We start from the raw sequence: 72,089 nt of genomic DNA, 5'->3' as shown, positions 1-72,089 counted from the left end.
ACTCAATCAAAAGTGTGTTAATTCTTCTTACTGTACAATGGAAGGTCTTTCTGCTTTTGTGACAAACTAAGCATGTGATGTTTGCAAATGCATTTACAGCATACAGTAATTGATGTTTAAATAACATCAAGAAAGGTCATCCTGACCTGAAGCTGCCCACCGGTCAGTGAAGCAAAGCGATGTAGGCATAATGAGCCATAGTATGGTCAGCTTCAGGATGTCCTCTTCATGGCAACACTTTGATCTGATTACTTACCGGCCCCCTCTTGGTCTTTACTGTTCATTTTAGTGAGTTTAATCTCTAAGGGTCATAGCAGGTCTGGGTTTGTTCACAAATCTGCTATAGCTGTTGGGTAATCTGTGATGTTAAAGGAGAAATCCACTGATTTTACACATCAGCGTCGGTCTTCAGATCTTGGGGAGTAGGCTACTACTGCATATGTGGAAAAAAAGTTGTATAAATCCTTTTGTGGCTTTGTGTGATGTCGTTGGAAACGGCCAGCAGTTCGAGGCTACATTAGCCACCACTAGCATATCACACATAGATCTCCAACTGAACAGTTGGTGGACAAGTTGCATTGTGGGTAATGTTTTGACAAAGAAGAATGTGTGGAAGATAATATCTCTGGTTCTGCTGCATCTATCTTTTGGATTGTCCATTTTGAGAGCAATGCTAATTGGTAGAGAGCTCTTTAAAGGGAAAATGTATTACACCAAAGTTAATACAGAGATGCATATGATAGACCTTCATTGTTTCTGTTTCTATATTAAAACAGAATTTGCTTTACCTTTGTAAATTATTTTTTATTAGGATACTGCCACAGTGCTACTTTTCCTTGTCCACTATCCTGTCCTCCAACACCATGGAGCCCAACTGTAAACAGCATTAAGAGTTTGTTAATATTTAAACAACCAAAGTCATGACACAAACTCAACAACATAACAAGAATCTGACCTCTAAATATCAGTTTTGGTTAGATTATTAACTAAAGGTCACGCCTGTCTTTGGTCTCTGTCTTTTTTTTTTTTTCTTTTTTTTTTTGTATCAAATCCAACGGGGTGACTAAAATATTAGTTCTACTGCACCTTCCTCAAGAGAATTTTAACTGCAAGGATTCATGTGAACAAAATCCCCCTGGCAGAATTCGAAACACCACTGATGTGTCAACATATCAAATAACTGTTGTGAAATGCCATGGCTGCATTCATTCCTTGTTTTGGTGCTTGTTGAACAAGGCGGCGTGGCATTGCTCTCCCCTCACCCTGTGGTCTGTCCTCTAGGGTGCAAGGAATCTGAGTCACTCACTGCACATCAGGCTCCCCCCCCAGGGGCCCTGGCACTTGCAGAGGCAGGTTAACAAACTGTAAAGGCTTCAACTGAGCAGCACACAAACTGTTTTCTCTCCACAAAGGGATTGGCTCCAACAAATGTCATAAGCCTATAATGAGATAGCTGATCTCGGTAGTAAAGAAGAAAAGAGAAAAAAAAAAGCTTCCCCTCTGCAGTCAGCGGCTATTAGAGTCAGTGAGAGTAAAAAAGGGAAGCTTCCCCATTTTCTTAGAACCCCTCAGAGGCTGGCCAACATGACAATGCTGGTCAATTAATTGGTGAAAAAGTGAAAATCCAATTAATGTGTATCAAGCTGGCAGTTTTGCATGATGATGGCTCATTAGGAGACCAAGCTGAGGGTGGAGGAGTAGATGGGTGGAGGGGCTTAAACCCCACTCATTAAGCTCTGTCTTTCTCAGTGGGGTTTTAGGGACTGGCTTATTTATGCAACAGGTTCTAAACAAAACCTCAATGTAACGCTTATTTTATAGATGCGAAGCTGATGAATTCCTAAATGGCATGGGTGGGGTTTCTTTGGTTCTCGGGCAGAACTTACTTTTCTACTTAGTTACTGCACTTTCTCATAAATTCATGAAACAATGGCTTAAACAACAGTAAAGAAAGTGAACATGGAGTGAGTTTTGAATAGTCACACACGCATTCTCGAATTTGTGTCAGCGCGTACGCAGTTAAGTCCAATACACACACATGAATACACCATAAACATGCGAGCAGCGTGTTTTATCTGTCCTGTTGATTTTATTCTGAATCTTTTGTACTTGTTCAATTGTTTTAACCTGAATTTTAAAAATCCAACCAGAGATGGGAGATGCAAATTAGCATCTATATTGTGCCTGTTAAATAAACTGACAAATAAATAATACATAAATATTCCCAGTCACAGTTTTAGCAACATACAAACCACCTTCAGTTCACACACATGGCAGTTTATATCGTTGTGGTCTGGTCAGTATATGCCTATTCTATAAAATCAACCAATTGAAATACTAAATAGGATGTGCAACATAAAAAATGCACATTGGAAGACATGATTGTTTCATTATGTAACATTTACACACAAGGGATGCTATCAAAATTGTTAAAAACGGGGTAATGGTCCTATCATTGCTCTACAAAATGAGATGATGCTGCTCTCTCGGCTACTTCTGAACCTCACCATATACTGACAAAATAAAGAATGTGCTCCCATACTCTCGCAGCCCGCCTGTGTTTGTCTAGCCTCTGCCTCTATGTGTAAGATTAATACTCTTGCCACACTCTCATAGAATAATGTCACTTTAATCTTGTTTCGGGCGAAATTCGAAGTGGAGTGTGTCTACTTGTTTCCTGAGATTACTTCATCTTTCTTTCGGCAGCAGTGTGTGACTCTGCCGCCTGCTGTCCCCTGGCATTGGATGTCCCATTACCCTTCACACGCCGCAACTTTCTGCTGTTTGCACAACACTGGCCACAGGACCCAACAGGAGACCAGTATACTATTGATGTTTTTAGTTGTTCTTTACTACTGCCAAGCTCATTCTAGTTGTGTGTGGCCTACTATAGAGGACTACTGCCAGTGGCTGAGACATTGTGAATATGTTTCACTCAACAAAGAATATTGCTGCATTATGTGCTGCTCTTGTTGTTGGATTCAAAAACAGTATGTACCATGAAATACTTTAACAGGATTTCTTCTGTTTGCTGCTTTGTCATTCTGTTTTACAGCAGAGAGGAAAGCCTTTGCTGTTTTGAATCAAGGAAGAATGAACTTACAATTTACACCGCCAATGCTGAGTGCAAAAAATACTCACTCTACTACTTTCTCAGATTATTGACAAAAACATTAAATGGGGACTGATTTCAATTTGTCCAGATTTTTTTTTCCTGTCAGCCTATGAAAATGTTTCTTGCATATTGTACCTTAAGTCTCAGTTTTTTAGATTATGTGCCCATTTGCTGTTCAATACCTTGTATTTGTATTCTCGTTCAATAATTTACAATAAGTGTCAGCACACTTATGCTTTTCCACTGTGTTGACCCTAGCATTTCTGAGTGAATGAGCTGCGGTGCGTAAGCTATAGATCTCTAATGAGGCTTGATGTAAACACCACGATATAAACCACATAAATTCCTTACACAACAACTCATCATTTGCACCTTTTGCGCACACACACATACATTCAAAAACACACAAACAAAACATTCTGGTCCAATAGCTACAATTAAAGATGTGTTTATTCTTTATTTTTTATTGTCTTTTTTTCTGTATTTGCTCTGTAAATGAATAATTTGACCTGACTAATGCACTGCAGGTCTCCATCTGTTTGGATAATTACGTGTTTCTTATTAGTGAATATGAATCACAGTTTATGTCAGCAAATGGCCAGTGCTGCTGTTTTTGCAGCTTCTTTAAATGGGAGAAACACACTTTGTATGGCAAGCCTTATGCGAGAGGAGCAGTGTGTTTTTTCCCCTCACTTCCTAATAATCTATTCTGTTCAGCCAGCTGCATACATTGACAAATGTTCCCAACATTAGGTATTTACCCGGTGAAAGGTAATAGATGCAAGGGTTTAAAAATGCCTGCTGCAAGAAACAGCAAGCACACAGGGAGGAAAGAAAAAAATATGACAATAGGAAACATTCTTCTCCTCTTCGCAACTGGAAAATGGTCCATTTGCAATAGCCAACACTAGAACAAAGCAAGGACAACATTTAAGACATTTTAAAAAATGTGCCTTCTTTATCACTAATAAATGACTTCAGAATTAGTTTTAATTATTGAACACTGTTTATGAGGAGGAAAACACTCTGCAATGACAATGTGCACTGCTTGACCTAAAAATATAATTGAGAAGGAATTACCTTTTGATATTTACAGTCATTGTAATTTACATTTCCTTGTATTATTGTGTCCCATGAATGAATGAGTTCATGTGGGGGTTGGTGTTCAGTTTGTGTGGCTTCATTCTGCTCTCATCTGTCACAATCTGCTCTGAAGTTCTTCACAGATTCATTCATACTCTGCTTAAGTTACAGGCTAATTCACCACCATTTGTATAGTAAAACACACACACATGCGTATATACACCCAGACTGATCCCGGGGCTCAGCTTTTCAGGCTAATCTGTGGATTGTCTATTAGGTTACTTTGTTGTAATTTTCCTTCACATCTCTTTCTTTGTGATTTATGTTGCTTGTTCTTGGAGTCTAATGAAAGCTGTGACAGCGCATTAATGAGGCTGCTTATTTTGACTGAACTCCACTTCCTCCATTTACCTTCCTCACCTCAGCACACATTTCCTCTCCCACTTTTTTTTTGTACTTACTGTTAACATTGTGCCCACTGCTATACTTTCTTATCTCACACTTCTCAGAATCATTTCCATATTTACTGGCTCTTAGTCATGTTACATTCTTTAACAAACAATGTTAAAATATGAACAGGGCGATCAAAGGAAAACTGTGGCAGTGTTGGAGGCAAACAAGATTACTCCTGTGTTCCTGTCCTGGGTTTTGATCTGTGTTCTTGATAATTTTCTGTTTTTACATTATATCTCCTGTAAGTACAGTATCATGGTATTTCTGTATTACTAAAACTGAAATTTGACTTCCCATTTATGCATCTATCTAAGCAAATTGTTTGTACCTACTGTATATCTATAATAATGCCATTTTTATGGAAATACTGCAGGCAATACTTGGATAAAAGCTGACTCTTTTCACTCCAAAAAGGGAAATTAATTACAGAAGTTACAAAAACATGTGCCCCATTTAAGAAATCAAATGAAGTAGATAGCAATTAAAAAAGATATTCAAAATAGATACAGGAACAATGTCTCAGTATACTACACATACACTGCTGACAGGAGGATTTAAATGAACAGAACAGCATTACAAACACAGTTAAGAATCAAAGAATCTGTTGGTGTTGTACACTTTCCCTCTCAGCCTGCTGGGATTAATGGATAACTCCGGTGAGAGACGCCTCTGTTCTTAGGCAAGACAAAATGACCACAGGCAGCCAAAGAATTTGGCGTCCAGTAACTGTAGCTGTTTCCCATACATATATTATTATAGCAATAGCAGCAGTGGTGATTGAATTTCTGACCTTTTGTTGAAATGGGAAAGGGGGAGGGGGGTGCATTTCAATTTTTGTTGTGTCATTCATGTCTTAAAATAACTACAGGGATGAAAGATCATGGGTTGATTCAATTACAGTGGTGTGTAAAGGCTAAAGATTACTGTATTCTACATGCAACCTCACTTGTACATATCTGAGATAAATATAGATACTGATTTCACACACTTTAAATGGCTTGAAATAGGTTAAGTGATCACTCTCATGTTTGCTCTTTGGAGCCTAGTTCGAGCCTAAAGCTTACAATATACAGTAAACAATCATTTGACAGCTACAAAAAACAAACAAAACAATTCTCTCTTTCACCAACAAATCCAACACATGGCTCAATGAATATAATTAAAGCATGATGATTAAATAGATTTATAGTTAAGTAAATTCTCAAGAAGACAAACCTGTTATTGGACTCTTCATGTCACAGAATCCATCCAACATTTGAGAAACTAGAAGCTGCCAAACTAGAAATGTTTGGTGGTAGAACCTGGCCGGCTCTGCCAATCAATTGCAAAGTTCACATTAAAAACTGCTGACAGCTGTGGGAGAGAGTTTCCACTTTCATCTAGCGCTGTCTGACCCTCCAGCTAACCTCACCGTCACCCTCTCCCTTCGCAGACCTACTCTCTTTATTAATCTTTGTTGCATCCCTCAGCCCGACCCACAGAACCGTCCCAGCCACGTTTTTTCACTTATCACCAAACTTTTGCCTCATTTCATTTTTTTAAATGAAAGAACACTTCACTTGATAGCCTTGAACCGACAGCCCTCCACTCCCATAGAGGAGCCCACCCAGCAACTCTGTCTCACCATATCAACTTGTTTGCTGAAAGAAGGAAAACGAGCTTCCCGAATGAAGCATGTGTGTGTGAGTGTGTATGACAGAGGGAAAGAGGATTTGTCTTTCCCCTTTAACTTACTTTTTTGTTCATCCTCTAAAATCTCAATTTACTGTAAAAAAAAAAAAAAAAAACAACCTAAATGATAGAATATATCAATAAAAACAAAAAAAGATGGCACTTGATTACTTTCGGTCGATGTGTCTGTTGAACTTTGGTCTTTTGTTCCCTACAGCTGTAGTCTTGGTGGTGGAAGTGAGAGGCTACCACTTGACAGTCATTGCTCAAAGATGAGCTGCCACTGTGTTAATGCAGGCCTTTGCTGCCCCTTAGGGGTGGAAGAAAAATAGAAGAAATTGGAAGGCCTCCTCAGCAATGGAGGGAGGATTTTTCAGATGGGTGCAGTTTATTTAAAAATAACATTATGAGAAACGTCTATTTTTTTAGGACTGACTGCAACTCAAAATGAAGTATTCTTTAGATAAAAATGTTTCTATCGCATTGATTTTGATTTATATTTTCAGTTTGAGTGAAAATTGGGCTCGAGCGTTTCTGTCAGCTCATCGCCTGGTGTTTGGTGTGTGTGCGTGGCAGGTCTAATCCCATTAGTGCTGCTGATCCTGGGCCTCAGGATCTGTTGTGTCTCTATCAAACCTGCTTTATGCTTTGTCTGTTCAACTCCAATCTGTTAGTTTAGCAGCAACAGTAAACAATCTTGTTTTCAGGTTGGACATAAAAAAGACCAACGCAAAATCCCCTCAGGCTTGTTACACACCTCTTTTAATTGTTTAATTTGTATTAGTCAACATCAAGCTGAACAACTGTTTTACATTAACCTCATGAGGAAATATTTAAGGATTTAACTTGTACAGTTTCTCCATCTGCAGCTAGAAAAGGTTGAAATTGTCAATTTTAGCTGGATTAAGTACAGACAATGCTGCCCCCTGGGCATCAGAAAGAGATGTTTTATTCCCCCTTTGTCACTTTAAAAATGTAACATTACAGGCATTTCCATTCTTACATTGAAATTCAATAGGAATAGCATTTATAAAACAAATAAGAAATATTAAACAGAAAATAATGCAATTGCAGCTGATTACTAAATCATATATTTTGTAACATAATTAAATTATAAAAATTAACAATTAATAATGAATATACTATAAACCTAATGTCCTTCCTGTTATTTATAGTCTATGCACTTGTGAGTTTCTTTACAAAGTTTTTTTTTTAATTAAAAAAAAAAGTTTTTAAAACTTTAAGGAAATACCTGATACTATTCCAGCTGTAAAATGTAAAGTAAATTCAAAAATGATTCACAGTTTAAAAAATGAAATTAATTAGAAACGGAAAAGGTTTGCGGTTGTTGTCAAAGTGGCACTGGAAATGTTGCTGTGGAAACAAGGTGCTTAGAAGCTGTGTCGGACCACATCAAACCCTGTCAACAAAGGTCAGAGCTTGAGCAGAAATATAGAGGCTGTAACATTTGTAACAGAAACTGGCTCTTGTCATGAGGAGCGTAATGTTTTGGGGTGTTTAGGAGGCTGAGCTGGGGATTGAAAGGGACTATTTATATCAGATTAAAAATGGTCAAACCATTTTTATAAAGGTGGTCTCTGCAGCTGTCTGACATGAGATGTTTTGTTTAGAAGTGCAAATATTCATTATTGTCCTTGACTGGTCACTGTTGCTGACAAGAGGATCTCTCCAATCCCATTGCAAAATGCAAAAACCATGTTGCACATACTAACAAATGCTGAGAGAGCTGTGTCTGTCCTGTAGTTGGTAGATTTGACTCCTTCTTTGCCTTGGTGGCTGAGTGGATAAGGCGCATGCCACGTAAGGGCAGCATCTCTGGTTCGGTTCCGGCAAGGGACCTATGCTGCAGGTCACTCCTTTCCCTCTCTCTCTCTTTCCTGTCGGCCTCTATACCACCCACTGTCAAATAAAGGCAAAAAAGCCTGAAAATAACTAATTTTTTAAAAAGATCCCTTAATGAGCTTGTAGAGATGGTGCATAGTTGTTTTGACTATGAATAAGTCCAACTCCTCAGTATCCCGGAATACCTACCACAAAGGCCCTTAGTTAGGGAAACATGTTTTGTTTTTTTTTACCTCAAAATGAGAAAAACAATGCAGATTATGTCATTCTTTTGCCATGCTAGACAAAGATGGTTTCCTATTTTTATGAATCTGGGAAAAGGCATCAACCATGTGAAGCAAGGTGTCTTTGAAGAGGTGCTGTGGGAGAATTAGATGGTCAAGCCACCGTTGCATACAATTTGAAGTTTTGAAGTTGCATTTTGCACTGTTCCATTCTTGGTACTGACATGATTGGTATCTAGAGACTGCAGCGGTCTAGAGATGGTACAATTTGCTGCTGTTAAGACAGTATATCTGCTCTCTATAGACGTTGATTTTTTTAGTGGATCTAGTGATCTGTGAAACCACATGTAAACTGAAATACTATACAGCTAAATAAGACACAATCCCAAAGAAAATGTCTGCACCTCAAAGTTCAAATTTAAAGCTATGGTAAAGTTATCTCCTGGAAAAAAAGTATCCTGTACAATAAGATGATGAGTGGGAAACTGGAGGAGTGGGAGTTCAGGTATCCCAAGGCATAATTTATGAGAGGTGGTTAAAAGACATTGACTTCCAATTAGGTGCTGTGACTACAGTAATGTGAGTGACATCATGCAGGGTGGCTTACCTTTCTCTAAAGAGTTCTGTGATATTGAAACAAACCAGTTGTGGTGGCCTAAGACTTTCAAAAAAGATAATTTATAATATTTTTGTGAAAAAGCTGCAAGTGTGTTTCCTGTATTTATTGTAGCCCATATTTGATTAAAATGGTAAGGCAATATCATGTGTATCCTCAGAAATATAGAATATAATGTGGACACCTGCATTTAATTTGAAATAAACATTTGTCACATACATTATTACATTATTACTTTTGTGATTAATATGATTGGTTATCAAGCAACTTCTTTTTTTATTTTTTTTTTATTTCAGCATCTATTATCTTGTCGTCCCATCTTGTGAAACAGGATAACATGGCAGTTTGGCTCTTTTAAGGAGGATATTGTGGCCAAATGGAGGGCCAAGAGGAAGTGTATGCAATCTCATCATATCCTAAGGTGTTAAGTTCCTTTTTGTGAGTATTAGTACATGCACTTAACCTTCAATGCCCAGCCACAGCCCCTTTGGGCTTGTTACCAAAGAAATATGTCTCTTCCTTTCTCTCCTCGGTGAGGTTCCCCTGAAACTTGTCAAAGAGACAATGTAGAAGGAAGTAAGAGATAAAGTTGCCAGGGTCTCTTTCTGCACAGTGTTTATTTGCTGTGTCAAGGACTGAGAGATTACACCATTTCTACGCGGCAAGGGAGGAATCTGGTCAAGCATTGCCTCAGGCTAAAAACATCACTTGAAGAGGCAAAGGAGGATTACTGACACCTGCATTAAGAATAAAAATCCTGACTTGGGCCCATTTGCTGTGAGTAGAGAGTCATCATCAATCATTTATTTTAAGTGTTGAGAGAGGCCATTTACACTGTAGGGGCATTATTTTGGGTTTAGGGATACTAGAAACTCTGAAAAACTGCACAGTATTAAATGGCAATTCTCTCTACAAGTGAACAGTTGGGGTAGTATTCAATCTGTTATAAAAACATCTAGGTCTTTTTAAGTTTTTACAGGAACAAAAGCATAATCTTTCTCTGAATGTTGTGTAATTTTAACAAACTAAAAGTAATACACTCAGCCAAATGTGATAATGACTCTGATTTCCAATAACAGATATCGTTAGTTCATCAGTAATGACATAGATTAATTTGCTTGCATTTTTTGCCATATTCATGCATATGCAGTGCAGTATTTTCACATGACATACCTAAGATTACATTTAGTATATATAAATATCTATATATTCATACTCTAATTAGTTTTACCTGTCTTTTGTATTCAATCTACAGAGCCCACTTGAAGGTAGTGGGGATGGTAACTCTAACCCACATGCTGTCAACAGTGTGATTGATCACCAGCAGATAAACATCAGATCAGTAAGAGAACAGGACAGACATTGATCCCCAGAGGAAGAGAGGACTTGTCACACACCAGCATACACAAACCTCTGTGAAACATCTGTCAAAATACCACAACGACAGAGAACTGTACCTCTGTGACTAACATGGGAACCCACAGACAGCTGTCAGCTGTTTTGGATGCTGGTTGATGACCAGGCAGTACAATTTATTTCCATTACTTTACTCAAAAAAGCTGTCCAAAGAGTGAAAAGTTAAAATATGCCACAAAGTGACCAATAATATTCATATTTTTTTAGTATAAGAAGGAATCTCCTTCAAAAGTGTAAAATTAGACAAATAGACAGTTATCTTTTATTTCCTGTAGGACAGCGGAGATGAACTCCTCCTGCCCTAAGGCACACCAAACAACAAAAGAGGGTTAAGTATTCCCTGTTGTTCATTTAGACACCATAAAGGATCCCCTGTGGCAATACTGTCACAATCAGAACAGAAAACAGAGTAAGAAATGTGTGTGTTTTCACAAAATGTCAATCCTAGCAGGTCACATGAAGCTCTCTCACCTGGCTCGGCCCTGAATATGTTTTTCCTGTCATTAGCTACAGACCTCATGCGATGCCATACTTAAGAAACAGAAGAAAGAGGAAAAGCAAATGAATGTGAAGTGAATGGTCAGTCTGACAAAAGGGGGCCAGCCTTGCGTCAACAGGAAGAAAAGCATTAGCGCCCTTTATGTGCATGGCGGCGGATTTCCATGTGCTACACTGTCAGTGTATTTTCCCCCTTAATTAAAACAGTCACGAGTTTCATTGAGCGGGGAATCAAAGGGTGACTACACCATAAAGCAAACTCAACCCTGTAACCCTCAGTATGTGTGTCCACATGTGTATGTGTGTGTGTGTGTGTGTGTGTGTGTGTGTGTGTGTGTGTGTGTGTGTGTGTGTGTGTGTGTGTGTGTGTGTGTGTGTGTGTGTGTGTGTGTGTGTGTGTGTGTGTGTGTGTGTGTGTGTGTGTGGAGTTTGGGAATCAGACTCAAGCACACACAGGGATTGGGGGATGAAGGGGATTTAAGCTGTGCCCATTCCCGTGGTCAGTCACTCAGAATTGGTCATTACTGTCCTGCCTGGAGATGAAAACACAGTGATTAAGAATTACTTGGAGGGAAACATGACCATTTCTAAACTGTCTCTACTTAACTCTGCTCCCTCAAAGTTAGAAGCAATCTTAGATCCCTTTATTGCTTTTTATTTGTATTTTTGTCACTCAAATAATATTCATTAGTGACTTAAAGCAGCCAGTAAATGCGGCCTGAGTTTGCATTACCTTAAACCAATCCCACTTTCTTACCTTACCTTAACAAATTGCCATGTTAACCCTATAGTGAAACAGAGCAGGCTTCTCCGATGACAAACCTCAACGTCTCTCAGCAGAACAACACAGCGGGACAATAGCAGACTCAGTCAAGGGAAGGGAAAATGCTTGCTCCACTTTGGTCAGGGTATGGGATCTCCTCTCTGTTGCTTTGTCATACTTGCACTCTGGACCAGGAGAGGACCTGATCCCTAACAGCCTAATGACCCAACACTTTCCACACCATTTCATTTCCTTGATGGGAGAGGGGCAAACCTGCACCTACGATCATCCCCTTATCAATTATAAATCATCCAATGGTTTTATAATTAAAAATGCAACATGATTTTTTCACTCCCACCACAAGAGACAAGCCCTCTAGGTTTTGTTGGCGCAGGGTGGGATTCCCCTCTCGTGTTTTCTCCAGGGGACAGTCAAAAAGAACGAGGGGCATGAATTATGCAGGGGGGATACATAATGGTAGAAATTGCTAATCATAGCTTATGCAACTTGAGAAGGTTGGACAAGCAGACTGATTGACAGAGGGCTGCAAAGATGATGACTGAAGATAATGTAACACTGATGTCAATAGAGTCTTCTGTTGGGTTTTGGAGCTCTGGCCTTGGTGGGGTACACCCATCACTCAGGACAGAGGTGTACTGAAGAGCTCTGGCTATATAAAAGGAAAGAGTAATGTAATGCTATGGCTATATTAATATATTCGACTACAGTTCCAACTGAGGTCTGGGCAAATGAAAGAACATCAATACCACATTCAGCTTTATGAAGTCTGATAGCTACGGGTGAAATCATTTCTCAAATCATTTAAAGATAAGGCTGTAGCCCAATACTTGGATAAAAGCCACCATTTTGGATGTAGATTGACAAAATATTAATAAAGACAGTAGCAGCAGTGACGGGATTGAGTTGTTTAACAAAGCTGACATTCCCAGTAGTAAATTTTAATCCGCAAGCACTTCAGATAGACCTTTCCTATGGGGATCGGTGTCTGGAAGATATTCAGCTGCACACTGTTACCTTTTTGTTTCATGTCAGTCTTACATAACCTGGCTGCCTTTGTGAAGTTCGCTGGGAGATTAGGGAGTGATTAGGAGGGTTTAGGATTGCTTAGCGGAGGGCACTATATCATATGATATCAGTTTCTGTTGAAGATGCTGCTATCAGTTTTGTTAGATCAGTTACATTATCTTTGCACGCTTTTACTCTTTTGTGGTTTACAATCCTGATTCCCTCCACAACAAGGTTATTCTCTTTTTTACTTTTATTTTTTTTCTATTTCATTTTAGTGAGTTTATATTTAAATTATAGATCACCATATATTTATGTTATGTATATACCTACATCACTTTGTATATTGAGTGTCTTAAGCACATAACGTTCCTTCAGAATGAATTAAGTCATGTCCTGTCATACCTCATCTTACCTTCCCTTAGCACAAAAAACAGTATGCAATAACACCCCAAAAGATGTGACCAAGTGATTCAAATTTTTTTTTTTTTTAAACGTAGTCCATTAACACATACATATTCTTTACATATAAAACATATCAATCATTAATAGATGTGGAATTGTTTAAAGGTCAGAATACAATTGTGGTACTAGTTTAAAAATCATCCATGTTCAGCAAAGACCTGCTGAAAAAAATATGTGAAACGGCTGCTGATTAGCCAAAAAATGTCAACTATTACTATTATCTTTTTTTTTGGTTCATCTAATATAAAAAGAGAATACAAATAAATAACACACAGAGCTAAAATAGATTAAAGGGCTAAAATAGCAAATACAAGACATTAACTCAAACCGCAGTCCATTCACATTTTTGCTGTTTAATACATGATTAGTACTATGAGTAACTTTGTACGTAATATGTGTTTGTGTGTGTGTGTGTGCGTGTGTGTGTGTGTGTGTGTGTGTGTGTGTGTGTGTGTGTGTGTGTGTGTGTGTGTGTGTGTGTGTGTGTGTGTGTGTGTGTGTGAGAATGTGTGTGTGAGAGTGTGTGTGTGTCACCGCTTATTGTCAGTCATCTCTCTGTCACAATGATAGAGTGTGTGTCTGACAGGTGCTGTGATGTCCCTGACCCCATTGTATTCCACCAACACAGGCTCCTCACACAGGAAGAGCAGAGGAAACAATGGTACAGGTGAGTCTTGAAGAATTTCCCCTCAAGGGCTGCCCACCTGACTGCTAGGGAGGTGTGTGTGTCAATCAGTGTGTGTGTGTGTGTGTGTGTGTGTGTGTGTGTGTGTGTGTGTGTGTGTGTGTGTGTGTGTGTGTGTGTGTGTGTGTGTGTGTGTTGGCGGCATTAATCTGTTGAGACAGTCACATTGTCGGGACATAAAGCAGATCCCCTTAACGTAAATCATTACTTTTAGGGAGAACATTTTGTTTAAAGTTAAGTTTAGGGTTGCCAAGTAAGAAACAGCAAGCACACTATTGAAGTCAAGACGTCATGATGTGAGCAAAGATGTGTGATGTCAGCTTTGCTTTTCAATATGGTCACAGACTGGGTGAAGTGAAGAACATCCTGAAGCCCAACCTTGGGGCATCAGATAGACTCTTCAACATTTGACGACCTCGACTTTTTAGACAATTTGGCAATGATCCCCCATACCCACCACCATAGGCAAGGAAAAAACATCACATTTCAACACCTTTACACAAAATTAGCTTGAAGAAAAGAGGTGATGGCCTTGAACACACAAAATCCCAATACCGATACTAGTTGAAACAAACCTGGCCACAAAAGAAGAGTTTATATGAAGGAGTGGGCAGGTAGTGACATCAAAAGCTGACTCAGAAAGACCAGAAACACCTCAGAATACAGAATAATGTGTGGAAGTCCTCCCAATACAGCATGAACACCAAGATAAAACTGTACCAGAGCTGTGTTCTTTTTAACCTGCTATAGGGCTCAGAATGCTGGAGAATGACAGAGAGCTTCTGGCCTAACACCATATCCAATCAGTAAGTACTTGCTTGGACCAATCAAGAGCGCTTTGACACCATCATCATAAGAAGGTGGTGGAGATGGATTGAACATATCATGCAGAGAGAACAGGATGAAATTACCAAAATTGTTGTACACTGGACCCCAGAATGAAGGCAGAAGTGAGGAAGACCCCCCCCCCCCCCCCCCCCAAAAAAAAAAAAAAGAAAGAAGTTAGGGTTAGGGTAAATCTCCAGGATATTAACTGATGGGAACTTCAAAATGTCTGTGATGCTTTTATTGCACACACACAGTTTGTCTTTGCCCACTAGAGGGTGTCCACCTCTCTGGTCATAATTTACCTGCAGGCAGAAGAAAACTGCAATAATATAGTATACTTGTGCGCCTCACACTTAATCCTTCTCCACGTAATTAAATATACAATATTAAATGTTAAGATGTCTTTTTTTCATTAATAATTCATATGAATTAAATTTATGATAATTATTGATATTATCATTTTTAACTGAGTTAAAGTTAAGGCGATCGTCTTTGTCTGCAGCGCAGGTGTTGCTCCTCATAAGGGACTGCTCTGTACCATTCAAGATTAGTAAGTAAGGGGACATGTGTGTTAAATTCAGCCCTGGCTGCCTGCCTGTCATTATTTGCGGATTAGTGCTGGCCTGCACCCTCTTTGATGTGGACATCTTTCACATTTCCGTCCTATTGAGCTCTAGGGAACAGTGAAGGGAATGGAGAGAGACCGACAATGGATTGAGGAGGAACAAAACAGGCATAAGAAGGACTCATCTTCTGCTTTGTCTTGAGCTGCAGGAAAACTTCCTGTAATGAGGAAGATAAAAACGTCACAATAATTACCCCTGCACATGTGGGCAGTCACCTGAGAGAGGCCCCTCACACATGCAAATGCACATATGCCCACATGCATATAGAAGATACATATATGCATTTTTGCATGCCTGTGTGCACACACACACTGTAGGCTACACAGTCATATGCTGTCTGTACCCATGCACGCGCGCACACACACACACACACACACACGCACACGCACACACAGAGGAGAAAAATGTGACACACTCTTGATGATCCTGTGGGGTCTACTGCCCTCTGCAGGACTCAGGAAATAGTAAGTCCAGCATTTCACTGTGTGACACTAGTCACATCCTAGCGTTTTATGAGTATTACATATCCTAAAATGTTCACTTAAGATAGCTACCAGGTCAGTATTATGTTTTAGGACATAAGTCTGAGTTTACAGTTTTAGTTTTAAACATTTTTCTGGAGCTGCTTCCTAGTCCAGTGAGTCAGCCTATCTGTGCATGGCCAGTGTATGGCTGAGTGGAGCCTTCTTACAGAGGCAAACACAAGGCTTCTTTCAGGCAGAGTAACTCCGGAGGCATATGAGGGCACTCAGTGTTCCACCCCAACCACAGGATTTATTTACCTTCCAACGAAGGGCAGCCAGTAAGAGGAGATGGAGTGTGCTTAGAGAAAGGTAAGGGTGTGTGTGTGTGTGTGTGGGTGTGTGTGTGTGTGTGTGTGTGTGTGTGTGTGTGTGTGTGTGTGTGTGTGTGTGTGTGTGTGTGTGTGTGTGTGTGTGTGTGTGTGTGTGTGTGTGTGTGTGTGTCAGTGTTTGCTTGAGAGGGGGAGAGCTGGACTGGAGCAGCATAGTGACTGTGACACAGGACAGCTTAAGATAGCTTAAGATAGAAAGTGACTGTCATGATCCAATAAAAAGTCACAGCAGACACACAGCCTAACACTACACCAAAACATTAACTTTAGTTACACGCAAATCAAGAAAAACAAGCAATGGTAACTTCTTCAAAATACTTAGTGTAAGAAGACTGGGGTGTGACGGGATGTTTAAGAGAGGAGGAACGTGGATGAGAGCCAGAGGAGGCCGATAAACAGGGGTGGGTTTCCTGTTTCTTTAACCCCCCCCCCCTTAAACGGCACAAGTAGAATCATTGAATCTGTGTGTGCATACAAGCACACTGTGTGCATCTGTTGGTACAGTAGTTTAATGGAATGACAGTCTTTAAACCAGTATCACCCTTGGAGCAAGCAGTGCCAAGTTGTAACTTAAACTTTCTGGTCATTTTATGACTTAATTGAGAAATTTGTCTATATAAAACCTTATAGGTGAGCAGGTAAGCATCTATTCATATGTGTGTTATACAGGAAAAATCTGATTTCACATGTTTATAGCCATACAATGTTTGGTGTGTTTACGAATAAGATAAGCAAACAAAAAAGACCAGTTGCAGGATTCATGAAATTTTTGTGATCTGAGGTCATGGGTCAAAAAAGGCCAAGAATCACTACATAGTCCAACTCCAAGTCAAAACAGATTTAATAAATCTCATGAACCACAATACCTAATATAGTTGTAACTAACACCTTTCAGGCAATACAGAGTATTCAGGTTGTTTACTTCAGAAAAATAAGTAACTTGACTATTTAAAATTAATATTTAAATGTGTTCATGAAATCAATATTTCAGCACACAGTGCCTTCTCCATGCAAAAATGCATCAGGGTGACATTTATAGTGTAGGATATGTGAGTCAAATCAGTGAAATCAACATTAACATTTGTCTGATATCAGACAGAATCAATCTGCCTGACTTGGTGGAGTGGGTGGATTCAAAGGTCAGAACCCAGTCAACTTTAACATAGAAAATAGAGTCCATAGAGAGAAAGGCTGCCATGCTGTACAAAATGTAAATATTAATTCAAGATAAGAATACAAAAATGCAACCATGCACATATATCATTTTAAGGGTAAGTAAATAACAAGCAAAGATGTGTTAAATAATTAATAGTTTGTCAACGTATCCAGTAACTGCACATTTTATTGAGACTATCTGGTGCTCAGTTGTCCAAACACCTCATTCTCTTTTCATCTTATCAATGAAAGATTTTCCATATGGACTAGTAATCAAATAAATAATTAATTTTGACAAAGAGGAGCTGATTCCTCACAAAGGGATTGTTTCTCTAGAGAAAAGATGCTTGAAGAGATGGCATTTGGATGTGTACTTGCACTGAGCAGATCCAATAAGTGGAGCAAATAAACAGGACTGAGCCTCAAATGTGACTTTTAAGTTTAAGATAATGAGAGATGCCAGAGAATCATTTGTAAATCATTTTGTAAATCTACTGTACTCTCTTCTTGATTCCAACACATTTGAACTCAGCAAAACTGTGTATCACAACACCACTTGGCTCATGCTGTGCATGTGCTGGTAAAAAAAATATAGAGACCAGTGGTGCTGCATGGTGATTAAAAACAACACAGGATATCTTGAGGAAACTTTAGAATGAGTCTACATGAATTTACAGTGACTTATCACCAAGACTTATCCTCTTTTGCAGGATGGAAACAGCTGCTACAGTATGTTATCTATGCTATGAAATGACCCTAGGAGGAAAGATTAGCTTCACCAACAGCTAGGAACTCTCAAGTGCATTCACTCAGCTGGGGCGTGAAACAGTGAGCAAGAATGCAGACTTGAATGGGCTCCCTGTTTCTGACTTTTCTTTCTGTATCTCCACCTCCGCGTTTTGGGGATCCCTGGCAACAAAATGCATTTGGTATTGGAGTTAGACTGCGAGAATGGTGCTGGGTAAACAATCCCGCATTAATAGTCATTGTGTGGTCTGCAGCCTTTGTGCATTTCAAAGCTTAAATATATATTACATTGATAAGACAGCAGAACTATTTGTTGTGGAGTCTATGGAGGAGGAATGCTTCATGTCTGTGAGTGCTGGTTTATCTGCAGTGATGTTTTCCTACTGACAAGCCCTTGAAAAGAAATGCACAGATCAAGGAGCAGCAGGAAGAAATTAGTACACTTCTTGTTATGGTGGAGATCTGTAGACACAGATACAGCATGTTGCCAGTGTGGTCAATTTTAAGTTTAAAAAAATGTCATGTTAAAATGTTAATCTTACACACACACATTCAGGTCACATTGGGGTCATGTCATAATGAGGATATCAGAAACACAGTGTCTGTCTGTGCCAGAAAAGCTTTCCCTAGAACTTCCTGTTATAGCTCCTTCTCTGCAGTTAATAGGAATATTGTACTTCTGTGAAAACTTGAGGAATTAATATTAGCAGTGTATCTCACCATGATGGATTCTTCATTTGCTGAAAATCATTTTATGTTAGACTGAAACAGCATTAAAAGATTGATGGAAATATGAATGCCTCCAAAAAGAACCATTTTACAACAAAAGACTAATTTGTATCATAATTTTAATGGGAGAAACCTGGACAGTTACATCTGTTAAAAAAAAAAAAATGGTGTGAAAAAATGTGTATATCTCCTTACTGAGTGAATGGATAGACAATGGAGATTTTCCCAAGTCTCTTCTTTATACATGCTTATTCACTTTAATGTGAAAATCAAGGAACAATACAAAGTAAATAAGACAAAGTAAATAAGACAGCACCAGTTAGACATCATGGCAATGCGGTAAATGTTTGTTAATTGAGCGTATGCATTGAAAGGAATGGTCTAAGCCATTTAATAATCAGTAATAGCATGAGCTTTGCAAACAAAATGTGCCATTTTAATAGTCAGCATTTAACTTACTTGCAATTGGCTTTTGAAGAGTTGTGACTAAACTTGTACTTGTATTCAAGGAACTCAGACTTGACTTGGACTTGTCCCAAAAAGACTTTAAATCAGCTCTGCCATTGATGTTGTGACTTTTCCACTGTGGTAGCTAGCTACTGTTCTCTATGAAACATGAAACCACCAACAATTTACACATAGATTTTTATGACACGAACAATTACCAAAACTGTATTTCTCCCAAATGATTACTGACACTGGAGGCATCTGATTTAGCTGAATGTATAAACTAACTACACCCATTGTTTCAGTTGCACTTGGTGTTTTACAGTATACATTTTGGCAAACATACATCAATAGCAAGTCTGATCAACTCAAGACTTACTAGTTATAATGTATTCATCTGTCTTTTCACCATTCTGGTAGTATAAGCGCTCTACTATATGTACCTCTAATGCATATCCCTTTCATGCAGCAGCACAGCAGTTTCAACAGTGCCCCAGCCAAGCTGAACACAATGCTGCCATTGAACTAGAGTCACAGTGGATACCTTTATATACCATCAAGAGTGACAGTTAACGCAACAGCACCTGGGTTTCACTTAAAATCATAGGCCACATTAATACAGTACACACAAGCACACATATCTTATGTAATACTGTCAGCTAAACCATCAACATACAATAATCTAACTATGAATCATTTTAAAAGGTGAGTTTGTTGAAATTTGGTCGTCTTAACTTTGAGTCAGGAGGTGATTTAAAAACTCCTTGTACAATCAAATGTTCACAATTCTTGTGTCCATGAACACACCTTGTGATTCAGGGCAGCAGTTTATTATAAGGAGTACTGTTTATATGAAATGACAGCCTGTTTACTTAGAAGCAGAGCAACACTGGAGGATGCATTACTAAAGTTATTTCCACTGGATTCTCAACTTTCAACAGATGTACTCTATGTTAAAGACATAAAGTTGGTATCAGGAGCAAAATATAGGCATTAAAAATAGTTTTTCCATAGCAGAAGAACCCTATTTCATATACATTCATGAGTATTATATATCCATCCATAATAACCATAATAATCACACAGGTATTGCTTTAAATGGCATTTGGCTGAAGATCATTCACACAGCAAAGTTTTGGAAAGATATGAAAACACTATGAATTGCAATGTTATTCAACATTCACTTAACCTGAGTCAAATATGTAAGGCCCTGTCAAAGCACATCGGATCTAAAGTGAATCTATCATTTTATAGTCTAGTGCGGATCTATCAAAACACAAAACAGGTTGAACTAGACGTTATTTATGGCATATGAGCAGACACACACACAAACAAAACACATTTACGTTACTTCACTTTAGTTTATCCCTGAAAATCTAAATATGATCAACTTTCAGTCAGATCTTACATAATAATCTCTTACAATTCAGGCTTAGCGTCTTTGCTTATCCCATTCAAATGAAACACAGAGCAAGACATAAAGCTTAGATACCAGGCTTCTCAGTGAACATAAATAAATACTTCTTTCTATCAAATGACTCTTCATTGTTACAATGAGGCACATCATTGGTGAGTATGGCAAACATTTTATAGCCCAAAATGTTACTGTCACCAGTAAAAAGAAAAGTGAGAAATGCATTTTGTGTCTATTATGGCATTTTTTCTGGTTACTTTTGATGTCTGTGCAATAATGGCTTAACCTGGCTCTGATCCATACTGTCCTTTTTTCTTTTCTTTTTTTTGCAGATTCACAGCTACATTTTTGATCACGATTAGTGAAACAGTTTCTCCTCCAACAAACTGATGGACTTATCAGTCAGTGCATTTTCATCATCCACAAACCTGTAGCCAAACAGCTTCATGGTGGGTCCACACACTCTCTGCACTACCTGAGCCAGTGTAAAGGGAATGCTAAATCTCCATTTCTCTGCCTGCTCTGATGAGTTCTTCTGCGTGGAGTAGATCCCGCTAGCCTCCTGTGTGGTCTGAGTGTTCCTCAAAATCCACTCCCTGGCTTGGGCACTAAATGGTATCCCTGTGAACCTGTACATCTCTTCTGCCTTCTGCATTGGGTAGCGAGCAATATCCTCATAACGCACCAACATGTAGCGGCGCCTCAGCCAGCGAGGTTGGCTCAGCCCAACTTCTGCAGACATCCTAATATGGTCACAGTTTCCTTTAAGCTTCTTCACCTCCTCGTCATCCTCAGGTACCTGGCCGCCCTGCGCCCAGGTCTTCCATGTCTGGTACTTTGAAGAGAACGCTACCATGCGGGATGCTAAAATGGCCCGTGGATCACGAACTAGCTGGATTATTCTCACATCCAGACGAGGGTCCTCCACTAAGGGCTGCAGCGTGTCCAGCTGGCGCACACGGACTGTCTTAATGGCATGGTGTTGCTTAGAAAGGCAAGATTCAGATGCAAGTGTTAAGTTGAGTGGCCCACAGCGACGAGTCCTGCAATGATACCTAAGACAAGAAAGGTTTAGTTTTTTTATGATGAATATCTTTAAACAGAGCTTCAAAGTGGGAGGGCTTATTTTAGAAAGCTACAGTTCCAGATGTAAATACCGCTTGTGTCTTGATAAACTCCTGGGTCTTTGAAATAAGGTCAAATGTATAAGACTGTGGAAATAAAAGTCAACTTTTCAGTTGAAATGCCCAGACATAGGGTAAACTGATAATATTGTTAAGATATCGTGAAGACTCTGATGTTTTCCTGTTCAAGAACATAAACAGGGTAATTAAAACAAAACTTTTGGATCTTACAGTGGTAAAGAAAAAGGAGCTCCTTCTTCTTTCCAACCAAATCACATTAACATTTTAGTTTCTCTTTTAGATTCAACATCTTTACTTTGATAACGAAGTGTAAAAGTGTATAGGTAGGGACTTTACAATACCTCTCAAAAACATCTTTGATCACAGGGGAGCATACAGGTTCGTCACAGAGCGATAAACTAGACTCTCTGCGGAAAAGGGCTGGGGTGACATGGTCCTGAGGTGGGGGAGAGATGAACTTCTCAAGAGGAGAAAAATCACACAGGAAGAGTCCCTGGAGTACATCCCGGTAGATTCCTGCTAACACTGTCCCATTGTTGGCCTCTGCGGCCATGGTCAACATGCGCTCTACGTGCCACAAAGGCTCAAACAGGTAGAACATGTTCTCCCCGTGCTGGTTGAAAAATTCTCCCACGAATGAGGAACCTGTTCTTGTTGTGGCCAAGAGTAATATGTGCTTACGGCCACCGCTGAAGCTGTAGGTATCTACATCATCTTCCTCTCCTTGCTCCTCAGACAGATTTGAATAATTCCCTTTTGTACCGCTGAGTTTAGAGAGCAGCATTTTGAGCATCGTCACGTCATTTTGTGTTGTGTTGCTGTAATCCAGTGGAGTTTGTGGGGTCTGCTGTGGAGTCTGCCTCTGGATTAGCTTATCAGAGACCCTGATGAGATACAAGCTTGATTAACACCCAAGATAGAGCTTATATTTTACATTTAGCTGACATGAGTTGTGAGCAAAAGCATTTTCTCCAGATTTACTCTCTTACCTTGATATGATGTTGCTTTCCTTTTCGATGATGACCAGGGCCACAATGCAGATGAAGACAATTGCATATTTGGTCTTCATTCTTGAGTCCTTGCTTTGTAATCGGATGTTTAATCAGTCAATGTGCCGGTCATAGCTTGTTATGCCAAGGTTGGAGCTTCATTCTGCAATAAAAAAGGCACTCCTATAAGACAGTATGCAAAGTAGATATTGATAGTTTTTAATGACACTTGCATTACACTTAATACCATCCATCAGAGTTATTATCATAATCCTGGCGCACACCGTGTTTTGCATCTTAAGACCACTTTCATGAGTGTAGAGCTGAATATCAGTGAAAATGGATGCCCAAGACACCACTATTGCTTTACTGAATTGTCTTGTAATGCTGAAGACATGAACCGTAACAAAAATAATGAAACGGCAATGATCTCCTGTCTCCTGTCAGATGACACTAAATTCATGGTGTGGTTACAGTTTTATTGAACTGAAACCCTCAAGAATTTTTAGCTGTATGTACATGACACTGACATGTAAACCTGTCTCATTTCTTAGAACCACGGAAAAAAACAGCGTGGAATTAGAGTCAAGAAAAGGAGAGAATATGAGATGAGAGAGAGGGTGGAGGGGGAGATTTAGTGTAAATAGAGGTGTTTTTTCAGTGCCAGCAAACATGGTGGAACATTTAATGCTGAGTCAGGGGGCACTGCGAATTAAGTCTTGTACGTTTCACATGAAACTCTTATCAGAAGTTTGATCTGAGATGATCACATGCTGGAAGTAATTGTGGGGCTATATTGCACAATCTGACAGGTAAATTAATCATCTCTGGGAAATCAAAAAATGCTCCCACGTTGTAGAATCACTGTTAAAGCACAAGTTTCCACATGCAGACAGTTGAATGATCTTTGAAGCAAATTTTCAAGAAGCATGTCATTGTTTGTCAGCAGAGAGCACAGGGCAAGTCACAGCTTGGTTTGATAATAAAATGTTGCATTAGCTGGAGTGGTATCAGTACCATCCTTTGGGAGTATTGCATCACCCTGCTTTGCAAAAAGTCTATTTATCACTAAAATGTTGAGATTAACTTGTGTGGAGGACAAACAACAATTAATTACATTTTTAATTATTAAATACAACAAATTTCTTAATTTTGAATTAATTTTCTCAGTTTTTTCCCCATTAATGAAGGGGAAATGCCAACTCTACACCCACCACCCCCTCCCCCTCCTGCCATTTGGACCTGTCAAGAGAGTGAATAATTTCTGCAAAGCATATCATTAAGGGAAAACCACAGTTTTCAAGCCGTTGTAGAATGATTGTGTGCTCTGTAAGTAAATATCACCCAATTATCTGAGCTTAATACGCCATAGCCGTCAAACTGTCAGGCTGAAGCACTTGAGCTGAGCACTTTTACATATTCAAGAGCCACTGGAGCGTTTGGCAAATCTGACTATCTGCTCAAGCAGAAACACACATCACTCTGTTTATCATCTCACTACAAATTACATTAATGACTGCCTTCAAAGCCTTCAAGTGCTTGCATCTCATGGAGACACTGAAAGCTAAATTCCCACTGAAAGCTTTTCTGTTCATCCAGGGGTGTTTGTGTAAACAACTAGCTATTATGGGCAAATACTGGAAACCATTATAATGTGTGTGGGTGCCGTTTATCATTTTCATGGGACTGATTGATTTTAGTTTAGATGTCATGTCATACTTGGCATTTAGTAATAAAGGGAACTAACCCCTGCTCTCTCTCTCTCTCTCAATCAGTGTGTGTGTGTGTGTGTGTGTGTGTGTGTGTGTGTGTGTGTGTGTGTGTGTGTGTGTGTGTGTGTGTGTGTGTGTGTGTGTGTGTGTGTGTCCATCTAATCCTATAGCAGGCATTTAGGGGGGAGGGGGTATTGAATAGGACCAATTCCAACATCCGTGAACCAGAATGAATAAAGACTAATGAATACATACATGCATACTATTAATCTCTGGTGGGCATGATGCTTTCATAGATTCAATATTAAATCTGAGAGGATGGTTATACGAGCAACTCACATCTTAGAATAGAAAGAATTACTGATTATAATGGACTACACGGCACGTACAGGCTCCATATTCGCACAATCATCATTTATACCTGCATCATATGAATAGACGGACAAACCTCACACATGTATGCTTTGACAGAAGAGGAAAGCGTGTTTATCTGTATCATCATCTATCAAATACCTAATTTTACGCTTTACGCGCTTAGCAGGAGGATGTTTATGCTTCGCCGGCGGTGCGCCGGTGGCTGAGGAGGTTGTTTTGAACGCTTTGAGTCACCCTGCCACTAAATTAAGACGTGAGAATGTTCGGGTAGAGGATTGTTACAAACCTTTAAGCTGGCCTCCCTCTGCAAACGAGCAAAACATCCCAGGTCTTGTAAGAAACAGTGTCGCTCTTTCGTAGCATCTTCCTGCATTGTCTCGGACAAGGACACACTGCTTCATTGTATCATCGGACGCGGGCTCCTCTCCTCTGCCAGATGAATGAGAGGCTGCGAGAAACATCGACGTCTAAAGAGAGCAAAGCGGGCGCCAAGCGAGAGATAATGATTTGTTTCTAAAAATGTTCCATAAAATACACTAAAAAATTTTAAAGGTTAAAAAGTCACAAAAGTTGTTGAAATATTTCCAGCAGGGCAACCAACAGATAGAAGGTTTAAATGTGACTGAAGTTTAGTTCTGTGGTAAATCTTCATCGCTTCAAAACTTTGTCCGCAACTTTTCTCACGTGCTGGGTCGCAACTACACGAGCTGAGATGACTCTGGCCCTCGCTCTTTACGTAGGACATCCTGTGTTGGTGAGGTCACGTGATCCCAAAACACCCTGCAATTTAGTGTAACCCCCCCTGTTAGAGGAAGTGCAAAGTGCCTGCTCATACCAATTTGCATACTGAATCTTCTGTTTCTTTAAAGGGCCACTCTGCACGTTTTAAGACATGTACAATAAATGTTCCTTTTGAATGATAATTTGGGTCTGAAATAGTTTTTCGACCAAACAATAAAATAAAATAAAATAAAATAAAAAAATCCACATCCGTTCCTTCTCCCTCATTAAAAAACCCAGAGCTTCATACTGATTGTCAGCACAGTGCACACCTTTAACTCAGATTTTTGGTGAGCACAGATAAACTTTCAACTCTGCACATACATCATTACACAGTGAACCTTGAACACCTAGCTGTGGTAAGAAGAAGTAATTTTTGACTAGAGGAGGATTTTAAAAGTATTTTAATACAGGTACAGTGAAGGAATTGATAATGTCAAAGGGGACAGAGTGGATTTACAAGTGTCTGTCCATCTTTACTAAAACTCAACTATTCATTGGTGAGAACCATAGACTGTATGGTGAGAACACAGAACACAACATCACAACAAGTCGTTTCCCCATGGGTCATGGTTCAGAACTATAACAGGCCTGAACTAAATGAACATCTTAATGAAATGTGTAATCACTGCTGGTTGGATTATGTTAGGTGGGGCTAAAACCTGGTACAGGGGATTAATACCATCTACTGTAGGTCAAGCAGCTGCCTTTTGTCATCATCCTATCACCTTTCACCATATTAGCAGTTGAAGGGCAGTTATGAGCTGCTTCACATTACAAATCAGCTCCAAGTTTTCAAAAATGTAGGGGTGCTTGAGCACCCCTAAAAAGGGTCTGAAATCACTTTTGTGCTACAAAATAATGAAATACTTTGAAGTTTTTTATCATGTACATTCTGCAGTCTTCATCAAGCTGTTTCACAGGAGATAATTTTACATGACACAGTAAGAAATGCTTTGTGACAAAGTGGCCTGTGTGCAGCCAACATTGTTGGGCAGCACTTTTAATGATAATCACTGCTATACCAATAAATAGATGAATAAATATTCCACCTTAAATGATTCTAAACACTCTGCACTCATGTTAATGGTGCAGAACAATCATTTACTGTAAAATATTCAATTGCGAGGATTGTTTTACATTCATTTTCCACCACCAGTTTTTTACCACTTGGGGGCAGCAGTGTAAAAGAATATAGACCACTGAAGCAGTGAATCAGAGAGTAAATGTCAGCATCAGAGTTCAGGCTTAGTTTTTGCAGCCTTGGTCAACATGATGTACAGACCCAGCGACACATTTCAGATTCATCAACAAGAAATATGTAAATAGTTTTTGTCCCTAATTGTTAGTATATCTATATATGAGTGTAAATGACATTACTGACTACATGAAGTGGATTCTGTTACATGATGACCTTTGTTTTTAAAGGGTAGTTCAACAGAAATATTAGACAAATGTTGAAGGTATTACTGCAGGGATCAGCAATGAGGTTCAGCCATGTCCCAGTTTTTTCTGGCTTTTTTATTGGGGGGCCGATAACCTACGTAGTGGACATACAGGCCTATATAGTTTGTGTGTGTTTATTTTGATTCATTTACAGTTTATTTATTATTTTTATTCATCCATGTTACCCATGAGTAAATGAAGGCTGACAGCTTATTTTAATACTCATTTATTGAGTACTGAAGTGAGTTTACTGAGACAAAAGTTTATTCACTTAATTGACATAAAAATGACTTATTTGTCATTATATATGTTTTTCACCAATATGTGTTTGTGATGAACAAATCTGTTATAGTCCAACAGGCCAAACTTGGGGGATTAAAAAGAGCTATGAATCACACATAACAATTAATTTCTGGTAGGTTAACTGGACTTAATTCAGCAGTATTCACTGTTCAAACAGCACGGTGAGACCATAGCTTTGATCCCTCTCCTGGAGTGGGGACAGATGGAAAGGATGGAAAGGTTATAATCATTGGGATTTCTTTTGTATATTCATTCATCAAGTTATTTTGTGATCTAGAGTAGATTTGTGAAAGCTTACATAAACGTTTTGTTGTGAATTGTGTTTTGTTCAACTTTCATGAGGGGGCCAAATATTTTTGCTAGAGGGCTAGATTTGGCCCAAATTCCACAATTTGCAATCAACTACAAAATCAGTCCTTGGTCTCCTGAGTATATTTGAATTATGTTTATAACGTTTGTATGTATCCAGTGTCTTTGAATATCTTGAAAAGCATTCTATAGGTAAAATATTGTATTATTGTTGTTATTGATGCTTTTCATGTTTTGTATGTGATTTACATGTTAAGGCCTCAAGATCGTTGTTTAAATCTTGTTACAGTCCATAATACAGAACTAGTATATTACATAAATGACCTTAACACATCAGAGGACACCTGGTAGTGCTCATTTGATTTCACGATGATTTCTTGCAGAAGTAGCGTGTCATATATTTTAGGGTTTTTGCTTGATTCATGACTCTGTACTGTATGTTCACTACCAGCACTCTGCGGTTTATGAAATGAAAAGGCTGTTAACCTACAGTATACTCTGCATGGAGAGATTAAAGGAGTGACCTAGTTTTAGAGTGGACCTGGACTGAAAGCGAACCTCTGCCCTTGGCAAACCGCACTAGAGATTATCAATAATAATCCAAAATGGAAAAGCTGAATTGGGTATCTTGACAACAGGTGCTCTAACAGACAGAGTGATCCTGTAGTGACACAAGTACTGTAGACTAAAAATGATTTAAAGTTTCCCTTTCTATTTTTGAACTGGTCAATCTTATTTTTCAGAGTGAACGCTAAAAATTTCCTTCTATAATGTATTGTTTTAGGCAGTGGTAAACAAACAAGGATTTTACTAAGGCAGTATTTTTGTTCACCACTACAAAACCAAATATATGTACTGATAAGTTCACCACATATTGGACCAACTACTGGAATCACTTTTTTGCTATTTGTCAGGGAATGATGATACTTTTGAATGTGATATGATATGTACGGTGCATATTTGGTATACTTGGGATTCTTGTAATCCAAAATGTCCTTGATGTCACACTAATTCTACTTGCAGATCTCTCTGTCAACATCACTTCTTGATAAGAGGCCAGAAACGTGCTCAAAACTACAGCCACATCTGTAATCATACACAGAAAACCCAAATGTTGCGGAAGAAAGTATTTTCTCATATAATCAATCCATGTAATTTGAAAATAAAATATATTTTTGAATGCTTTAAATATTATTTCTGATGATAAAATAACGGACCACATAGGACACAACAGTTTTCTGTTTAAATCACATTACCACTTGCACAAAAGTAAAGGAAAAGCTGCTTTATTTGTACTGAACATTTTTCTGCACAGGATAATTCAACATGCTATTCATGAGACACTGAGAAAAGAGGACAGAATACAATTTTAAAATGATAACCCAGTTAAGATAAAATAAGATGGGAAAGAATAAAATTTGCACCATACATCTTGAATCCAAATAATACAAATCATTGTAGCTAAATACAATGGCAAACAAATAGATTTAGCTTTGATGGAAGTAGTGCACATTAAAGCAAATGCCCTGTAGGTACTTCATGTTATATTTACAATATACAGAAGCTATAAGCAGATGCATTGGTTTGGATTTAATTCTCTCTAAAACCATCCGTAGACCAATGCCAGCTGGCCTGAGAGGTTATAGCAGAAGTTCTTTGAAGTGGTCCCTAGTAAAGATGCTCTTTTTCTAAGAATACAACTAAGGAGGAAACAAAGTATTACCTACTATGTTTCATCCTCTTCTGCTCTTGAGCCTACTACATTTTGTTTGTTTTCATGCTGATGCTAAAACCCTTTAGTCACGTTAAGTCAATATCCCTTTTAAAGTAGGACCATGGCTGAGGTGGCCCATCTGGTCATCATCCAACATGATTTTAGAAATTCTACATCCATGTCGATTTATACTGATCTAAATATTTCAGGAAACACTGAACCTATTTAAATGTATGTTTTTTTTGGTCTATTGATGACAGTAATCCACATCATGTGATGCAAATGCAGCAGCAAGCTAAAGTGATAAGCACCTCTCTGAAATTTCCCCATGGGCAGCCTACAGCTCTGCCTCCAACAGGAACAAAGAGGTCAGCATGTGCCACTGTGATTGAAGGCACAAGATTAGGAAATAAGAAGATGACAACAGATGAGCAGCAAGCTTTTATCCGTATGATTTTTTGACAGTGACCATTACAAGGAGTCAGATACAGGTTTTAGAAAGCAATGTGTGCAGGAACGTGTACAAATCTGCAGGTTTACATTTTTAAACAATGGTTTAAAAAAAAACAGACTGATCAACAAAACAAACAGATAATCTAATAATACTGCACGCTCTATGAAACATGTTCAGCAGTTGATTCTGTTGCTGCTTGCCGCAACATTATGTGTGCTAATTGTGCTTTACATTGATGTCTGATGATGGAGCCTGTGTTTCCACAGACAGGCCCTGTGCATTACAAGATGAAGAGGGATTAGACCACAGTGGGTTAATCTTTAGGCCCGCCATCTGCCAGTAACATGAGAATTAAACCTGAAGCCACAGCCTTTACTATACAGAAGTAGTTTTTCCAGTGGATATATTTTGTGGCCATTGAGTGAAAGTTTCACATATTCTGCTTCAAATGTTATTAAAATAATCAATGTGCTTTTTAACACTCAGAGTAGTTTTCTCATCTAAAAGGTCTCACTGTACATGCAGGGAATTTAACTGCAGCCAGAGGTCACTGATCTTAAATCTGATGTTCTTAAAACAATATATTTTTGGCTTTCATTCTGTATGTGTATCCTTCCCCAAATTACAGTTTGCAGAAAGCACAATTTGTGCAATAAGCAGCCACACAGAGCTTGCGCTATATGCAGGAGTATATATCCAACTACTCAGATTATAAAGTAAATGTAATTTCAGCATGAGAATGGACTGTAAAAGGTTTATTCCTGTATGTAAATCCCTTTGCATGCAACATGTAAAGATAGTGTACCACAGCACCTATCTTGTAATCTTCTAAAATGTTTTAGATAACACAATTGTTAAAAAACAAACATTTTTGGGTGTTTGTTTGCAGATCATAGAGAACATTTTCAAATACTGTAAATAGCTATACAGTGAAATTTTACAAAACTGATACTTTTGGATTTATGATTAAATAGGAGGGTCATTCAGTCATTTTGAGAGACTTTGAATGCCATTCACGCACTTTTTGTCAGGATTAATGATCAGAAAAAAGACAGTTCACTAACATGAAGAGATACAGTAGCAAATTGATTTGATCAGGTTGGTGTTTGTAGAAAGATGATCTTAGTCAAATGGAGGATCACTGGGTTAATATTATATAACATTTTTTTACAAGATTTTACCTCTAGTTGGCAAAGAAGATTATCAAATGAGAAGATTAGCCAGCCTCTGTTCCTAAAATACTATTCAAAAAGTCCCAGAATGACATCAGGTTAATCAGAGAGGTTTTAAATTAAAGACACTCAACACAAACTTGACATAGTCCATATAGAAAGAAATAGAGATGGAAGCCAAAAATTTCAACTTTCAATCAACATTCATATCATATGGCAAAAAATTTCTGAATGCGTGCGTGGTTTGTCACCATCATTTACTTAGATTCATGCATTAATTTCATGATTAATGACCATAACAACCAAACAGGAATTATAATCTCATGAGATCATTCACTACTTTCATCTGCATCATCCTCTGCTTTATGATTATTCAATTAATTACGTAAATAGTGGGAGACTTTTTTTCTTTTCCCTAATGCAACAGATGGTTGTGGAGTGCATAACAGATGGTAGTATATGCAGTGAACGCTGACCAGAATTACAGTATAGATACTTTACCCGTTTTAATCTGTCTGCCACAGCGTTGATTACAGCACTTTCCTGTAAGTCATATTGTTTTAATTTAAAGGCAGTTCAGAAAAGTCACATTTAATACAGAATCCTCATTCACCAAGGACTAACACACCTTTTATTAATAACAATTCTTTGTAGGTATTATAGCTGTTAATGCAATGGTATAGTCAAATTGTTTACATAAGCAAAATATTACCGTAGTAGAAATTGTGATCATTCATAATTTTTAGGCCAGTATTAACATCCTGATACTAAGGTTTTCAATGTTGTTGTAGATATAAACATTAGTATCAGAATGAAGAATGATACTGAAAAACAAAAGGATAAGAAGAATTTAGCCAAATGTTTTTGACAGTTAACCTTTCTTACCTTGAGAATAAAAGATATTGGTCTACAATAATTTTTTTATATATGAAAAATATACCTGTCCATCATCTGCATACTGCTCGTCTCACCTTCTCGACATTACCATCTCTTGTGGATTGTTGGCTAAAGAAGAAGCCCAGTTGGACTGTGAGGGCCCAGAAGTGACTCTTAAGAAATGTCATTGGATTAACATGTGAGCAGCTGCCTTTAGCCTCCACAGTCGCCCACAAACACCTTGAGAGCTGCATCTCATGTACAACGCTCCGAACAGAGGCATCTTCATGGTGCGATTTCATGACTTGATTCGTTAGGATGAAGAATGTAAAGATCTTACATTTGCCACTCCTTTTTGTGTTTGTGCATGCCTGCTTTGGTAAGTTGAATCGATACATTCTCTGTTTACAGTTGGTTCCTGTGGCTGCGCTCAGATTGTGAATACTGGTCAGATACATTTAAAATCTTCTGGGTTACTCAGTTTAATGTAATGCTGTTCTGTTTTCAATTAATTCATGTATTGCCTAATCTGTTTATTTGAATGTGAGTTTATATGTTGTTTGACTACCATACTGATAGATTGGTTTAATTTGTAAATTAGGGTTCAAAGATGTTTAAAATCAATATAGCTACAGACTGTGATATAACAAACAAAAATAGCATTGTTTCTGCCACAAGATATCTCAGGTCTATGTATAGAAATGGTTTCTTAGGAGCTTGACGTAACTAACCTGTAATCCCAGTCAAAGTGACCGAGAAAGTAGGGGGCGTAAGCGCAGGCAGCTTTGTTCATGTCACTCTAGTATTTAAAGCAATACTGTAATTTTGATTGATTTGGCAATTATGTGATAGTGGTACAGAAGTCAGCAAACTAACTCAGTAATGCCCATTATACAGCAATATCTATCTTAGTTTGCTAACATCAGCATTTACCAACATACCCACCAGACCAAGTAAAACTGTAGCCCTGAGTGTACTACATCCAGCAGATGAAGCGTATAAGCTTATGAATTCAACTTTCAATATGTAAGAGAAATATTATGTTATTTCTTCTTTCAAAGTTTCCTAGTCTTGCTATAAGGTGAATAACATAAAACGTGTGCTATTATAACACTAATTTCATTTTATGCATGTCCTTGTCCTCAGCACAAGCAGACTTTGCCCCCTATTTCTATGACAATGGACCCTACAGCCACAATGGGAACCTGGCACTGTTTAGCCTCTCAGAGGACACAGCTATTGGTGAGCTCGACCTATGACACACAGGACATTCAGTGTGAACAGCTACAGTAATAGGCTGGTGGAACAACCAATCAACAAAGTGACATGTTTTGGTTGAGTGATCAGTATGTTAAACTGTCTTTGATAGATGAACAGATGTAATGTGACATGTATGTGTTCACGCTAGCATGCTCATCTGCTGATGACACCTGTTGGCCAGTTTGCTGGCTGTGAATGTGATGCAGCTGTCCCTCTACACAGTTAGGATACTTAACATATTGTTGTTTACTATGTCTCAGCCTGGTTTGTTCCTCAGCCGTTTTTTAACCAAACATTGAGTTAACTAAGCTGCAAGATGTATACTGTATATTAGAAGCTGTTCTCCTTTGCATGAATTTAAAAACTTTTACACATAACTGATCTTAATTTAACTAAATTATGTCTTAATTTAGGTACACAAATATATTGCCTCAATGGCACAGACCCTGAAGGCTATGAGGTGAGCTATGGCCTTTCCTTTGATCCTGGGTCCAAAGAATACTTCAGGGTTGACCCCAAATCTGGAAACATCACCTTAATTGAAAAGCTGGACAGAGAGGTAAACTTAATAGACATTGTGGTAGAAAAGTTATCAAAGTGACTCTTAATGTAAACTTAAAATAGTTTTTCAGTCATGTATGTCTTTATATTAACTTAATTGCCCATCTCTGCTCAGAAACAAGATTCTATTGATGTTCTTGTTAGCATCACGGATGGGCAAAGCAAGGTATCTAAGTTCAGTGTGACATTATGCCAATCCATGATTCACATGAATCAATATGCACTTGAATTCATAGGTTGTTTATCTTTTTTTCAGGTTGTGGAAAGAGTCACAATATTTGTAATGGACACAAATGACGAAAAGCCTGAATTCCAAAACTTGCCTGCATTCATTGATGTATTGGAAGTAAGTTAGCCAAATGTTGGTGTGCCTTTTAACTGATAAATTCAAGAAAAAGAGTATGTTAAACATATAAGAATGTGATTTTTTAACCCATATACAATAGATAAATTGTGGGATTTCTCTTCAAGCTCTAAATGCTGTGATCTTTTTTTAGACAACAGCATCTGGAAGTAGCATCTACAAAGCTGAGGCAGTGGACAGAGACACAGGCTCAGGGGGCTCCATCACATATTACCTCCAGGTAGTAAATATACATTTTGAAACTTGCCTCTCATAGGAAACACCAGCTGAAATTGGCCAGATCTAATGTTAATCTGTGTGTAATATAAAGAATATAAAAATTCATAGATGTAGGCTACTAATAATGAAGTTAACATAATTTAAACTAAAAGTGTTCATGTGTGTAACTGTGCATTTGCAGAAATTTGCTGGTGTAGTTATGGAGATGGGGATTAAATCACAATTACATTTGTGTCAGGTATTGGGAGCTTAGAGGGCTGCTTTGGCGTAGGGTGGTAGGGGATGTTCGTTTGCACTTTGGGCTATTAAGACCAGAGAACAGCTGGCCTAAAGTGACAGTGACGACTGAGGCCATGCACATCTGGACACAGCAGCTTTCACCTGCCTGCACTGTCCTTGAGCATATGGGCTCTTTACATCCAGATGGACAAAGAGATAGACTTTATACAGGATGTGGCCTAATTCAAGTGGATGGTGAGTGTTTTTATGCAGCCATCTGACCACTTTTCATGATATCTCACGTGAGTGGTTGTAATGGGGTTTAGGGGTTTCAGCGACATGCTTTTACTCATGTGACCTTATTTGATTGTGTGCGTGCGCTTTTAAAATCCTGCTTTTGTTCTGTTCTGTGTTACAGAATCCTCTTCCCAGTTTGTTTGCCATTGACAGACATAGTGGAGTCCTCCGTATCAAATCTGGAGAAAAGTTGGACTTTGAGAAGACTAAAACACACTTTGTCACTGTAATTGCAAAGGTACAGGGTGTATCCCAACTCATTAAACGTTTATGTTGTGCAATAGTGTGATTTCACCTAGTAGAGTTTTTGACCACAATGTAATATTTTTTGCCAGCTGATTCCTGATTGGTTTGTATCTTTGGCTCACATGTGTGCATGTGCATGCCATGAGTGTACTGTGGATTCAGGCTATTCCACTTACTTACGGTCAGTGGCAATAATATGCCAAGAAACATACAGTGATCCACCGAAAACAGGGGAAAAAATTAATTACAAACAATGCAGGTTTCAAAATATTTTCAAAATTGCCTTTTGAGGATGAAAATATATTGAACATTGTTTCTTAGGCCTCAATGACATGCAGTGTGTGTTGGTGAAATACATTGAATCTAAACATGTATTTGTTTGATTACAAGAAACCTCAACCACTTAGCTTTAAATATTTTACCTAAACAAAAAAAAATTCAGAAGATGATTTTTAGTAAAGCAGCATTGCATACAGATGGTAATGCCAGTCTGTCAATAAGTCGTTCCACCATTTTGGTCCAGAGTGAAATGTCTCAACAACTACTTGAAATTTTGTATATATTCACTGTCCTCAGAGGATGATTCTTAATCACATAATAATGTCCTGACATTTCATACAGCACCACCATCAGTCACAACTGTCCAAAAGTTTTGGTCAAAAGCATATAATATAATATAATATTATAATTAGCTAACATGATAAACTAAGAATCACAAATAATGTTAATCATGTCTACACATAGTTAACATTTTACATGAAAAATGTCAGCAGAGTCTTGTTATATACATGTAGTGACCTTATTTGAAAAGAGTCACTCAGTCCTGAAAGAAATCATTCTGTCAAAAGATTAGATACAGTTCATACTTGGAAACTAAAATGTCATGCCTCCACCAGCAGAAACATTCTCTGAATTTAATGATACTTTAATTAACATGCAGTAATAAAGTTTTATGGATACTACAAAACATAAACATGACAGAGAAAATATCTAACACAATTACAATACTCCTTTCAGAGATTATGTTTTTTAATGTATATTTATTTTGCTCCAGGATGGTGGTGGGAATTTCAATGGAAAGGAGCAGTTTCTGTCTTCGTCTGCTACCCTGACAATCAATGTGATAGATGCACAAGACACACCACCAACTTTTATTGGGACACCCTACTTTGGCTACATTTATGAAATCTCAGTGCCGGTGAGTATGAAAATGTCTTCCAGTGACACTCTTTGCTTGTAGCATTTCATTGAAAAGCATGGCAACTAGTATAACAGAAATTCATTACACAAGATCTTATCATTCCTGTTATTTCCATTGTATTACAGCCTAACACTGCCATTTTTCATTAATTAGACCCACAGCAACATTATCTCACACCAAACAGCTTTGATTGCTGACATTTTATAGTCATGCCCTTGCTGTCTTTTCTCACAGCATGTAAAAGCCACATTATCTAATCAGTCACAAAATGTCACTGCAGTGGCTCAACACATAGCAGAGATTACACCATCTGACTTTCATCCAAACAGGAATAATTAGGAATAACATGGCATTTTAAAGTTCCCTTGTACAGAACATATTTTTGAAGGTTTGTGGCAGGCAAAGGTTGACTCAAGGTTAAAAATACTGCTTCATTTTTGTTGAAGGCATTTTGTAAGATTAACTAAATTATTTGTTTTTGGCCAAGGTGCTTGAAATAAATAAAGTAGAGCTGTTCATTAGTTATTGGACAAATATTACATATAATAACTTCTGTTTTAAGAAAGCTATAGTGGTTCCCCTTTACTGTCTACAACTAGATATCAGTTTTGCTTAAATGTTATTTACTGTAACCTCAAAATCTGATGATCTTTTTCCAGGGATCTGAAATATTCACTGTTATTGCAAAAGATGGTGATGTGGGAAGCCCAAATCCAATCCATTATTCCTTTTACGATGGTAAGCGTATCACTCAACAAAACAAAACAAAAAAGCTAGAATAATAGAAGCAAAAAAAAAATGGAGCTAAAATTTGTTGCAGAAATGTTGGCATGCTCGTAGGTTTGTTCTTGTATCTGCAGGTGATGATGGTGTTTTCAGTATCAACAAAACAACCGGTTGTATCACCCTGCTGACTCTTCCCATTTATCTGAAGAGAGAGATCTTTAACATTAAAGTCAAGGTAAGTTTTGCTTCATCCATTTTGTTTACTGCAAACTAAGATTTAAGACCTACTTTCTCTATTTCTATTTTCCCTTTTACCTTTTTTTCAAATTGCCTGTATGATAAGAAAGGAAAGAAACCTATTTACACAAATTGAGTGACAGTGTCCACATTTCAAAACAGTGAATCTACTAGCACTGTAACACATCTGCACACCTGAGAGCAAGGAAATATCTTATTAGGTTAACTAAAAAATGGATGTAGCACAATTTTCAACTGCACATAAACTAGAATTTGTGATAAATATGGGCTGATTGGCATATTTATTTCCCTGTGCCCAGGCATCAGAAGTAAGTCCTGAAGGTAGACTCATGGAATATGGGCTGGCCACAGTGGTGATCCGGGTGGTGGACCTGAACAATAATCCACCTACTTTCTACGGAGAGAACGGCCCACAAAACATGTTTGAGTTGACCATGTATGAGCATCCACCAGAAGGAGAGATACTCCGGGGCCTGAAAATCACTGTCAATGACTCCGATCAGGTGGGGAGAACATTACTGTCCTCCAGACTCTCTCATATGCTGATTGTGATTAGTACAAAGATGACACAAAAATAGCATAAAATTGCTATTTTCAGTGATATTCTACTGAGCATGTACCATCTTTTAGCCCTGATAAGGGTATTATTGTGTTTGAAAGTTGCCTCAGTCAGCCAGGAGAGAGGAACAGTAATACTTGTTGTGTAATACTCATTTTCTGACCATATTACATTATTATCTAATGAAGAGCTGATTCAATCAACATTCCCTGTGCCACAACACTGTGTACTGACAACAGTCTGCCTTTCTGACCATGAAATGACTATAAGCCTACCATTATCACAGACAATCCTTTTAAAATTGCATAAATTTGAAAGTAAGCCATCACAAATTAAAGGTGCTCCCTAACTATGCCATTTGTCATCTTATGCAAGTCTCCTAGTGTTTCCTACTCCTTGTATGAGCCTCATCCCAATGGCTGATGTGCACCTAATATTATCTCTGATAATACTGTTACAACATCAGGGCACACTCGCTTTGTCCAATGATATTATGTTTTATCCAAGAATAATATCGCTGTGACTGATATTGATTTCACTTACGTTAATAATGGAAAGGCTTTTATATTGATTGAATGGACTGTATACTACATGGATTAAACTGTGTGCAATTGCTTTGTAACAAATGCAGATTACTATCAATAGGTATATATAAAATAACGTCATTTTCACCAGTGAGACATTCGGAAGATTATGATGATATCCTTGTACTCGCAGGGCGCTAATGCTAAATTCAACCTAAGACTGATTGGACCAGGACGAATGCTGCGAGTCGTCCCTCCGACTGTGCTCAATGAGGCCCAAGTCACAATCTTAGTGGAAGACTCTGCAGCCATGGATTATGAGAAACACCATTTTCTCACATACAAGGTTAACACATTACACTTAGTGTGCATCACAGCAGATTGAAACACTATTGGAATTCACAAATGCACATTTCCTAAAGGCATCTTTGTTACATTGATGTGTCTCTGTCATCTTTTAGCTACTTGCAGTTGAGATTGATACACCAGAGAGATTCAGCGCCACAGCAGACATTGTTATCCACCTCCTGGACACCAATGACAACGCACCCAAATTCTCCTCTGATTACTACATAGCCAGAATTCCAGAAAACTCACCCGGTGGATCCAATGTGGTGTCAGTCACGGTGAGTCAGTGTTCATCCTGCCTAAAAATACATGTCATCACCAATGTACGTCACTCTGGGCTAAAGAGGAATGCTGATTTTAACAAAATGCCCAAGAGAGCCATTAATTCCCTAAATGTAGACTTTCGGGGGTGGGGTGGGATAATATGTGAAAACATGTAGATAAAAGCTAGGCGAGGTAAGCTGCCAGATGGCTATCACTTTCATTTTGTTGTGTAACACCAAATTCCCAGTTTTTTTCTAATGTTTAGCAGCACATGCAACTGTGGCATAAAATATGTGTAGAGATAACATGAATCAATGAGTATAAAATAGATAGATAGATAGATAGATAGATAGATAGATAGATAGATAGATAGATAGATAGACAGACAGACAGACAGACAGACAGACAGACAGACAGACAGACAGACAGACAGACAGACAGACAGACAGACAGACAGACAGACAGACAGACAGATAGATAGATAGATAGATAGATAGATAGATAGATAGATAGATAGATAGATAGATAGATAGATAGATAGATAGATAGACAGACAGACAGACAGACAGACAGACAGACAGACAGACAGACAGACAGACAGACAGACAGACAGACAGACAGACAGACAGACAGACAGACAGACAGACAGACAGACAGATAGATAGATAGATAGATAGATAGATAGATAGATAGATAGATAGATAGATAGATAGATAGATAGATAGATAGATAGATAGATAGATAGATAGATAGATAGATAGATAGATAGATAGATAGATAGATAGATAGATAGATAGATAGATAGATAGATAGATAGATAGATAGATAGATAGATAGTTTAGGAGTATCTCATCCTCTGCCCTTGTCAGTTCATATCCTCCCTGCAGAGACTCAAAGCAGTGGGGAGGCTCACTAATAAATCCTGCCCTTGCGTGAACACCACAGAGGCTTGCTGCCTGATCCCAGGCAATTTCAATCAGATAAAAGAACAGCCAACAAGTGACCTTGGACCCATAGAGACAGTGAACAGGCATCCCTGCAGCGACAGACAGACATATTAGCTGATGACACGATGCTGTTCCTATGACATCAAAAATCAGTCTTTTTATAGCTTACCCCTGTAACATCATGTTCCAGTCCTGCTCAGTTTACTGAGTCGATGGTGGCAGACAGCTTAATATTCTGCTCACCCGAGAGATACAAAACAAAATCTACCTCAACATAGAAAGGTAGAAAGTATTGGTGAACATGGAATAATATGTGGCCTTAACTCCCTGTGATACATATTGCTCAAAAACTCTTAAAAGAGAAATTGCAGATGATCCTGACTGCTGTGAAAGTTATGTTGAACTGACCTAATTTATGTAAGTGCTACAACCAAACTCATATTTTTTTCTCTCTCTGTAATCTGTTTTTTTCGACAGGCAACAGACCCAGACTCAGGACCTTGGGGTGAAGTGAAGTACTCTATCTATGGATCAGGAGCTGACCTGTGAGTATAAGAGCAACTTAAGCCGAGCTTTGCAGGGGGATAAAAAAGAAATGGGCTCTTTTCACAAGAGGTAACTCTGGGCCCCTTCAAATTCCTCTCATCCTCATAACATGGTTCCATCTCAATAACAGACAAAACATCTTGACAACAATGCCAATACACCTCCACACATTCACTGACATTTACTTATCAATCATTGATCAGCATTTTCTCGACTTCTGAGTCCCATATTAAAAATCTAAATCCGTCCAAAGATGACAATTTTAATTCATTCTTCAAGATGGATTTTTTTCTTTAATGTTTGAACTATAATAGTCTTCAACTAAAGCAAGTGTCAGTCTAGCTTTTTGTTGCCTCGCATGTCTATTCATTGGTCCATTTGTATTATGTAATTATGTCAGAGTACACTCGTGTTTGTGGAGAAAACCAGCTGATTATGTTCCAGCAAATGAGAACAAAAAAGAAAACTCATAAATGCTTATGCAACGTTATTAACAGTTTATATCCTGAGAATTTGACAGCAGGGCAAAAACAAACCACACTGCTTAATAAAATACAATAATTGAATTAAATGACAAAGAAACTGTTGGATCTGAACCAGGCAAGGTACCGCTGTATATGAAGAAAAAAAAAAAAACAACAACAACCAAATAAACACATCTGCCTGTGAGCCATATGGAAATATTGAACTTGGTTGTGATTATTTCACCTAAGCACTATACTCTATTGAAAGGATTTCCTGTTATTTTCTCTCAACTCAACTTTTATTAGATTTCCAGTATACTCAGAGAAAAAACAGACTGCTGTCACTGTTTTTTCTTGATATCAGTGTGTACCCAGCTTGCTTTTCCTTTCATATCCCTACAGCTAGACACTAAATTACTGTTGCAAATATTTGTTTTTTAACCACATTTCAAACTGCATGTGTTAGATGAATAATATACTTGGATTTGGACACACCAATACATCCATACCAACGTGCACAAATGTAAACAGACACGTGTATGGCAGTAATGTTCAATCTCTTGGGGCTGTTCCCAATAAACAGCTTGTATGATCAAATGTAGTTGAAAATAAAGTATGTTTGGACTTCTCAGTGCAGATTTTGACCTCTGTAGCAAAGAATTAGAGGAGATATGTGATGTCACGTAGCATCCAATAAAAATAATCAGAGGATAGAGATTTGGAACACGTTTAGCTTAGTGCATATACTTGTTTAGTCAAAGCCATTTTGTTGCTGTGTCACTTCAGATTACTTCAAAATGCCTCTCTGAACTTGTCACGAAGCAATACAATACAACAGCTCTTGGTTCTGTGGTTGCAAACATTTAGCATTTCTATTTTTTTACAGTACCTTGTAGAATACTTAGGCATATATAACACCATGCAGTCCTGCTCTTTGCTTGTTTATCCTCTGTCTTTGCTAATCCTCTAAAGGGATTGGAAGAGAAAATAGACTGCTCTTTGCTTCTGACTACCTGGCACTGTGACAAAGTCACCGTGGGGTAACTAAACAAGTCAGTCACTGAAACAATCTCATTCTACTCTTGCTCTATAATGTAGGTTAGCTGTTCACATGTTCATGACTGAAGAGCTGCACTGTATTTGCATAGGAAGTTTTATTTTAAAGGGATAGTTTAACATTTTGAGAAAAAAATGTATTTGCAATCAGATCAACACCCTAGCCTGGCTCTTTCCAAAGTTACAAAATCACTGTTTAACTGTTTATAAGGTATTCGGGTCTGTGGGACCCGTTTTCAGTTTTTAGCTTAAGAAAAATGATACAAATAATAATTTTTTCAAACGATTCATTGGCCATGGCTCATTTTCTGTGAGGAACATGAATCAGAAAACATTTTCGATGACCCCCCCTGTATACCCCCCCTTCACATTTATATTACATACAGGGTCTTCGGGTCCACTGGACCCAGGTCTAGTGAAAGGGTGTAAAAGATCCTGTGCACCCTCATTTTCCCTTCCTCCTCTCTGGGCCTGTGTGTGTGTGTACCTGTTCCTGCACAAGTTTGCAAAATTGTTGCAAAATTGGAGTACCCAACACTATCTGCACCCACATTCCCACACATTTCACCCTCTGTCTTGCGGTAACCAATCTTGGGGACCTGACACTTTGAATAGCTGTGTCAGCGTGGTTCCATACCACAACTGATCAAGATGGCAAAGCGATTCTCTGTTCAGACTGCCTTACAATTGATTTTGGAAGAGAGAGTAGGCTTAGATGGGGATGCAGAGGATGAAGTTTCAGAGTGTGAGGATCACATCTTTGAAAATTCAGAGTCTGACACTGAGTTGGAAGAGGAGGATGAGCATCAGCCATCTCAGAAGCTTTTCATTATTCTAGATTGTGGCCAGCAACAAAAAGAAGCGCTGTGAAGTGTGTGGACCCAAGATGGACAGAAAAACACAATATACATGCACCAAGTGCAAGAAGTACATTTGCAATGCACACACTCTGCACCTTTTGTATGGTATAGTCTGGTAGGAAAATGGCCGTGTTCAATGGGGCTAATGTGTTGTTCAGACAGATGTTAGGTTAAATTTCTAATAAAATTCAAATAAAACACTAGTTTTGGAAAAACTTCCTTCATTTGTACATGTACGTGTTGATTATTTTCTAGTTATGCCTACTTTATGATTTTTAATTAAGAAAAAACAAAAAAAAGAGTGACATTTCTATTCATAAATGTGATTTAACAAAGGTAAAGGGAACAAATTTAACATTGTGTTGTTTATATTACTTGCAATTGGGATGAAGTAAAGATCTGCTGAGTATTTGAACAAAAAAAGGTAACATGTTGTATCCTTGTTCAAGCCGTACAAAAACAGAAACATAAAAAGTACAATTTGTGGCCTTAGTGTTCTTTTTACAAACAACAGTTTATCTATCGGCTACATCTGTGAAGCATTTCTCAATGTGTTACTGGGAACCTCTCTGAGAATACAAGATTCTGGTAAATCAGGGACGTTGCCAGCACATAATTCCCTGTGGAACCACACAAAGATACACTGTAATCTATCTACCATGATTGCTCAGCTCTTATTTGGATTCAGGCATCAGTAGCACAAAGAATAATAAATCTGGCCTGTGACAAAAGTACTACATTTCTGCAGAGGATGAGAAACTCCAGAGAAAAACCAGTAATTAATGTTCTATTCTGTATGGAAAAGCATGTATGACATAAATCTGAATCAAGTTTATAAAATTATGTCACCATTTACAGGTTCTTCATCCAGTCTGTATCTGGGATCATCTACACACAGCCGTGGGCAAGCCTGGATGCAGAGGTGAAGTCCAAATATAACTTCTATGTGAAAGCAGAGGACGCAGAGGGGAAGTACAGCCTGGCTGAGGTCTTTGTGACTGTATTGGACCTGAATGACCATTCACCTGCGTTCAATGACAACTTCCTGGAGAAGACCATGGTTATTGGAGCACCGGTGAAAATAGAGGTAACATGCCCTCTTGTGATTTACTTTTGTGTCTGAAAAAATGAAACTCAGGATCATGCCAGTAACATTACAGTTTTATGAAAACCCACAGGCAGTAGACGATGATGCAGAAGTACCCAACAATGTTATCGAGTATGCCATCATGAAATCTGACCCAGACAGCAATATTTTTGACATCAACGCTGACACAGGGGAGATAATGCTCAAATCCTACATCAAGTCGATGGCCATCATTCAGAACATCACCAAGCAAAGGGACTGTACCTGGTCACTGGTGGTGCAGGCCAGAGATCGAGGCCAACCATCCTTCAGCACCACCGCAGTCGTCAAAATCGACATCACTGAGGCTGTAAGTAGCAACAACATAGATTAGTAGCAGCATGTCAGTTAAAACTGGGAGTTGAGTTCTTGTAGTTAGAGTTTAAGTAGAAAATGTTTCTGTGTAATCATTACCTACTGTCACTCTCTATCTAGAGGTTGAAACGTCTGATCAATTTATATGAGCAGGTGCAGCTTTTCTACAGAACAGTCATCATAGCCCAGGATATATTTGATTGCTTTGAGTAGCAGTTTAAAATCTGCTGCCATAAAAGATCGTAATCTCACCCAAATCCAATTGTCATGTTTTCAGATCAAATCCAGATTTTTCTCATACTTCCTGGGCCTAAGGAAACGTCCCGGGGCTGTGTTTGGGATTTGTTTGACCATTGTCACCTTCGCCATTTCACTGACAATCTTCATTTCAACTCTTATATACTGGAGCTCCGTGAAAAAGTCTCGCGTACAATCTAAGGGCAAGATCAGAAAGATTATAAGGAGGCCTGTGCCATAAATGAAGCTTGCCTTGAGATCATCAGCACAATAGTACTGTTGTTTGTGGTACAAAACTTTTTATAGCAATTCATATTCAAGAGATTTCGTAGTAGAACCAGGCTGTGTCTGTAAAAGAGTACAGGAGCACAATAATTCCCATGATTTTTATTTGTCATGTTTCGATTTTCATTCTCACATAATGACACCACAACCACAACTAAAGTAAATAAATTAGTTCTAGTTTTTCATTTTCACATCGATTCATGTTTTAATTCTCAAATGCTGAATGGTCTCAGCAGTAGGTTTCCCAGTCAACCTCTCTGATCTTGTCTTGACAAAATATAAAAAAGGAGAACAGTGAATTAAGATATGATCTTATATTTAGTGTGTTTAATTTGCAAGAAAAAATACAGTATATAGTTATTATACAGACAGTGGCAGTATTATGGCAGTAAGTTTTTTGTGGATTTCACAAGTTTTGCATTTTGCACATCAAATGATATATTTAGCCAAATGATGAATACATGCAGTAATACAGAACATACCGGGGACAATACTTAGAGGTTAATCATTGTGTGACAGACTATGACTTCAGTCCACTGGATGTGAATTTTCCCTGTGCTCTTTTACAGACCCAACTCAAGGGAGGGCCTTTGGAATTTTTTTTAATGCAGAATAGAAACAAGCCATTGCAAATCCTAGGCATGCTTGCTGGTATCATTAGTCTCATGGTCATTGTCACGGTCATCATCTCCACTGCAACATTCATGCGCAACAAAAAGTCCAACCGGATCCTGCCTAACCGACGTGTGAGGAGGAGACCCCGAAATCAGCACAACTGGAACTTAAAAAACCCCTTCAAGAAACAGGAACATCCTGAAGAGAAATTTCGAGTACAAGAGCAGGAGCAGGAGCCGGAGGTCGTCGTGGAGAATGTCAATTACAACAACAATGTCACCAATGTTGTGAGAAACTGGTCCCCGCCTCCACCACCCAACGCCCCATATCCATGCCCCCCTCTGCCACCACCCTACATCCCAGGGGAGAGGCAGTGGACAGTACCCACCATATCAGCTGCTGTGGCAGTCAAACCTAAAAAGAAGCCAGCAATGACCAGACAGGACACTGTAAACAAAGCGCTGGTTTCAGAACTCAAGATGAGACTGGAGCAGAAGAGGATGCTGTCACATTCATAGTGCTATATCGTGTGTGTGTGTGTGTGTGTGTGTGTGTGTGTGTGTGTGTGTGTGTGTGTGTGTGTGCACGTGTGTGTGCGTGTGCGTGCGTGCGTGTGGGTGTGTGTCTGGGTGTATGTATGTGTCTGTGTTTTCACAAACATACATTGAAACCACTTAATTCATCACCCTTATCTATCAAAAATGTGATGACATGGGAGGAAAAGAAAAAACTCCTGTCATTTTAAACATGTTTCCATTTTATTATCAGTCAGCATGTGATTCTTGTTTCTATCATTTTGTAACAGATTAATCCCACTTTTTTTGTTGACACACTAGTGGCTTAAACTTCTTCAACCCAGATCCCTTGTCAGGAATGAAGTCATTCAGATTCCAACAAGTGAGACTGTTTATTTGGGATCCAACCAAGCTCCTTAGAAGAGATTTCATGACACTTGAACTGACTAAAGAGATCAGCCTGGGGGACAGGAACCAAAGTGATCACTCAAGAAAGACCTTTAATCCTTCTGCGCAGGTGTACAGCATTGTTTAGAGCCCTGTTTTGCAGCAGTCACAATACAGTATGTTACTGATTTACAGGACTGTTTATTTGTTTACTATATGTGGTGGTGTATCTGTTTTAATGGGTGTCTTTTTTTCTGTTGTTGTCAAAAAAACAGTTGCTGTCAAAACATGTGGATTTTATTACTAATAAACGGACATCATTTGTAATTTCAAATTTAAATGAACATGTAGTTGGATTACTGACTTATTAACACAGCTAATTGAAAATTTAAGAGTTGTAAAACATATTTTATTTGTAATCTGATTCTTCAGATGTTCAGGTTCACAGTTGGAACCTACAGCTACAACTGCTCTGATTATAACATACTTAGTCCAGGACACTCAGATTGTAGTCTTGAAGGTACTGTGAAACACACAGCTTTGTTGCCATGAGTTTAATGAGTTTAGGCCCAACACCTTGCTAATGAGCCTGTAAATATACTCTACTGCCCCCTTCTGGAAATGGAGAAGAAGCTGCTTGGGCCACATCACTCATGCAAAAGACAAAGGTTTGTAAACACAGATGTGAGATTGCTTTGCCGCAAACTAAATTACTATGGATAAAAATAATCTTTCATGGTCTTACAGGAGACATGTTGAATCTTTGAACATCTGAAGAAGTTGGTGTAATATGTTTTAAACATTAAACCAAGCAGAGTAGACCAAAAACTGAATATCACAAGGAACAACAGAAATATGCAGATGATCTGATATGTTTTTGTAAGATCTATTACAATTGCTGTTGTTGTTAGTGAAACCTTATCAGATGTCCCACAAATATGTAACATGTTACTCAGATACAGGCCCTTTCTGCTGTCTTACCTCTAATATCAATGTGAACACTACCAATTATGAAGTTACAGTGGACCACTCGCGGGATATTTGTGTAGACATAAGCCAAACATGTACACTATTTCAAGGTTATATAAAACATGAAATTTGCAGATTACCCTCCCTAATCCAAGGACCAATTTGTTCATCTTTCTGCAATATTGCATCGCTGGCTAAAAACCAAAAGTCCATCTGCCCTGTTCTAGTTTGGACTGACAAGATGTGTGTGACTGGCATTGAACTTTCTGCAGCTTCAGCTGGCACATTTCACTTGGTTATGATGACGCAGAGCAGACTTTGGGGATTTTTAAAACTGAGATATGACTTGCTGCTTCCCTGAAATCAGTCAGATTAAACAGATGTTTTGCTTCCACAAATGTGTGAGATCAGTATATTCCCAAAAACCTGCTTGAGGCACCAAATCCAAATTTTAGGTCAAAATTGTCACACACATATACTTTTCAATGTTGCAAGCTGTTAATGCTTTGAAGTGAAATAAGGGAATATGAGGAGCAGCCCAAATGATCATGCATTATGCCATGTAAGAGGCAGCCAGGATTACTGGGCTATTTGATAGAGGATTACAGAGTTGAAAGTTGCAAAAAGCATTGATGCTTCAGAATGAAAGAAAGCTTTGCACAGGGTTCAAAGCTCCTTTAGTATGTGTTTGAAGCAAGTTTGAAGCAAGATTTTGAGCAGATTATGTATGACTCTACAGGGTTAACCCCTGATTTTGGACCATTACCACGCATGAGATCAGCAGCTGTAATGTCATGTTTAAATAATACATTGCTTTATGCAATGTAAGGAGAAACATATGATACGCCCAAACAATAAATATCATCAATAGATGAGATGTGAGTGTTTACAGAATTCACAATGTCTTGTGTCATACACAGTGGATAAGGATTACAACAAAAAGCAACATCAATCCCTGACCCGCCAATCACATAAACACATCTGAACAAGCAAGAAAGCAGATGTGTCTGGGCTCCAGAAAATGAGAGCTGCCAATCTCATTTAAAACCCTGATCTTAAGTCAACAGAAGAGGGCCCCAGCAGGGATGAATTGATCTCCTTGCGTCACAGTGGCCAACACATGCAGATAGAGGAGGGGGCTTGTGTGAGCTGATCATTAAGTGACGGCAGGAGGGGATATTGGAGAGGATGCCAGTGTTTTGGTCTTATGTCAAATGAACAATGCCATTGGCTGTTGCATATCCAATCTGCCATCTGTTCGGGTTGGTCAGCAAAGATCATGTTTGGCGCATGCCTTGTTGTATGTTGTGTTTACAGGAGTGGGAGACAGAAGCTGTGACGTACATGTACAGTGACGCAGACATGATTAAACATATGTTAATGAAACTTTACAGATCACATATAGACATACAGTTCATTTCAGTGGTACACTAAGTAATTGTGATGATCAATTTCAATCCTATTTATGAACCAGTAACATTAAATTGAGTTTCTGTTTCTAAAAAATGTTATGGATAAATGTAATGCAGATACAGTGTGAGTAAAGGCTTTGCCCTCTACTGTGTCTGATCAATCAAACATTCAGTAAAAAGCTTTAAAGGAAGGAAGGAAAAACTGCAAACTCATCCTTTAAAGCTTTTTAGGTTTTGACAGTTGCTTGTGAAAATCAACATCAACAAATGAATCGTAAAAGATTCACACACACACACACAGTTATACAATAAATCTGTTTAATTCAAATGATGTATTGCCTGGTAACCTTACATGTACATAAAGGATAAGGAATTATGGTTTTGTTCATAATGCTGTTTTTAAATATGCTTTGCCAACACACAACACACTATGATCCCTTCTCCCACAAATCAAAGCACTCCCACACACAAACAATGTAATTTAAAATGACACAAAAAGCTGTGATTTGGAAAGATTTTATGTTTTTGACAATGATGTGTCCTGTTGCTCTTTTTGAGGGCTAGAAAGCATTGTGAGATCTTGTAACAATCATCCCATTGACTCTATTCATACAAACTGTGACTTAATTAAATACTTGTGGAAAATTAAATGATGACATTGATAATAGCAAAGTACAAACTTTTAGAAAGGTTTTCCTGTTCCAGATTGGACATAATAAAAAAAATATGTCTGCCAAATTGACAATGTGAGGTGAGCAGAAATTAGATCAGATAGGACAATAACTAAATACATATATAAGACATAAGACAATATTAAAGTGCTATCACAATCAGATAAAGGTAAAAGGAAAAGTATACAGCTAACGAAAAAGATCTGTAAAGGTCCTCATTAGTCACTCTTCCATTTAAATCAGTAACAAAGGCTTTGTATAAAGCAGCAACCAAACTGTGATATAATTGACATTGAAATATAACATAATAAGACATAAAACATATTTCAGACAGGAAAAAAACTGCAGAATTACAATCTTGACATAATGGTCATCATTCACATCTTTGCAACACACTCCTCGGCCTAGAACAAAGGAAGAGATATGATTAAAACCCAGTGAGACAATATCTGGATTCTTCTACATTAATGTACTTATATGTGTATCAAAATCAACATCATACAGCAAATCTATTACTTTCTATGTGTTTTCCAGCAACATCAATCAAACATAAGAAACTTTAAAAAAAGAACTGATAAAAGTTGTCACATATGTTACAAGGTAATTAATAGTAAATTAATATAGTTCAGCTGTGAGTCTGCTGTGGTCAGCTTTGCCTTTATGCAGCCAGTCTTCTGACCTCCGCCTCACCTTCCGGTCGTCATTTGAATCTTTGTTGACCAAGTCCTCGTCACTGGCGGCCTGCAGGCTGTCGAAGGTGCCTTGCCTCTCCCTCTCCACCCCTGATGAGCTGCTTTCTCTCCGTCGGTTCTTCCATGACTGCATGAGACCTTCCAGACAGGCAAACTTAGTGTCAGTGGTGCAGGCATACATGCCAATAGGCACAGCCAGCACCATGGCTAAAACTATCACCACTATATGAATCAGCTTCTCCCTTTGCTCCATCTCAGTAATGTCACTTCCTGTTACAAACACAATGCACTGGCCGGGACGTGGTGCCTGGTTCTTAATGGTTACACAGATTTCATATTTGGTTGCAGGCATCAAATCAGAGACGGAGTACGCGTGAATCCCAGGTCCAATGTAGATCATCTCCTTCTTATTAACATCAGCACGGCCAAAGTGGATAGTGAACCAGGTTTCAGTGGGTTGGTCCAAGGCAGCATACCACTCGATGGAGATGCCACGTACTGTCTGTTTGGCGATGCGAATGTCGATGTAGAAGTTTTCATCACCAGCAGCAGGTGCAGCTGGGAAGCCAGGAAGGAGTGGTGACTGGGGGCCATCAAGAGAGCGGACCTCCAGTTGTACATTGATGGAGGAGTTTCCCATGAAGTTGACAGCAGTGCAGGTGTAGACACCACGGTCGGCCACATGGAGAGAGGGAATCACCAGGAGGGCTCTGATGGTGTCTTCATCCACTCTTTCCTGAGACTCTGGTAGGAAAATACAGATGTTCAATGTTATTTTAGGGTTGTTGAACAAAAGTTGAAAAAGAATGATGTTTCAAAAATGGAAAACAATTCATTAAGGCACAATAACAAGAAAATGTTCCTTGTTATTAGAAGACATTTTGACATATCAGTAGGAATAGCACAGGTATAAATAATACAATGAATGATGACTGAATTCCACTTAGTCAGGGTCCTGGTATTTGGCATGCTGCTTTACTGTCACACTGCCATGGCTGACTGAGACACTTCCATAATCCTAACCACAGTTACTGTTATTTTTTAAGACTTGTGGTTTTTCCTACTGTGAAAAATAAAAATGTCTGCTGAGAAAATGGTCTATTGATCCTCTATACATACAGTACACAGACACACAAGGAATAGGTGCAAGCATGGAATCCTACATACCAGACATTCACAAATGTATGATAGATATCAATTATTTTATGGATTATCTCAAAGTATAATGACACTGTAACATGTTGATGATCTTTATATGCACTTTATGGTAATAATTGAATGATCCATGCATAAAATACACATTTAAGGACAAGCAAATGATGTGGTCAAAACATCAATAATGTCCAACTGGAATAAAACAAGTGGCAACAAGGCAGCAGTGTGCTTAATATTATCACCATGAGGTAATAATAATTATACATGAGGTTATTCACTATTCTAAACACTACTTTCTTAAAGGCACCATTTGTAAAGGGTTGATAATGGCTTTATTAATAGTTAATAAGCATTAACTAATGTGTTATCAGTTAAACGCTTTTGATAGAACAAGAACTTTTGGTTTACAGGTTGGAAATCCAGAACAAAATACATTTATGAACAACTTTTCAACATTTAAAAGTGCTGATTTAATGGATTGTTAGACAAATCCTTTATTAATGATTTAACAAGTGAGTGGCTACCTATTAAACAGTGACAATCTGGGATCCTTTGTTAATTAACACAATCTGGACCAAAATGAATTTAGAGTTTATTAACATGTAACATCAGACTTGATGGTTCATTAGATACTCATTACCCATTACTCATTCAATAATGATTTTATTAATGTATTGGTGATTTGACTAATATGGACTATACCTCAGAGGCAACTTTCTCAAAAACTAGCCAACCCAAAAGTTGTTGTAAAATCTATAAAGCATTCACAAATTAACCACTGAAGCCATTAGCTAAAACTTCAAAAAATATAAAGGGTTTCCCTATTAGAAGTTTTTTCCAGTAGAAAAAGTAGTACTCTCACTCATTACTTTGATTACTGTACTTCTGCTTGAGAACTTGTTATTATAAAGTAAAAATGTGTATAAAAAGTGATTTTACCTGAGTACAGTTTAAGATACTCTATTACCTGTTATAAATACATGACTTGTATTAGTAGGTGCTGATAGTGACAGGGACACTAGTGGGAGCAGCAGTTTGTTACAGTGTTTCCATTAGTTTACTATGAACTAGTGACTTGCAGTCATGACCTAGAGTAAGCACACCGCTGAAAGGTTAAGTCTAATGACGAAGAGGTTTACTTAATTACACAGTATCCTAACACGGCTGACATTAGGTAGGCGTGCAGTGCACTATAATCTCCAACACTCTTAATCAACACTAATGAGAGAATCAGCGGTGATAATATGCAGATTTAACCCTTCTCTTCCCAAGAAGTCTGCGATTAAAATGTGTGCTTAAGTATCTAATTTATGCAAGATATCACTCGAGCTGGGTGTGTGGATGACATGATGCGGCCATCACACTCTTACCATGAAATCCTCTGATTATCTTCAGGCCATATGTCCACAACACCGCCGGGCTTGGCCTGGCTTTGGCGAGGCAGCGCAGGGTGAGGTCCGTGCCCTGCGGCAGGCTGATGTTGGAGGACGAGGTGGAGACCACCGGCTTCATGCAGGCCTGTATGTCTACCTCGTGGAAGAACTTGCCCGACCTAAAGTCCGGCCCTGAGCAGGTCAAGTAGGAGTTCATCAGAATAATCGGGGGGGTCAGAGACCTGACAAACTCCACGAAGCCCTTGAGGCGGCAGTCGCAGAGCCAGGCATTGTCGTGGAGCGCCAGGACGACGTTCGACTCGGTCGCCTCCAGCTCCTCCATGCTCTGTAGTTTTTGATAAAGAGGCCAGTTTTGGAAGACTTCCTTCGATATGACCGTAAGCCGATTGAAGGATAAGTCTAAGTAAGTCAGACCTGGCAAATATTTTAACGCATGCTCCGGCAGGACGTCCAGTTGGTTGTGCTTCAGGTCCAGGATCTTGAGGGCTGGCGTGTCCTCGAACGCTGTCCATGGTACTGAGCGCAGCTTGTTCCCCTGCAGACGGAGCTCGGTCAAGTTCCCCAAACCCTCCAGACCCTTCGAGTTTATCACTGTGATATCATTAAAGTTCAACCACAGGTTCTCCAAGGCGGGTGTATTTGAGAAAGCCCCACGAGGTATTTCAGTGAAGTGAGATTTCTCTATTCGTATTTTGGACATATCATCTGGAAGGTTCTCTGGTATGGCCCCAAACGCGCTCTCCTCCATACATATGAGTGACCTGTGATTACAGGGAAGAGTTTAAATTAGCTGTTAGTTACTGTTGAGCCTGATGCTTCATACACGTCTTTTCAAATCTAAACTGGCTAATCACGACCAAAAAAACACTCCACTAAAACTGCCCCTTCTCTGCTTTATTTGGAAAAAGATATACTCTTATTCTCAATAAACAATAAACTTGGTCGTTGGGGTTTTGTCTGTCACCCATTGACACAGTAACATGGCTTAAACACACCTCAGCCTCGGTTAAGATTAGACTATATATAAGAACAGATCTTACCTTCCATGTCGGTCCTCTACACAGCTGCACCCGCGTAAACATTGAGAAAAAGTATTATACGCCTGAATGTTGGACACAGCAATAACTAGCAGGAAACAAATTATGTCCATAGTCCGCGAAAATTCCTAAAGTTGAGGGCTACATTCGTGCTCAAGACATGTCGAGTGCGACAGATGAGAGAAGCCTATTAAGCTTAATCCTTGACGCACTGCGTTCAGAACAAACCGGCAATCTAATTATTGGGCAAGACACGCATGATTAGCACTTGACGGAATCTGACACAGGAGGCTATATGTTTAAGTAGGATGCAACTTTATAGGTAAAACTTCATAACAATTATATAATACAATTTTATAGATCAGTTATAAATCAACCAGTTGTTGGGGTTACCAGGTTGTAAAAAAAAAAATTAAAAAACTCCATACTGTTTGGTAGTAATCCCCTTTAATTTAATGAACACACACTTGCTGAGCGAGGAACACCTGTGCAATCTAATGCAATCCAGTACACTGCTGTTACAAAGCTCATGTATTTTCAGTTGTTGTTGACACTGTCAGAAAGGTGATAATTCTACTTTATATTTACTATTGAGGTCATAGTTGGTGGTGGTTGTGTGCTGGAGTGCATTATCCTATATTAATAAGTGTTCCTCACTTTCTTTCTGACAGAATCAACAAAAACTGTAAATGTATGAGCTTTGTAAAAGTTGAATTTATGGTAAAGCTGTTGTGTTGGATTGCATTAGATTGCACAGGCATTCCTAGTAATGCTTGGTGAGTGTATTTTACTAATGGATTGGGATTAACACTTTATAATTAGCCATCAAGAGTGTAGGATACACTGGAGGATAAAATTAAAGAGTGTAGTCTGTGTAACCTTTTTCAAATCTTTGCTGAGTTGAGACCCAGTTTAAAAATGAATCAATATGTTGAGGTGAATGTAGACATGTAAGAACACACATCGCTAACTGGAGATGTTTATATAAAAGTTTATTTAACTATATTCAAATAATATCATTGGAATAAGTATATCTACATTTAACGGGGTAATGATGCCTCTAGGTGGCACAAAACAAATACATAGAGATATTTCAATATGTGTCTCATTGCTGGGAATCGTTTAACATTTTTTGGATCTTTTCCAGCCTATTTACATTGTGTCATAGTTCACTCCTTTCTGTACTTCTCTCCAGCTCCAGCTTTTCTCCAATCACCAGATTGTTGAACCATGCCTTTGTGTATATCTTCTCTGAGAACATATGACAGATATATACAGAGGCACAGACTTAACTGTATATGTAAGTGTACATCATGCATAAAAGTATTTACAAATCATACACATACATATATGATATAAACAATGGAGTAGCTTTTGTTGAGTTCCCTTTAAATCATATCAGGTTGCAGAGGTTTTCTTCGCTGGGACATGCAAATGAGATGAATTTTTTATTACAATTCCTATTTTCTTTCATGTTTTCTCTTACAGGCTTAGTGATTTTTAAAAAAACATTCTTTTAGGTGTAAAAACAAGTGTGTTTGAATGTTGCCTTACTATTATCATACAGATACATGTATGACAGTCCGATGAGTTTCACACAATCTGCAAGAAACATGAATTATTCTAGAAACCCAAAAAAACGATTACAATGTCAAATATTTTCTAAACTGATATTTCCATTATAGTGCAGCGTGCAAAAGTCCTTTGATAGAAGTTGGCTCTCTGTGGAGGTGGAGTTGGTGGCATGATCCAGCGAGGAGGTACAGGTGGGGGGGAATCCCACGGCGTGGGCGTATGGGAGCGGGTGGGAGGGGGACTGGTGTCAGGATGTTGCTCAGGGTGAGAATACTGGCAGTGTTGGGGATACGGATGTGGGTGGAGGTGGAGATGTGGTTGGCGATGGGGATGGGGATGGGGATGTGAATGGGTATTGGGGTTTGGACTGGGACGTGGATGTTGATGTTGATGTGGATGTTGATGTTGATGTTGATGTTGATGTTGATGTGAATGTGGATGCGAATGTGGATGAGTGCGAGGAAGATGGCGTGGAGCGGAAACCGGAGCTGGAGCATGACGTCAGCAGAAGTACTCATTAGGCTGTCCCTCTATTTTAGCTGTGGCCTCAGAGTCCATGCTGGAGCGGGCTGATAGGAGCCTGTTGGACTCCTCTGGGTTCTGTCTGTTCAAATACTCGCCCTCGAGCCCTTTGGCCTTTGTGCCGGGCGACAGTGTCTCAAAGGTCACATATGAATCTTGGATGTCCTTGGATTTCTTTCCCCAGTACTTCTGAATGCGTCTCTTCAGCGCCCCACAGCACACGATGACAGTGAGTGGGACTGCGATGATACAGGCCACTGTGATCACAATCACGTTAATCAGCCTTTGGGTACCAGTAGCACTGGCTGCTTCATCGGTAGAAAATATGACACACTGCTCCTTCTTGGGGATCAGCCCCCTCACACACACACAGGCAATGTACTTGGTCCTGGGCACCAGCCCGTCGATGGTTACACGATTCTGCCCCGCCCCAACATTTATCTTCCTCATGTCCCTCTCTCCGAACACAGCGTACAGCACACTAAATGCTGTCGTGTTCTTGGCCTTAGGGGCTCTCCAGTTCAGATAAATTGTATTGTCTGTGTCCCCTACCACCTTTACTGAGCGCACCACCCTGTCCGGGTCCTGCTGCAACGACGAGGTATTGGCTGCTAGGTTACTTAGATTTGTTTTCTCCAGATCCAGCAGTGCATCTGGATTGGAGGAGGTGGCAGGCCCAGGGGTGGCTCTGTCAGCCAGGCTGTAGCTGGCTGGTCCAGGATCAGGAGCAAGGCCGGGTGGAAGGCCAGGATCCAGTGCAGGCGGGGATGAAGGAGTGGAGGTTGGAGCCACATATCTGGCCACAAGTTTCTCCTGGTAAGCAGCTTTGCCCATCGGATTGGGTTTCTTGACTTTGGCTTTCTTGTCGTTGCTGGTTTGGTTCCCCTCAGGTTTTGGTGAGTTAGAGACAATGAGAGAAATGACCGCCTCAGCGTTCCCTGCATAGTTGGTGGCCTTGCAGATGTATTTTCCTGAATCACGGAAGGACACAGCTGGGACACTGAGGATTGACCAGGTGATTCCATCCTTGGAGGTTTCCTGCTGGACTGTGACGGCAGAGATCCAAGAATACAGTTGTTAAACTTTTGTTACAAAAGGACAAGAGTAGATTAAAATATGATGTGGTATCTGACAAATATTATAAATGTACAAAGAGACATCAAGTAGGTGATTATACAATGTTACACTGATCATCATCAGTGTTGCATAACTCACTGTTGTGGTCACAGCTGTCAGTCAGACTTAATCTTACTATCTCCACTAGTAGCTCTCTGTTTAATTAACAGTACTTTAGTGCAGACAAAAGCGTCTTATCCCAGACCCTGACATCCAAAGATCTGCTGACTCACCTGTTCCATTCAGGGCCCGTCCATCTGCCCTGCGCCATGTCAGATCTGGGATGGGGACTCCAATAGTCCCACACCGGAGTAACACATTGTTTCCAACAGCGCTCCGGACTCGTGCCACAGCTGTGTGGATACGTGGCAGCTGACAGCGCCGCAGCTCTGCATCACTGAACAAGACACCCGACACACTCTCTGGGGCTGAACACCGCAGCCTTGTGTCAATGAACGCCACAGAGAGAGTCGGAGACTTCTGGAACTGGACCAGTTCATAGAGACGACAGTCACATACCCAGGGGTTGTCATGGAGACCTGAGGGTGAGGGTACAAGTGAGACTACAGGAGACAGTGATAGACCAGCCTGCAGATGACTGGTGTGGACGTTAGGATGTTAATCCTGTAAGAGGATTAACATTTAATTCATAAACCACATCATAACCATGACTACGGTAATAATGGTGATGATGATGATGGTGGTAGTGGTGGTGGTGGTGGTCTAGTGATCAAGGTCAGGTTCTGCTGTCATTTCACCCTCCTGTCCTTGACCAAAGAACCAGCCTTTAGATCCGAAACTGGAACATCTGTCCAGTGTTTCTGAGTAATGAGGTTTCAATGTAGAAGACAAGTGAGAGTAAAATATACCTTGTATTCTTAACATGAATAATGCTATGAAGTGAAGCAACACTGTGCATGCAATTTTTCTAAAAGCAAACAAAAACAAAACGCACATTAGGCTCCTTCCACAGTAAATCAAACTATGCACTTGTCTTGGTTTCGAAAGAGTTAATTGGTGCAGAATTAGCAAAGGCACATATAGAGGCATAATAAGAAATGTTTTACTTCAAAATTTGAATTTTTATATTTGAGAAAAAGCCATATATTTAAAACCAAATTGAGTGCAAATAATTTAAAGGATAGGATCATAACTCACTATTTAGTCATGTTTTTAGGCCATGTCCTATATTAAAATGCTAAACGTGTTCCATTGTTTTCCAAAGCACATCGCATAGCAACGATTATGTTCAGCCACTGCTTTGTGCAAAATCAATTAACTCACTTTGCTTTGGTCTTGGTGTTCAAATTAGCTCATTATATATTTTAAATTCTGGTAGGCATATACCACGACCTGAAGGTTTGGGTGGATGAAGTCTGGATGTCACGATGCGCACTGTCCCTTACCAAGTATCATTTTGGAGCTCTCTGGTCCTTGCACAGGTTTTGCCGCCAGCCAGGTGGACAGCACCTCGGCTGGCAGGGTCAGCAGGCTGTTGCTGGACAGATCCAGGTATGTGAGGTTTTTGATGTAAGTGGTGGCCTCCGCAGGCAGCGAAGTGAGCTGGTTGTTGTGCAAATCGAGCAGTCTCAGGCTGGGCATATCCATGAGAGACTCCCAAGGAAAGGCGGCGAGGGCGTTCCCGTCCAAGCGAAGTTCTTCCAGGTTGAGAAGTCCCCGGAAACTGTCCGGGTTCAAGGCGGACAGGGTGTTGAAAGACATCCACAGGAATTCCAGACTGGAGAGGTAGTTGAAGACTTCGCTTGGTATCCGCTGGATGGCCGTCTTCTCAATCCGTAGCTTGGATGTGTCAACAGGGAACCCGACAGGCACAAGAGATATTTCGAGATCATTGCAAATCACGCTCCTATAAAGAAGACAGTGTATGAATCTGTTAACTTTCAAGTCATGCTTCCCTATTAACACATCAAAGTACATTTTACAAGTGAGCGAATAAAGATATTTAATCGAAAATTAAAATTAAATATGAGATTAAACCATGCTATTAAGTCTAAAGGACACATCTATGTGGTAAAGTCACAGGCGTCAAAAACGCTGTGGCTCTTATGGGGGGTGGGTGGGGGACTCATTCTCCAATCCATCCAGACGCACATAAAACGCATAGACGGGGAGGTTCAAAGTGCCTTTGAGAGATAATCCTGCATTAAATAAAATTGGACTGACATGCACTTCCTGAATTATCTTTTTTACACTTGTTCACCTCTATGCAAACATCTGTCCTCATAGGAGAACAAGACCTGTCCCTCTAAAAAACGCGTCTGTGCGCACAAATCAGAACACATTATAGTGTGATATATTGATATAAAATCACCTCTATTTGCACGTCCTCCTTACCTGGCCTTTGATCCATCACTCAGGTTGTGGTAAAAACAGCTGCACTGCGACGGGCAGGAGCTCACTGGGGAGACAAGTTGACCTGTGGCCACGTAGAGCCCCAGGAGCAGGACGAGGAACATTTTTGCCCACTTTTACGCATACGCAGCTTGCCTACATGCGCCCAGGTTGCGCCCACAGAAGTCAAACAGACTTGCTTTTTTCTCTCATTTACAGGAATATCATCCGCATGGCTTTGTCCCACCGCTTCGCTGTCCCATAGTGATCAGACTGCTATGAGTCCCGAGATAAAAAGGATAGACAAGGATTAGTGAAAGGACTGGCGTTCTTTTCATTTGGATGCGTATTGCATCCCGGAATCCGATAGGCTGCGCAGATACGTCCCTATTTATTATCACAGAAAAACACTTCCGAAATGGTCATAATCCACTGTGATGTTTGGATTTTTTTCTCTTCTCTCAAATGTAGCTTGTTCATTTGAGCCCTGTCGTGACTGTTAATCTGTAAGTGGAAGGCACTATGTTTTGCCACAAGGTGGCCCCTACATCATAGCCTGTGGCTCCTGTTAAAAAGGCCTGCACAGATGTTCACTTACATTTTCTGACTCTGCCACTCTTTTTTATTTTTTGAATACTTCTGATAATATGACCAGAAAAACAACTAATAGCTGTTAGAATGCAGGTACAGAGATTTTCAATTCATACAAAATAGCGAAATAAATATTTTATAATGGAGATATATTATGTTCACATGAATTACACATGTAGACGAATACCTTTTTTTTCAGAAAACAAAAAAACATGTTAAGGTAATTATGTTTACATTTTGAGTGAAAGGAGACTCACAGCAGCCTTTAGACTTAAGCTAAGTGACCCATTTGGCAAGAATCCCCACTCTACTAGTGAAAACACCACCAATTGTAAAGCTTTTGTTTCACAATGTTGTTAAGTACTGCATGTGTTATTTGGCACCTATTCCTTGTGTTTCCCCTTACATTTCATCATAGCGCAAGTTCAGTGTTACACTTGGCTGGCACTGCAAAGCGTGCCAACTCCAACCTTAAGAGATGGTGAAATGCAGGCCTTGTTTGATTACCTTGGCACTTTACGTCTCCCTCAGAGCTACGTCAGAGGTCCAAGTGCACAATCAGAAAGAGGTTTATAAATCCATCTGACGCTAACAGAGCCAACAGTTAGTGCATTTGAAAAAAAACTGAATATATTGTAGTCTCTCCATCTTTCAGCCTTGCTCCTGTGTGTGTGCTTGTTCAAGCCTTCCTTCATTCATCCATTTTATCTACTGCACTTTATTTTATTTTTACTGGCCTCTTTAACCTTTTGCATTAAAATCCCTTTGAGTCACAAGTCTCTCAGTATGTATGGTTTTAGGACTGTGCAGATCTGTACTGAGACTCTAAACGTGTTGAGCAATCATGTTCCTTGCATTAAATAACCTAAACATTCCGTATTGCACTGCTAATCTCTTACTGAAGCCAAAGGGTTTATTTGAAGTACAATGTCATTCATAGTGTGCAAAAAACACAACATGTAAAGATTAAATGGCTTCACTTCATGTATCATACAACATAACTAACTATTTGGCTAAAAAAGCATTTTTGTCAATTTTTTTTACATTTAATTGTTTAATTTCCCCCATTTAATCGGGGGTATGTTAAATTAGTTAAAGTTTTCCTTCACAGTCAAACTGTAGTTAGTTTCTAGTGAAACCAATTTTAAAATAGCAAACATGGACTAAAAGCATCATGCATACATGACAACTGCACACCTAAACTCATGTTAGGGTCAACTAAGGACAATGGGATTTGGGAGTTTTTCCTCTACATCGCTGAGACAATAAAAAGAAAATCAACTTATTTTCACAGTGTCTCCATTTTCAAATCTACCAATCATTAGTTTTCTCATTAGAGCCACAAAGTGTCCAACAATGATTTTTTTTTTTTTAAATCATTGCCAGATCTTTTGATATAATTTCCATATGATTTGGCACTTTAAATGCCTTTACCTATATTTCCCAAGATTCCTGATCTTATAATCCTGGGAGTGAGAAAGACTTCAGGCACACAATGTCAGGCTTGTTTCCAATCTGACCCTATGGCATGAAAAGCTGCAAGTGATGTTAAAATTGTAACATGACAAATCCATTGAAGGCTGGGAGGTGATGGCGGGATTTCATGTAATTTACACATTTTGTTCAGCTTAAGCAGCATTTGAACACGTCGGTTTTCATTGTAGGCAACATTTTTCCCTTAATGCATAGTAAACTCCACACTGAATCAAACCTCTGTTGACATAAACTGTGCATAAGCTGCAGAACATTGATGTGCATATCAAACACTGGCAATCTAAAAATATTCAACCATCTATTCTTATTTTCTGGCTGCAAGTGAGGCCACTCACCACATGTCTTTACTCTCATTCACAAGCATATAGCCTCTGGACGTAACCTTGAATCAAACACTCAAAATAAACGGAGATATTGTTTCAGATCATGAATGGAGATCTTTTGATAGTACAGGGTTTTGTTTTCTTATTCAGAGTGAGTGCAGCTCTGATTGGCAGGAGGCTGTGGCTTTACAGACACCTGTTGTGTCTCCTTAAAGCGACACGGTGATGCGGGCTGCATCAAACGTGTCGTTTCGTCGTCTGACATCAGCGGCGGCTGCATCCTCACCGGGACACGGAGCAGAGACACAAAGGGTTGTTGTGTAACTAATTGAGGGCTTTACTGTTGCGGTAGGCAAATACGCATTAAGGGCTGCGGTTGTGTGGTTATGTTCATTAAGACATTCCTGCACGGATTGGGGCGAGGGAGAGAGGGGGGCTTTACATAATAAACTGCATGCTTTTCACGTGAAGTGCCCCTTTAAAAGCTGGCTTCCTTCGGTCACACCGAGGCACATCGTAAACGAGCGGATAGAGAGGAGTGAAAAGTGTGTGACGGCTGCGCTTTGTGTAAAATCGGCTTCAGGATGGTCTCGTCTTACCCTTTACCGGATGGCTTCTCCGACTTCGATGTGTTTTCCCTGGGATCGTGTCTGCTGGTGGAGGGTGAGTGTTTGGGTTTTGTGCTGGAATTTGGCCAAATACTACGAGGGCTGCACCAGCTGATGGTAACATTACCCTATGACAAGACCGGACGCCAGCTGGCCACTGACAGTGTGATGTAGCGGGACAACTTCTCTTTAAACTCCCAAATTAACATTTAGGCTACTTATATAGCGAGTATGTGTGCGTGCGAGGGTGTGTGCGTGTGTTTGAAAATATGTTTACTCTCATGTTAAAATATCATGGCGTTGCATCAACGAGAAGAAGCATCTTTGTGCGCACTGATTTCCATTCATCGCTTCATTCATTCACTCTGTGGTGTTTATTTCTGCTTGTCTTAAAAAGGTCTGCTGGGCTTCTTTCTCAACGCGGTGACAGTCGTCGCCTTCCTCAAAGTGAGAGAGTTGAGGACCCCAAGCAATTTCCTAGTGTTCAGTTTAGCCATGGCTGACATGGGCATCTCCATGAACGCCACCATCGCCGCTTTCTCCAGCTTCCTGAGGTGAGTGATGTAACCAGCTCCCTACCGTGACCCGTATGTGGCCAAAAGAAATGTAATGAGCGAATAATACCGCTGTCAATACTGCCTACCTGTGCTCGAGATGAATAATGATAGCGCTGTGGAGTCAACACAGTGCCTGAGGGTGCTTCATATGTACATATGTACATATACTCATCATGTATATAGGTGGGGGAGCAGTCAATACACTGCTAAAGCTTAGTCTAAGTCGTGATGTGCAGATGCATTGGATTTTCAAGCTGTAATCAGGAGATGGGAGATGCTGTCCACAGGGATCATGTGTCCAGGAAAAATATACTATAAACTATTACTTTTTAAATATAGACTGGAAGAATTAATCGATTGCCATAATGGTTCACCCAAAAGGCAGTAGTTCTACTCATTCTATTTAAATGAATAAACTGATTTTTTGAACACACCATCTGTCTCCAGGTATTGGCCTTATGGCTCTGATGGATGCCAGACTCATGGTTTCCAGGGCTTCATGACGGCCCTCGCAAGCATCCACTTCATCGCTGCTATTGCCTGGGACAGATACCACCAGTACTGCACCAGTAAGTCAAACCTGCTTCCGTCCTTAAATGAATGAAACCACAAAAAAATCAGATGCATTCCACTTTTCCTCCCCCGTGTAGCAAATGCTCACTCACACACACTCATGACTGACACACACACACACACACACACACACACACACACACACACACACACACACACACACACATATACAAAGAGCAGGTCATTCTTCTTTGTCAGCCAATCTTAAGAGGCCAGCTGGTCAACAAGTGACCAGCTGTCTTTGTTTTTACAACAGACTGTTCTGGTCACCATGACAGAATAATTATAGAGTTTACTATTAAAATAACAAACTCAGCAAGTGTTAAAGACAGATAAGAACATTCTGTTAAAATTGCTAGCTGAGAGTTTTTAATGTTAATAAATTAAATTTGTCTTACAGTATCATGTCACCATGAAGGAAAATAAGACCTGGTGCTATTTTTAGCCATCGTTAATAGCAGGATACAAAGAAACTGATTTAACTTCTTACCTGCAGTTTTCACACCTTTCACTGTGGTTATAAGACAGCTAGTTAGCTAGTGGTAAAACAAACAGTTTAAACTATATTAGTCTTGCTATCATTGAAAAATAGTGCTTTAATAGTAGTGTAACTTGTACTTGATTGATTACAAAAGCATGCAGTTTAGCATGCATTCATATTGCTGGAGGTGTTGAAGACAATTGGTGGTAAATGTTATGACCTTGTTCTCATCAGGGACAAAGCTGCAGTGGAGCAGTGCCATCACTCTGGCTATATTTGTCTGGCTCTTCACTGCCTTCTGGTCTGCCATGCCTCTCATCGGCTGGGGAGAGTATGACTACGAGCCCCTCAGGACCTGTTGCACTCTGGACTACACTAAGGGAGACAGGTATTGTACAAACTCCTCACAATGCAATTAATATAAATATAACTGTCATTGTGTCCTCTGTTGCCTCATGCCTTTTGCGTCTCTCTCTTCCCGCAGAAACTACGTGTCCTACTTGATCCCCATGAGCATCTTCAACATGGCCATCCAGGTGTTTGTTGTAATGTCCTCCTACCAGTCCATTGCACAGAAATTTAAGAAGACAGGAAACCCAAGGGTAAGTTAAAAAAAACAACTATAAAAAACATGCAAAAGGGTTAGAAATGGTTCGCCTTTACCAATTGTTGTGTTTTCATGCTTCAGTTGCTCCAAAACCAAATTTAATGACATGCTTGACATAGAAGAATTTAGAAATGTTTCTGAAACACAAGAAACTGGCAGTCATAACTAGCAGAAGAGTTATGCTTTATGCACAAATCCTTACAAATGTGCCATCCACATTGAGATTATTCCTGCTTTGAAGTCAACCACTGGGAGGAATCAGAGGAATTCTCCTTATATTGACATCTATTTCTTCTCTTCCTAGTGAAAGCACAAATTCCTCACATGGTCCTTATTTAGAGTAACAAAATGGGGCGTATGAATGGGGAGGTTGCTTGCTGTGACATATATAGGTCATTCCTACAAGGGGAAGACCGAGTGCTTCAGTCAGTAATGCCGACAGTAACTGGTGCGCCGTGAAAAGAATAATGTATTTCCAGAGAGCAAGCTCAGTAGTGGAGTTCCTCGGGGGGATTGAGCCAGGCTGCGTTACTTTATGTTGCATAAACCCATTACTCACAGTCATCTGAGTCGGCTGCAGACACTTTCATTGGAAGCACAAAAAACTGCAGATACACCAAGCCCTCCACCAGAACAATGCAATTATGTAACCATCAAAAAGCTTATAGTCACACAGTGCTCAATAGGTGAAGCACATGACATGTATGCCGTAAAACTGGGAGAGATAAAATTGCCCAGATCTGTGCTGTGGCCAAGAAGGACTGAGATGCTGTCTGTGATGTTGCTTTATGAAAAACCTCAAATGCTTGTGTAACTTGTTTGTCAAACCTACAGAACTTTATTTTAGGGTGGAAATCCAAAGATCCTAAATATGTCAGGCTGAATTTTATGGAAATGTACATAAAATGAGGCACAAGATATCTACAATATTTCCATTTGGTGGAACCATGCAGCTATAAAAAACTAAAGGGGGAAACTGGATTTTAAGTGGTTGATTTAACACTCAGAATAATGCCTACTTTGACCTGTGGATTATAGCAACATGCCTTCTTACTACCCAGCTGATTCTGTTGTCTAAGTGAGCATGAATGATCCAAACACAGATACTGTTTTTCTCCCAGACATTATCCCATGCGTGTGACTTTTTCCCAAGTGAAAAAACTGACACAAGGCATTTTTGTCTCCTTCACTCCGTATGGTTGATTGGTAATTAATCATTCTGATCCTCCCTCTCTTGGCTTTTTTTTCATTCCTTCCCACATTTATCCCTCTGTAGTTTAACCCCAACACTCCTCTGAAGACTATGCTGCTCTGCTGGGGCCCCTATGGCGTCCTGGCTTTCTACGCTGCTGTAGAGAATGCCAACCTGGTCTCCCCCAAACTCAGGATGGTAAAGACAAACACATGTACACAGTTAGCCTCCAGCTCAGACATATTAATGTATATATATTAAATTCAGCTCATATAAGCTGCTTACACACTGGATATACACACATTTAGAATAAAATGTTAAATCTTCATCCATATCCGTAAGTCATTAACTTATGTTAATAATGTAATTTTCATTTATGTTTGTTTGTATTGTCTTGTGTTGCAATATTGTATTTTTTAAAGGATGCAAAGACTCAAATAAGGAGCCTAAAAATATAAAATGTTCATTAAAGTGAAAACACGTTGATTTTGAAAATTTCGGACGTTGGCGCCCCCTGTGGTGGTATCAAAAAAGACATGCAGAGCCAACTAATTAATAAAATGAATGAGCAAAAAACAACACATAGACCATATCAGTTTTCACCAGAATTGTCTTATTTTTCCACAAACAAAAACCATAATAATCATCTGGATTCTGCTATAATCCTATAAAAAATCCACACACATTGGCTTTAATGAACAGATTTCCTTGTTAACTATATTTAAGTGTATTTTCATGAGAATCTGTAGTGCTCCTTGAGGTCTTTTAAGCACCGACAACTTTTTCACCCTTGCACCTGTCTCTGCAGATGGCTCCCATCCTGGCTAAGACCTCTCCTACCGTCAACGTCTTCCTGTACGCTTTGGGAAATGAGAACTACAGAGGAGGCATCTGGCAGTTCCTCACTGGGGAAAAGATTGATGTGCCTCAAATTGAGAACAAGTCCAAATAAACTAAGCATGTAATAATTACACACGCTTTCTGTCCTGGTGTTTTCTCACAGGTACCTAGATGTTTCTGTTTGTGAGTCAGTGTACTTGCATGTGTTGTGTTGAGCAGTGGTAGTCATTGCCCCTCGGGCTGTATGCATATATCCTGAATGTGTTGCCCATTGTTTCTGCAGTTTTATTTCGTAATGGAGTTAATGAACAAAAATTTAAATTTTAGTTTAAATTTAATTGTAAAAAAACAAACAAACAAACAAAAAATTGGAAATGTCTAAACAAATTCCGCTTGAGATGAATTACTAGTGCTACTGTATCACATAGTTAATAGGTGAGACAATGTGATTTCTGTTATTAAATAGGGATGACTTTCATTTTAAGTTCATCTCTCTGTCTGCAAACAGACATAATGCATGTCAAAATATTCAATTTATTTCAAGGTTCACTTAAAATACATGCTGTCCTACAAAGAAAATAATGTCTGGAGCTTCAAAACTAATTATATATTGAATATCGGCATTTAATCTTTTAAATTGCTCACCTCAAACATTCATGTAGCTTTTCTTTTAGCAGAAGCACTATATAAATAACTAGTCCACCTGCCAACACCTCTATTGCCAAAAGGCAGTCATCTGGGCCCCGTCAATCATCCTTTAGTATCTCTTGGGTAAAAAATGTCCCTTTGAAGTCAATCATTGAAGCCATTTTTCTCCTCAAAAATTGCTTTTCCCCATCCTCTGGTCAAAGAGCGGAGACCTTAAAAGGTATCAATGCAGCAAAAAAAACATAACAGAGGACTCTTATGATATTTATGAAGTGTGTACCCTCTCCGGGGACATGACATGACAGAAAAGCCTCCTTCTTTGTTTACGGCCTGTTTTAAAGTGTGTGCATGCCACTGATGTCTCGTCATGCTCTGCGAGGCCAGAAGTGATCTCTGTATTCAGAGTAGAAGCGCACTAATCCTCGAAACAAGAGGACCATTATTCAATACACAGCCCCCACGACAAGTTAGAGATTAGTCGGTGGCTGTAGATTAACTGAACATACTTGTCGCCTCCAGATTTGCATGCAAAATAAAGACAACACTTTCTGCAGCATGTAAATAGAATACAAATCAGAGAGGCAAGAATTGATTATTGGTGTTCATATAATAGAATTCAGTAAACTTTGAATTTAATTAGTCATGACTACTACTTAATGTCTTTATGACTGAAACACTATTTAATGTACCTATTTGACAATTGCAATCATAATATAATATGAATATTACTTTTCCTGCTATATATAATTTTGTTTCCTCACATACTTTACTATAGAAACAGGGTATTGCTTACAGTTATTTTTTACATGTATTCTCTGGCCACAGGGTTAAACAAACAATAACATACCGGTTATCATATAATCAATACTCTTACAGTAGGTTTCAAAAACCACGTAGTCCACTGTTATGGTATTGTTTTAATACAGCATATGATTTAGTGTACTACAGGATAATGAAGACAATGCGCCTAATCAGTCTTGGGGTATGAGCAGAGTGCGTTTCTAAATTGGATAACATCATTACAAGATCCTGATCTATATTTTAACATGTCCCATTTCTATAAATGAGGACGGCATATGGCTTGTGACATAAAGATGAAAATCCTGAAAAAGCACAAAAAGGCCCATTCACACCCAAACTCTCATGTAATTGGAGAAATAGCTTAAATGTGCAATTCTTTGAACATTTTAAAGAGTAGCTGGTGGTGGACTGAACATCTGGAGTCCAGACAACAATTATCACTGAAAACTTGTATTTCTATTTTATTTGTCGCGGTTTGAAATGATGTACTTGATTTATTTTTTTTGTCTGTCCATTTGCTGTTTATAATTTCCTCCACAGAGAGATTAACCTGGAATAATAACAACTTGCAAACATGCAGCAATTCTTGGTTAATTAATAAATGATTAAAACTGTCTAAATTCTTTGTCTTTCTGTCTTTTTTGCATTATTCATAATCACAAAAGCAGCAGAGTGCTCATGTAACACATGCTAACTACTATCAATAACTAAGACTGACTGACAACATCCACAGTACTAGTGACATCTCAAAGGATGCCAATGTACTGTATGTCAGTGTAATCACAGTGAAGTAGACATTCAATAAGCATGATGAAGATTACACCCAGAGGATGCAACATACAGTAGAAGCCCCCAGTTGGTTTTCTAAGCAGATTAATTGACGGCAGCCTGTCAGTGAAGCTGGCTGTTGCATAATTATGCGTTAATGACACATGTGCATTGGGCAAACCCAACCCCTGCAGCAACATTTACTCCAGCTAATTCAATCATCTGCCTGAAAACACTATGGATTACACTTTTCTGACGTCATGAAATTCATTTGAATTATGGATGACAATTTGCTACATGAATCAGTCCTGTGCTATTTTAATTAGGGCCCGAGCACTGACCAGTGCGAGGCCCTATTGTATCTGTCCTGATTATTATTATAGTTCCTATAAAACAAACGCCTTTTTGACAGCCTAAACGTGTCCCAAAACTCACCAAAACTTGCAATCATGTCCGATCCGGCGAAAAATTTGATATTTTAAGGATCGCTGAAATGGGCAACGCAAAATAGCGCCCCCTAGAAAATTTTTAAAAACGAGCCCCTCGACTCAGATTGACGTAGACAAACAAATCGGACACTACTGGACACAGGAAGTCAGCCTCATATGACAAACATGATCCAATTTATATGAAATTTACAGGATGTCTTCTCCACATCATACACTGCAACATGACATATAATTGGTGGGTGCTCTCTAGCGCCACATAGTGGACACAGGCAGTGATATTTCACCACATCATGTGACGTCAAATAAAAGCCTGCGAATGAAGACGTCTACCTGTGCGCCCTCCGACTGCGCCACAGCCCGACATGCATGGGGGGGCGAAGGCCCGTTCATCGCTGCTTGCAGCTTTAATTGTATTTAGTATACAACATCCACTGGAGCCTCCATGACATGAACATCAAAGTCCCCAGATGCTGGTGGACATATGGAGCTGTCATCTGGGAAGAGTTACTTTGACCCCGCTTCTTAAACAGCTGCAGGCAAACATGATCAACTGTTAACATGAATGGATTTTTAGTGTTTCGAAGAATATTATGCAATAAATAACTAGAAAAATAAACTTAACATCAAAGTAAAAATAAGCAATAAACCCATCTAGATCTAGTCAGTTTACTCAGAAAACAAACATTTCTTGTCCTGCATGAACTGGTAAATAATGTTCATATAATGTTCACAACACACTCAAAATTTTGGATGACAGGGATTCCTTGTTCACCAATGGAGGTATATATAATATATTAAGATTTCATTATAAAGCTTATGTAACCATGATTTATCACCACAACTGATGTCCACAAATAAATCATTTAAACAACATTGGCCAGAGACCTGCGTCATTTCACCACTGGATTATGTTATGCTTTGAATCCAAATGTCTGGCAGACCACAGCTTGCTATTTTTTCCTGCCCAACAGCTTTCCCCCTTTTACAATCAAACATATTCAGGTACTTAGAGTTTACTGCGGATTACGTCTGGTCAACCAATGAAGTTTTCATATGGGCCTTTTGAGAGGATTACGCAGCAACATGGTCATGAATGCAGGAGAGAGATAGAGTCGAAGAGAGTAAATACTCCTCCAGAAAGAAGACAGTTAAAAAATAACATTGGGGATGATGAGGATGATTGTAAAACAGCATAATACTGATTAAACTGTCAATTCATCCAATCCAAAACAAGAACCAGATCATGTGATCAATTGTATTGACACTCCTGAGTAAAAACCTCACAGTAACAATGTCCAATTGTAGATTAGAAGAATCAGCCGACTCTAGGTAAATAACATGCAGTTAGTTCATGTTAAACTGTGTTAGCCGCTAGAATTTGAGTTTTACTAAATGAATATAATCACATGCTGCAACTTTTTAATAAGGCATCATTTATAAAAGGTGTAAATAAGCCAGATAGATGAAATGAACATACACTGTTTATGCCAGATTTTTTTAAAGACAGAACTCAAAAAAGCAAAAACTACAAAAAACATTACAGTAATACTCAGTTTCCTAAACCAGGTTTATTTAAATCATTCTTGTGCAAAGAATAATTTGCTGTTCATGGGGAGAACAGAGTCTTCCCTCCAATCTGGAGTACATCATTTTGCCCAATCAACACCAATCCCCCTGAAACAAAGTCTTTAATAGAATCAGACGAGCAACACCTTGTGATGACTTCACACCCAGCCAGGCGCAAAAAGAAGAAAACGAGGTGAAATGTCAGTTTGCTGCCTCAGGTTAACCACACTTTCCTTTATTCTGTTAGTGATCTTGGCTGTCAGATGTGAAGCCGATTATATAACCCCCGACCCCATGAAACTGCATACACACATGTGCGTGTCTACACCAACACACACTCTTGTTGAGCAGACACAGGACAATCAATGGTAATGCTCAACACAGCTGCTCTTCCAATCAATTCATTGAATTTGAGAAATCATACCATTTGAACACAGCAGGATTTACATTAAACATCTAACGTAACAATATGGTGTGCACATCCAATCTTTACACAACAATCAAATACACACCTAACACGTTACATATTAGGGGGAAAAAACATATTATTTATTTAGCAGAAAAAGTATTTTTACAGGATTAGTGTTTCAGCGTAATCTGGATTAAAGAGGACTGTGCGTCACTGCTCTTTAGAAATCACTGTTTTAATTCAATAAACCGCTCACTTTGACCAGTATAGGGTGGAAAATATTGTGACCAGTTCACACTTTTCACACCCTGATTTACACACAATCACTCACACAGAATACAACAGCATGTAGGGAAATATACAATAGTCAAGTCAATTTATTTAATAAAGAGCACATTTAAAAACAGCAGACACTGATCAAACATGACATACTGTATCTGTGTTCAGGCATTGACAATATGTTTACATGCAATTCTCCTCTTCTGTCAATATGAAACTCTGCAGCCAGCATTAACAGCAGCTGCACTATGCTTTAACAAATGAATGGATTTAATCCATTCAGCCACATGGATTATGCTATCAATCAACTCGTCTCATTTTTTTCAAATGCTGGATATGAGCAGCACCATGGATGTATATTTACTGAATTGCTTTCCATTTCTGTCTCTATTCAGTTGTTGGTTGTTAACCCATTGATGTGACCCATTGTGAACTCTTTTTTTATAGGTGTTATAAAGTTATTATTATTGTTATTGCTTGCCAAACAGTATTGCCGCTGTCAAAAACTGATTTAGTAACCAATGTGAAACTCACAACAAAAAGGTGGCTTCACAATCTGTAAAAGAGAAATTGCACACTTCCCTACATCCAAAAACATCTGCTCCCATTATTTTTCCTGATTTCCTTCTTTCTTCTTTTTTCTCCTTCTTTCCATAT

General features: G+C 39.0%; 5 protein-coding genes across 5 annotated transcripts; 2 read left to right on the top strand and 3 right to left on the bottom strand.

Moving 5' to 3' along the window:
- Positions 1-20,763: 20,763 nt before the first annotated feature.
- On the bottom strand, positions 20,764-25,224 carry chst3a (carbohydrate (chondroitin 6) sulfotransferase 3a). Its single transcript, XM_062430787.1, has 4 exons — positions 25,185-25,224; positions 22,812-22,974; positions 22,164-22,706; positions 20,764-21,732 (listed from the first exon to the last, which is right to left on the bottom strand). Exons 2-4 carry the CDS (start codon positions 22,889-22,891, stop codon positions 21,036-21,038), a joined length of 1,320 nt encoding a protein of 439 aa, XP_062286771.1. The 5' UTR covers positions 22,892-22,974; positions 25,185-25,224; the 3' UTR covers positions 20,764-21,035.
- Positions 25,225-32,252: 7,028 nt separating this feature from the next.
- cdhr1a (cadherin-related family member 1a) lies at positions 32,253-45,967 on the top strand. The gene is given in 17 exon segments (XM_062431028.1): positions 32,253-32,331; positions 33,099-33,194; positions 33,626-33,771; positions 33,889-33,939; positions 34,030-34,119; positions 34,271-34,357; positions 34,994-35,110; positions 36,173-36,316; positions 36,979-37,057; positions 37,180-37,280; positions 37,603-37,806; positions 38,580-38,732; positions 38,848-39,012; positions 40,423-40,490; positions 43,730-43,958; positions 44,050-44,307; positions 45,404-45,967. Coding segments are annotated over 17 exon segments (2,631 nt in total).
- Positions 45,968-50,018: 4,051 nt separating this feature from the next.
- lrit2 (leucine-rich repeat, immunoglobulin-like and transmembrane domains 2) lies at positions 50,019-53,794 on the bottom strand. The gene is made up of 3 exons (XM_062430908.1): positions 53,685-53,794; positions 52,621-53,405; positions 50,019-50,839 (listed from the first exon to the last, which is right to left on the bottom strand). Exons 1-3 carry the CDS (start codon positions 53,792-53,794, stop codon positions 50,019-50,021), a joined length of 1,716 nt encoding a protein of 571 aa, XP_062286892.1.
- Positions 53,795-55,757: 1,963 nt separating this feature from the next.
- Positions 55,758-59,371, bottom strand: lrit1a (leucine-rich repeat, immunoglobulin-like and transmembrane domains 1a). The gene is made up of 4 exons (XM_062430834.1): positions 59,250-59,371; positions 58,301-58,761; positions 57,128-57,433; positions 55,758-56,824 (listed from the first exon to the last, which is right to left on the bottom strand). Exons 1-4 carry the CDS (start codon positions 59,369-59,371, stop codon positions 55,758-55,760), a joined length of 1,956 nt encoding a protein of 651 aa, XP_062286818.1.
- A 2,867-nt stretch (positions 59,372-62,238) lies between these two features.
- On the top strand, positions 62,239-66,624 carry rgra (retinal G protein coupled receptor a). The gene is made up of 7 exons (XM_062430810.1): positions 62,239-62,317; positions 62,660-62,816; positions 63,267-63,388; positions 64,108-64,261; positions 64,358-64,475; positions 65,757-65,870; positions 66,481-66,624. The coding sequence occupies exons 1-7, from the start codon at positions 62,239-62,241 to the stop codon at positions 66,622-66,624; spliced, it is 888 nt and encodes a 295-aa protein (XP_062286794.1).
- The last annotated feature ends 5,465 nt before the right edge of the window (positions 66,625-72,089 follow it).

Source organism: Scomber scombrus, chromosome 12 (assembly GCF_963691925.1).
Source record: "Scomber scombrus chromosome 12, fScoSco1.1, whole genome shotgun sequence".
NCBI classification, from domain to species: domain Eukaryota; kingdom Metazoa; phylum Chordata; class Actinopteri; order Scombriformes; family Scombridae; genus Scomber; species Scomber scombrus.
This window is presented reverse-complemented; position numbering and strand designations above follow the sequence as displayed.

Excerpts from the sequence above, each read along its gene's own strand:
- chst3a (XM_062430787.1), bottom strand. The coding sequence starts at position 22,891 with ATGAAGACCAAATATGCAATTGTCTTCATCTGCATTGTGGCCCTGGTC. Across the intron at positions 22,707-22,811 it reads GAAAGCAACATCATATCAAG|GGTCTCTGATAAGCTAATCC; the intron begins GTAAGAGAGTAA and ends GTATCTCATCAG. Across the intron at positions 21,733-22,163 it reads ATCAAAGATGTTTTTGAGAG|GTATCATTGCAGGACTCGTC; the intron begins GTATTGTAAAGT and ends TTCTTGTCTTAG.
- lrit2 (XM_062430908.1), bottom strand. The coding sequence starts at position 53,794 with ATGGACATAATTTGTTTCCTGCTAGTTATTGCTGTGTCCAACATTCAG. Across the intron at positions 53,406-53,684 it reads GTAGAGGACCGACATGGAAG|GTCACTCATATGTATGGAGG; the intron begins GTAAGATCTGTT and ends CTGTAATCACAG. Across the intron at positions 50,840-52,620 it reads GATAATCAGAGGATTTCATG|AGTCTCAGGAAAGAGTGGAT; the intron begins GTAAGAGTGTGA and ends TTTTCCTACCAG.
- lrit1a (XM_062430834.1), bottom strand. The coding sequence starts at position 59,371 with ATGTTCCTCGTCCTGCTCCTGGGGCTCTACGTGGCCACAGGTCAACTT. Across the intron at positions 58,762-59,249 it reads AGTGATGGATCAAAGGCCAG|GAGCGTGATTTGCAATGATC; the intron begins GTAAGGAGGACG and ends TCTTCTTTATAG. Across the intron at positions 56,825-57,127 it reads ACGGGCCCTGAATGGAACAG|TCCAGCAGGAAACCTCCAAG; the intron begins GTGAGTCAGCAG and ends CTGCCGTCACAG.
- rgra (XM_062430810.1), top strand. The coding sequence starts at position 62,239 with ATGGTCTCGTCTTACCCTTTACCGGATGGCTTCTCCGACTTCGATGTG. Across the intron at positions 62,817-63,266 it reads GCTTTCTCCAGCTTCCTGAG|GTATTGGCCTTATGGCTCTG; the intron begins GTGAGTGATGTA and ends ATCTGTCTCCAG. Across the intron at positions 63,389-64,107 it reads ATACCACCAGTACTGCACCA|GGACAAAGCTGCAGTGGAGC; the intron begins GTAAGTCAAACC and ends TGTTCTCATCAG.